The sequence below is a fragment of the Salvelinus fontinalis genome, chromosome 4 (genome assembly GCF_029448725.1).
Source record: "Salvelinus fontinalis isolate EN_2023a chromosome 4, ASM2944872v1, whole genome shotgun sequence".
NCBI lineage: Eukaryota > Metazoa > Chordata > Actinopteri > Salmoniformes > Salmonidae > Salvelinus > Salvelinus fontinalis.
The window spans coordinates 30,151,111-30,203,911 of record NC_074668.1 but is presented as its reverse complement, the minus strand read 5'-3'; the positions used below and the strand labels follow the sequence as shown (position 1 = coordinate 30,203,911).

At 41.9% G+C, this 52,801-nt stretch overlaps 1 protein-coding gene and 1 non-coding gene across 5 annotated transcripts; both read right to left on the bottom strand.

The window, feature by feature from the left end:
• Positions 1-11,828: 11,828 nt before the first annotated feature.
• LOC129853499 (angiopoietin-related protein 2-like) lies at positions 11,829-47,903 on the bottom strand. 4 transcript variants are annotated; one of them, XR_008759133.1, is made up of 7 exons: positions 47,268-47,903; positions 38,700-39,625; positions 19,031-19,224; positions 17,090-17,360; positions 16,195-16,919; positions 13,113-13,257; positions 11,829-12,500 (listed from the first exon to the last, which is right to left on the bottom strand). XR_008759133.1 is itself a non-coding variant. In XM_055919609.1 (6 exons), exons 3-6 carry the CDS (start codon positions 39,592-39,594, stop codon positions 16,720-16,722), a joined length of 1,560 nt encoding a protein of 519 aa, XP_055775584.1. In that variant the 5' UTR covers positions 39,595-39,625; positions 47,268-47,421; positions 47,566-47,903; the 3' UTR covers positions 14,030-16,719. The 4 variants fall into 4 exon arrangements, 2 of the variants coding, with proteins under 2 accessions (XP_055775585.1, XP_055775584.1); XR_008759134.1 differs by lacking the exon at positions 13,113-13,257; XM_055919609.1 differs by lacking the exons at positions 11,829-12,500; positions 13,113-13,257 and having other exon boundaries at positions 14,030-16,919; positions 47,268-47,421; positions 47,566-47,903.
• Positions 37,073-37,126, bottom strand: LOC129854642 (U7 small nuclear RNA). Its single transcript, XR_008759350.1, has one exon. It is a non-coding gene; the product is annotated as a U7 small nuclear RNA (small nuclear RNA).
• Positions 47,904-52,801: the final 4,898 nt, after the last annotated feature.

Here is a 52,801-nt window from a genome sequence, read left to right as displayed (position 1 = left end):
TAAAGCAGGCACACTGATGACAAAAACAAAGAGTTCCTTCTGACTTTTCTAATACAGGGAAAGCCAGCACAGTGCTACAGACGGGTCACCCTGTGGAAGTTAAAAACGTGGGAAAATAATGACATCATATACCCCCAAAATCTGGAAGGGAACAAACAACTGAAGACGGAAGCTGCACAGAGGTCAATAAATAATGGAGTTTATTGAGGATGTAAGGAAGTGGGATGAAAGCAGAGTCTCAGTATTAGAATTAAATGCACTTTAAACTTGTCATATTTTATTGTGGATGCTTATACGAAGCCATATAATGCATTAATAGCTGTCTCGTTCTGAAAGGTTGATACTTTTCCTGGAACTGAATGACCTATGCTCTCTTTAATCTCTGTCATTTAGATCTCCAGATAGACTTGGATCGCAAGACGTGGTAGGACTGTAAGAGGTTGCTTTCTGCATCACACCCTGCTCTAACTTTTAGAAGAAGTATATGAATGAATTAAACCCGGGACAGAGTTTCCACACAGAAAGTGCACAGAAGTGGGTTGGAAGAACTTGAAACAGTGGTCATGGCATCAGTTTTTACCCCAGGCTTAAAAGCTATTAGTAGATCTACACATCACCACAATTTGAAGCTCAGTTCCATGGTTTTGGTCTTAGGGAAAGCTGAATTATTCCACATTTGATACCAATGAATGCAATAAACAACTAAGGATATTTCATCTTCAACCAGCTATACTGTATTAGTCTACATACTATGTGTGACTCTCTGTTTCTAAATGTTTCCAATGAGTACCACATTGATGATAATACTTCTGTGACAATAATTTGGTTTGGTTTTGATATACATACGGAACAATATATTGGTTAGGTTTTGATTGCAATCACAATCTATGATTATAATTATTCCATCCATGTTGTTTTAAATTGTGTTTTTGCTGACTTACAATAAGTCAGTGAAGTGTACCATTCTGCTCACTATTCAGCGACATGCTCTATGCCACCTCTATGGGAAAAGCTCTGCTCCATGTCAAAGCCAGTCTCCTTTTCCCAGCTTGATGTACATTTTAGGTCTATTTGGCTATATATTGAAATAAAGATCAAAGAAATAGAACAGTCTCTAATATTACCAGACTATGGCTGAGGAATGTTCTTCACATAGTACAATTAAGAGTGGAATATGGTACCCTTTGGCTTCATTTCAAATTTCTATATGAAAATAGGCACATAACATCAGAGTACTTTGCAGTAAATGATCTTGGTAAAGTTGTGAGACCTATAGACTTTCTTGACAGAGGCCTCCTTCAACAACTACTGATGCCTGATGCCTCTCAACAATGTGATCTCATAGGCACACCAAAGGGTACCATATTCCACTCTTAATTGCATGTCTCAATCTGTGGTCTCTCTAAATGACCCCATAACTGTCTGCCATGCCAGCTTTGACGTATTTATTTTACATTGTGCTGCATTAATGCTTTCAGATTTCATATGGGCATTTCTTTGTGGCATTTTTGGGAAAATATTTAAACATAAGCCTAACTTTGTTCTACGCCAGTGAAACACCAACAGAACATACCTGTGCTGGTAGATCAATTGCTCCTCTGTTTCGCTGAAACATTGCCTCAGATCAGAACCTGTCTGCAAATGTTGTATCATGCCATGATTGTTGTTGCAGAAAAACAGGCGCCTCGTCAGCTTGATTCAGCCTTCACTACCGTGCTCAGCTAAGACTCTACTGGACTGCAGGGCAGAGACGCTGTCTTTCTTATGGTACAGTACCTTTGTGAAAGCTGCAGGACAGAGACATGAAATAGATGGAAAGATAGGAAAAGTAGAGGTGAGGGGTAATCCAGACGCCCATAGAAAAACATGACCCTTTAATCAAGGTCCGTCTGACCGCCTGTGGATTTTGAAGGATGGCGAGCTCATTGTGGAGTGATGCTCATCAGGTGGAAGGGAGAGGGAGCAAGAGGGAGATGGAAAGAACGATATAGATAAAGATGGCGCGAGCGATAGAGAGGAGGGTGCTATAACAAAGTTAGATGATATACTACTGCTGGCAGATTTGAGCAGTGTATAGAGTCAAATGCCTTTAGAACTATATTACATTGTCCTGTGGTTCCACTCCTTATCTTTACTACATGTACACTGCCCTAGAGAGTCATGCACTGACACACACCTGCTACGTAGCCGTTAGGCCCGAAGCCACAAAGACTAACTGCAGGGATCCATCTTATTAATTCCCTGCCACCGCCTTTGATGTATGAGGTATTAAGATGTCTTGGAACCTTGACTGCCCTCAATGAGTCTGCACAGCAATACGAGTCGATCAGCCCAGCCGTCATTATTCAAAAGATGAGGCATTTGAACTGATTCTCTCAGCGTTTCTCTGCTCAGAATGTGTATGTGTGCAGATTCAACACGGCTTTGTCTGGTGGGGAGGAGAAGGAGGTGGGGTTCGGGGCTCTGTCAGCCACATTGAATGGGCTTTTCCATTGTGGTGGTTCATTAGACTTATGCGGCGGGGACAGCTCACTGGCAGTCAGGCTACAGTCACATTCATGTCCATGATTGATACATCAACATGTACCTTGCTCCTCAGATTTACAGATCCATAAATGGAACTTTGTTACATATGATTTCTCTCCACGAGACACAAGGATGTGAGGATGAACAGACCTGCAGTGACCTGAGCATATGAGTTTGTGCTAACGGTTGAGGAAAATTAATGTATTTAGTTCTGAGAGCCACTCTGGTAGATTCTTCGCCGAGTATGTTGGTTGGTTCTTCACCAGGCTGGCTAGGACTGACTGTGGCTGCTCAACTCTGTGCAAATGAGCAGCTAATTGAGAGCCAGCCCACTGTCAGAGAAGCTTTCCACTCCACCTTGGACAAAGCAGACCTGATCATAATTGTAGAAATAGGCTGTTACATAAGAAATTGGATTTGTGCTCTTCTGGCAGAGACCTGAAAATGAAAGGATGAGCTCTTCTTAAAATGTCCTGTCATATCTCTCTATGCTGATCTATGTAGGCTACTGTATGTGATATACATTACATTTAAGTCATTTAGCAGACGCTCTTATCCAGAGCGACTTACAAATTGGTGCATTCACCTTATGATATCCAGTGGAACAACCACTTTACAATAGTGCATCTAACTCTTTTAAAGGGGGGGGGGGGGTTAGAAGGATTACTTTATCCTATCCTAGGTATTCCTTAAAGACTTTGTTTGAAAGTGTAGCTGGCTAGGTAACCTCTAACTGGCTAGGTAACCTCGACAATTACTCTAGACTACACAATTATCTTGGATACAAAGACGGCTATGTAGCCAGCTAAGATCACACAAATCAAACTGTTGTACTGTAATGAAATGAAATGTTATACTACCTGTGGAGCAAAGCGGAATGCAACTACTCGCTCCAACCCGGAAGTGCGTATCGTAGAGGGAGAGGCAATAGAAGTGTTGTTTCTTGTATTATTGTCTTTTGTGTCTTTAGAGGACTGCTTCACCTTAATGTCCCTTTTCCCCCCTTTCCCTTTTCTTCTGTCCTTATTTTGTCCCACTTTGTCCCTTATTTGTCCCTTCTTCTCTTCTGCCAACTAGACACTCCTTGTTAGCTAGCTAGTTTCTATATACCTTGATAGAGGTGACACCACTAGGAATGTAATGGTTCAGAAATAGAGCCTGCTAAATCCACAGATTGTTTGATTATCACTGATTATTTGGTGAGTTGTGATCCATTGTGTTTATTCAAACAATAAGTTCTCCACTATTGAAAGGTTTTTTAGCTTTTGCTGTAGCTGCATGGTAGAAATCTTTCCTTAAAACAACTTTCTGAAGGAAATGAAATATCAAAATATACTGGAATGTAGTGTCGGCCTACATTTCAAGCATAACCCCTTTCATTCTGAACATCCAACTTCCATTTGTGGAAATTCTGTTCTGAAGGATTTGAAATGATGAAGAGGAATGAAAATTCCAAATGGAAAACATTTTAGTTGATGACTGTTAAACCATACAGGAACTTCTCACAAAGAAAAGACACACAGGAGGATCACACAGTTTATTCTCAGTGGCTGCAATCAAGGAATCCCAGAATGGCATCTGGGTCGTTCCACCAATTCGGTGCCTTTTGAGAAGTATAACCTGGTAAAAAAGAAAAATGTAATTCACCTAATTGTAACACTCATAAAGAGCACATGTTCAACTTAATAAAATAACACGTTTTCCCATGTAAAGAGGTTAAATAAAGAAATGACTATAGTAAGTGCATATAAAGTGACAGATAAAGTAAAAGGGTTGACCCTAACAGCTTTGACGATTTCTTCTTAAATCAGCAATAAATCCCCTTGTGACAGGGGGAATTGAAGCTTGTTTTGTTGAATTAAATGGCACTTCGTTCATTATAACAGGCTTTTAAAATGCAATATTAGTGCACAGTTCAGTTAAAATATCAAAGGGATGCCATAAGGCACTCTTTTTGTGGAATGACCCATCTCTGTTGATAAATGACTACTAAAATGTGTGTCTGAATTTGAGTCATCGTGAAATGTGCTTAACTTATTTTTGTTTCAATAATTAATATAATGTGTTAGCATTCCTGAAGCTAATGTTAGTCATGTCTGTGAGTAATGATCAAAAGAGAACTCCCTAAAATTCCTTAATGATTGTCTGGAGGACACAGGGGGGGAAGGCCAGGAATTCATAAAGCTTCACAAGTGAGTCATCTTTCATAAGTTTCAGATGTATTATTTGCCTATAAAACCAAACGATATGTCTTTGTCTACTTTATTCTGTATGGCTCTAGAGCTTACTTGAGACTTTACTTCAGTTATTTTGTAAGTGTATGGTTATAGATATGGCTCAGATTGAGCAGACTGTCTTTCCTTTTCCCAGGTTTATTCACCTCCAGCAGAGGGCGTGACAATGTAGAGAGAGAATACAGCACAGGGCTTTTCCACTTTTCCTAAATGCCTATAATCTAGACGTGTATTTGAATTCGACAGAAATGGAAACTCAAAAGTGTCGGAAAAATCTATGTGATTGCTTTATGTGTATAGCTCCTCTCATAACCACATGAGGAGGATCTGGTGCAGCATGCTTGGTTTACTGTCCCATTCATTTCCTGTGAGCACACAGCTGATCCAAAACCAATGTTCTATTGGAATAAGGCATCAAAGCTGCAGATTTGAGAACCAGTTCAGTGACACTCACTCCTGAGTCCTTTTCTTTTTTCATGGTCTTCTAGCCAGGGAAAAAAGCACAGCTGCTCCCTCTTTCTGTAGCAACCATTAGCATGCTATCTGGCAGTGCTAAAGCCTTTTAGATGATTTTATTATTAAAGATGGAATCCACAATAGGGGAAACAGGGCCACTGTCTGCCCCACGGCCGTTGTTATTGTTTTGTTGACGAGGCAGAGATGAGGAGCGTTGCACATCGTGGGGGGAAAAAGTGCAGTACATATGCTGCTGTTCTATTGCGTATGCAGTGATATCTGAGGGGGGGAAACATTGTTACAAACATGACTTACATTAGCTTTGCAGTAACTTATTTGTTGTTATTATATCGCAAACCGGCGTGGCAGTTTCACCGATAAGGATTCTATCTTTAAAACTAGAATCCTTATTTGGGGAAACTGTCATGTCTGTTTGCGACATTGCATTTTTACAATTTAGTAGACACTTTTATCCAGAGCAATTAGGGTTGCCTTGCTCATGGGCACGTCAACAGATGTTTCATCTAGTCGGCTCGGGGATTCGATACAGCGACCTTTCGCTTACTGGCCCAATGCGCTTAAGCGTTAGGCTACCTGCCGCCCTATTACAAACAATGAATAGAGTTTTTTTGTTACGGTGATGCCGGACGCTCCTCTCCGTTTCATCAGAAAAACAAATGCGGACTAGATCTTTAAAGAGCTGTTCCAAATAAACACTCTCAACAAGCTTTTGTTTTAGACACGTCTCATTGGTTAACTGATGGTTATTTTTTGATACATTTAATCGAGTGGTTGCAAAAGAATGTTCAGATGAAAAACATCTAATGGAACTAGATTCATTGCAGTGTTAACATGCTTTTCTTTTCTCTACAGACAGGCAATATCCATCTACAAAGTTTGTTATACCATTTACATTTCTTGATGCATTAAATGTCCTCTGTCATACCGTCTTAAAGCTGCAATAAGTCACTTTTTGGGAAAACTGACCAAATTCGCATAGAAATGTGAGTTATAGATCTGTCATTCGCATGGAAAGCAAATCTAAGAAGCAGAAAATATGTTGTATGTGCACTATTTCTATGCTTCCCATTCTTACGTTTAGTTTTAACATCTTTTACATTCAGTTTTGTACACCAGCTTCAAACAGCTGAAAATACAAAGATTCTCTATACTTGTTTTATTACATAAAATTAGCTGAACTATTAGAATTTTAGCAACCAGTAAATGGTGGTGCAAGTTTTGCACATTACACCTTTAATGGGGAATATTTTCAGACTGCAATACAAATGACATTTCTCTCTCTCCCCTTCAAGCTCTCTCCAATTTCCACCCTGGATTGGAAGTCCCTGGTGCAGTCGAATAAAAGCGCTGTGAGGGGAAGGGCATGGCATGCCAGAGGTTTTACAGGCTGTCATGTTTCATTCATCATCCCATGTTCCACTGGCCCTGTGGTTGATAAATGCTATATCAAAGACATTGTCTATATCTCCTCAATCACACGTTGTACACAGGAGAGGAGAGCTGCTAGATGACATCTTCATCGCAGACTGTCTGTAATTATCCTAATCTCCATGGCTCCTGTGGACCCAGGCCCTGCTTGGCTTGGACTCTCTCTCTCTCTCTCTCTCTCTCTCTCTCTCTCTCTCTCTCTCTCTCTCTCTCTCTCTCTCTCTCTCTCTCTCTCAATTCAATTCAATTCAATTCAGTTGACTTTATTGACATGGCAAGTTCATTGTTACTTACATTGTCAAAGTATACATATCGAAAAATAAAAATAAAATATATATGTATATATATACAAAATATATATTTATATATAAATAAATGGTGGGACCAACAGCAATAATAATAGTAGTAGTGGACATGGGATTACCATTAACAACTACAACAACAATATTAATCAGAACAACAATACATTAAAGCAATGGTAGTAGCCAGTGTCAACATGAATGAGAAGACACATGACCTGGTATGAAAGACAAAACAAAACAAGATGGGAAATATTATCAACATTACTTTGCACTTTTCACTGGCTGTCCCTCAGGTTGTGGCAGGAGGACACATATTTGGCTGCCAAAACTGCACATTTTGGCTTTTCACCCAATAAATATTAGATTTTTTCTTCATCTTTTATAGTTTCAAATTCTTTTTATTGAATTATAATTTTGGGAAAGAAGTATTCTCTTGGGTCTGAGTATTTGTCACAGTGTAATAGGAAATGCTGCTCTGTCTCTACCTCTCCCCTGGAGCAGAGTGAGCACAGCCTGTCCTCTCTGGGCAGCCAGGTTTGTCTGTGACGACCGGTCTCTATAGCCAGACTGTGCTCACTGAGTCTGTACCTAGTCAATGTTTTCCTCAGTTTTCTATCAGTCACAGTTGTCAGATAGTCTGCCACCATGTACTGTCTGTTTAGAGCCAAATAGCATTGAAGTTTACTTAGATTTTTTGTGGTGTCTTTCTAATAGGTGATATATTTTTATTTTTGTTTTGTGATGATTTGGTTGGGCCAGATTTTCTGAGGGCTGTCCTGAGACTCTATGGGGTTGGTTTGGGTTGGTGAACTGAGCCTCAGAACCAGCTGGCTGAGGGGATTCTTCTCTTGTTTCATCTCTTGACATTGTAGAGCTGTGTGATTGAATGTTTTGGGGTCACTTGTTTTTAGATGGTTGTAAAATTTGATGGCTCTTTGTTCTATTCGAATGAGGAGGGGGTATTGGCCCAATTCTGCCCTACATGCGTTATTTGGAGTTTTTCTTTGTACTTGCAATACAGTCTTGCAAAACTCTGCATGCAGTATTTCGATTGGATGTTTGTCCCATTTGGTAAATTCAATATTAGAGAGTGGACCCCATACTTCACTGCCATATAGAGCAATTGGTTCTATAACCGATTGGATATTTTTTTGCCAGATTCTAATTGGAATTTAGATTTTGATGTTCCTTTTAATGGCATAGAATGCTCTACTTGCTTTGTCTCTCAGCTCATTCACAGCCATGTGAAAGCTACCTGTGTTGCTAATATTTAGTCCTAGATATGTGTAGTTTTTGGTGTGTTCTAATAGAACTGTGTCCAAATAGAATTTATATTTGTCATGCTTATTTCCGGACCTTTTTTGGAATATCATTATATTTGTTTTTTTTAGGTTAACGGTCAGAGCCCAGGTCTGACAGAACCTGTGAAGACGATCTAGGTGCTGCTGTAACCCCTCTTTAGTGGGAGACAGCAGCACCAGGTCATCTGCGTACAGCAGACACTTGATTTCAGTGTTGTGTAGGGTGATACCAGGTGCTGCCGATTCTTCTAATGTTTTTGCCAATTCATTAATGTAGATGTTAAATAGTGTTGGACTTATTGGGCAGCCCTGTTTCACTCCCCGCCCCTGAGAGAAGTCTGTTTGCTTGTTGGCAATTTTAACCACACATTTGTTTTTAGTGTACATTGATTTAATAAAATCATGTTTTCCCTTCAATACCACTTTATATTAGTTTATAAAAAAGACCTTTGTGCCAAATTGAATCAAATGCTTTCTTGAAATCGACAAAACACGAGTAGATTTTGCCTTTGTTTTGGTTAACTTGTTTATCAATTAGTGTGGAGGGTGTCAATGTGGTCTGTTGTACGATCATTTTTTAGAAATACAATCTGGCTTCAGCTCAGGACGTTGTGTTCATCAAGGAAATGATGTAGTCTGCTATTTATAATACTGCAGAGAATTTTCCCCAAGTTGCTGTTAACGCAAATCCCTCTGTAATTATTTGGGTCAAATTTGTCTCCATTTTTATAGATTGGTGTGATCAATCCCTGGTTCCAAATATCGGGGAAAATACTTGCAGTGAGGATAATGTTGAAGAGTTTGAGTATAGCCAATTTGAATTTGTGGTCTGTATATTTGATAATTTAATTTAAAATACCATCAGCACCACAGGCCTTTTTGGGTTGGAGAGTGCATAGTTTTTCCAATAATTCTTCTTCTGTAATTGGGGTATCCACAGGATTCTGATAGTCTTTGACTGCTAATTCAAGGATTTGTAATTTTTCTTGTATATCTTTTTGTTCTGGGCTCTTTGTTATATTGCTGTAGAGGTTTGCAAAGTGATTTCTCTACATATCCCCATTGTGGATAGCCAATTCCTCATGATGAGGTTTGTTTAATTTATTCCAATTCTCCCAGAAGTGGTTTGATTCGATGGATTCCTCAATTCCATCCAGCTGATTTCTAATGTCCTGTTCCTTTTTTGTACTTAGGGTGTGTTTTTATTGCTTCAGTGTTTCCCCATATTGAAGGCGTATATTTTTGTTGTCTGGTTCTCTGTTTTTGATTAGATATATTTGTCAATGACTTTCTTAGATTTTTGCAATCATTATCAAACCATTTTTCATTATCTGTTATTTTTGGTTTGCTCTTATGCTTCTTTAAATTAGCCAAGGAGGCTAATTTGTCAAATATAAAGTTTATGTTCCTAACGGCCAAATTTACACCTTCATTGCTGAAGGAGAATGTTAAGGCTAAAAAGTTGTCCAGGAGAGATTGTAATTTCTGGCTACTAATTGCTTTTTGGTAGATGTCTGTACTGTTTAGTACCATGTAATTTATTGGGCCGTGATGCTTCATGGTTGGGTTCTGCTCTTCTCAGATACACTGTGATTTTACTGTGGTCTGAGAGAGGTGTTAGTGGGCTGACTGTGAAGGCTCTGAGAGACTCTGGGTTTAGGTCGGTGAGGAAGTAGTCTACAGTGATGCTGCCAAGGGATGAGCTGTAGGTGTACCTACCAAAAGAGTCCCCTCTCAGCCTGCCATTGACTATGTACAGACCCAGTGTTCGACAGAGCTTCAGGAGCTGTACTCTGTTTTTGTTTTTCACTTTGTCATAGTTGTTTCTGTGGGGGTATGTGGGGAGGGAAAGGTTGTTGCTTCCAGGTAGGTGTTTATCCCCATGACTGTTAATAGTGTCTTGTTCTTCTGCTGTTCTAGCATTCAGGTCTCCACAGACCAGTACGTTGCCTTGGGCCCGAAAGTGACTAATCTCCCCCTCTAAAATGGAGAAACTCTCTTCTTTGAAGTAAGGTGATTCTGAGGGGGGAATGTATGTGGCACAGAGGAAGACGTTTTTATATGTCAAGATTGATTTTTAACCAGATAAAGAATTCTCCTGTTTTGATCAATTCGATTGAATTAATTAGTTCAGATTTATACCATATTAGCATTCCCCCTGAGTCTCTGCCCTGTTTGATTCCTTTTAATTTAGTGGATGGTATGATTATCTCCCTATAACCTAGTGGACAGCCAGTGGAAACATCACCTCTGCACCATGTTTCCTGTAGTACTACAATATCAACATCATCAATTTCTTTCAGGAAGTCTGGGTTTCTGCTCTTTAGCCCAAAAGCAGAGGACTTCAATCCTTGTAAATTCCAACATGCAACGTAAACAGATTTCATAACTTTTTTCTCTCTTTACCTTCAAAATTAGACAAAAACGCACAATCCAACAAGAACTATTAAAATAGGATTTTTCAATTAAAGTAAACTCTTATTTTGCAAATGTGATTTGTTTATCATTTAAGATAGAAGTTGTGTCATGCCACTTGGGTGGATGTAGTGTGAGAATGGTGGAGTTCTTGTGCTCATCTTACCATGACCCTCAGCCTATCACATGTGAGCATAGTAGACTCAGCATTTGTTTAACTTCTTGACGCAGGATCCCTTTAGCGGGATAATTTTCGTAAACAACCGCTGAATTGCAAAGCGCCAAATAAAAAAAAAAAATACTAAACATATTTATTTTCATGAAATCACAAGTGAAATATACCAAAACACAGCTTAGTTTGTTGTTAATGTCACTCATTTGGTTGGTGGGGGCTGGGCCAGTTGCTCCTCTCACAGCCTGTGCGTAGCTCTGCCTGCTGGGCTGTGGCTCCTCCAAGTGTGGGTCTGCGGTGGGGGGCAGGGGGGTGGGAGGCCTCGTCTGGGTGGCTCTGAAGCTGGGCTGGGGTGGTCTGTGTTGCGCTGGCTGTGGTGGGAATTGAGGTTGGTGGTGCTGTGGTCGTGGCTGGGGGTTCCAGGGTGCTGGTTCGGGGTGTTGTCTCGGTGATCTCGGCATGGTGGAGATTGCTCCGCTGTTCCTGGGTGGAGAGGTCGGGCTGCGGTTTAAAGCGATATCTTTTAGAGTCTTGGCAAGGATGGGGACTGTCTCCCTGTACAGGTGAACATGGTCATAGAGACAGTCCAGATCGAGGGTGGGATGGTGGGCCAGTTGTACATTGGGTCGCAGGGCACAGTCCCGGGATAGGCTGGCGTTTATTCTTTGGATTGTGGCAGGGTGGAAGTCCCTCCTCTGTAGAAGGGTTGACACTACGATTCTTGAGTTGGGGAAGATTGCGGAGGCCTTCTCAATCACTCCCCGTAGTGAGGTCGCCACCCTCTCCTGCTGAGCACGCAGGTTGTTGCTTCCGGTATGTATGATTATGTGGCTTGGCGACCCGAGATGGGCCTTATCAAGCAGCTCCATGGCACTCTGCGTTGTTGGGCACCACACCTTTCTCATTTTTTATCTATGGAAAAGTTTCTTCTCCTGAACATACTTCCCATTTGGGGGGGTGGGGGGTGGGGGGGGGTTGGTGGGTGTTGGAGCTGGGGTGTGGCTGGTCTGTGTCGGTGCCACTGTCAGTGGGAGGCTGTTCTGTGGGTTGGGGAGGAGGGGTGCAGCAGGCAGGGCTGGGGAAGTCTGGCTGGTTGAGCTGGGCTCCTCTGCTGTGTGAGGGCTGGTCATATGGTGGTGATCTAGCTGCTCCTCTGTTCTCTTTCTCTCCTGCAGCTCCTCTCTTAGTGTGGTCAGCTCCTTATTGCTGCTCTGCCTGTCTTTTTGGAGCTCTCTCGCCTCCTTTGTTAGATCAGCCAGCTCTCTCTTGAGTCCGTCTCTCTCTTGCTGAACCTCTTTCAGCTGTGTTGCAAGGCTGCTGTCCTGCTCTATCCTCACCTTGGTTAGGAGCTCCTCTAAGGTGTAGTTGTCTGGTTGCTGTTTGCTCACGCTCTCCCTGAGCAGGACCACCTCCCCCTCCAGTTTGGTGAACTCATCCCTCATGGCAGCCATGGTGGTGAGGAGGGCCTGAGCCTGCCCTGCACTGAGGGGGTCGCTCTCCTCCAGGGTCGTGTCCTCCAATATGGTGGGAAGAGAGGTGCTGGATGTGCCTTTTTGGGTGGGGAGAGTAGGGGTGAGGGTGGTGCTGGTGGAGTTTGTCTTGTGGGAGGGCATGTCACTGGTGGTGTCCTTCTCTCTCTCTCATTCTAAAAACAAAAAAATATGAAATATATCAGGAGCTCATGTTGAGCATTACTCTCTCTTGCTCTCTCTCTCTCTCTCTCTCTCTATGTGTGTTTATGGCCTATAATACTAGATCCAAGACACGTGAACATATACAAGGTAATACAATAGAATATACATTTACAGTTGTGTCTGTATGTACAGAAAAACTCTCAAAGAAGCTGCACATTGTTTATTGCAACTGTATAGTGATACATGTTAGCTTTGTTACGTTATATTACAAATATATTTTATGTACAGACAAAATGTGTTGGCTCAATTTACACCAACAATTAATTTATACAGTACATACATTGCTTGGTTGCTTTGTTGCAAGCAAATTAATACCTGGCCTTACATTTGAGGTTTCATGTCATAAAGTAATATTAAAATGTGACTGCTGCAGGTAACCATTAACCAACAATTAATTTATACAGTACATACATTGCTTGGTTGCTTTGTTGCAAGCAAATGAATACCTGGCCTTACATTTGAGGTTTCATGTCATAAAGTAATATTAAAATATGACTGCTGCAGGTAACCATTAACTCCTTAATGGTCTGAAAGTCTGTTTCAAACAGCCTAATGTTACCTACCAGTCCCAGTCTTGTAGAGGTTGATTGTTATCATGGTGCTGTCAGGGTCGTCTGTCTCTTTGATTTTCAGCTTCCACCCATTACAGATTCCCTCTTTCTTTATGGATGGGTAGTGAGAGCACACTGCTGAGCGCCATGCATTTGGCTGGTCAGTGAGGAAGATGACATTACTCACATCACCGTTTTTGTAGAGGTCTGCAAAAAGGGTTTCTCGCCTCCCCTTTAGTAGTTTCTGTATAAAGCTTTCCTCATTGTGTCATGTTTGGCCTCTTTAGGGTAGAGAATGGATTCTGCGCTGAGGGCGAGCGGCGACATGGTGCCTGTGGGCTCCGCTACTACTGATGCGCTGTTCTGCTGCCCCGTTGCCATGGCAACCGATTTGTTCGTCTGCTGTTAGCACTAATTTAGTTTAAAAACCAGCTAAACGAGTGACAAATCCTCATACAAAAGAACAGAAGATACGTTTAAAGTTAGTCCGTGCTCCTTTTTGGTTTACTCACTCAGTTTGGTCGTTTGATGTAGTTGTATTAACTGCCCTTGCTAGGTTTGTTCTAGCTCGTTTCTTCTGGCTAGCTTGTTAGTCTGCTGGCTAGGTCTTTGTTGTGTAGCTAGCTAGCTATACTCAAAACTTCTTAAGTTGAGGCGCAAAGTTACTTTTTTTTCTATTCTGAATGAATAGAGTTGTTGTTCATCACTTCTTGTCTGGAATTCTTTTTCGATTAGAGTTTTTATCTCATTCTAAAAACAAAAAAATATGAAATATATCAGGAGCTCATGTTGAGCATTACTCTCTCTCGCTCTCTCTCTATGTGTGTTTATGGCCTATAATACTAGATCCAAGACACGTGAACAGATACAAGGTAATACAATAGAATATACATTTACAGTTGTGTCTGTACTACAGAAAAACTCTCAAAGAAGCTGCACATTGTTTATTGCAACTGTATAGTGATACATGTTAGCTTTGTTACGTTATATTACAAATATATTTTATGTACAGACAAAATGTGTTGGCTCAATTTACACCAACAATTAATTTATACAGTACATACATTGCTTGGTTGCTTTGTTGCAAGCAAATTAATACCTGGCCTTACATTTGAGGTTTCATGTCATAAAGTAATATTAAATATGACTGCTGCAGGTAACCATTATATTTTATAGAATATCACTCTACCATCTAGACTTACAGTGCATTCGGAAAGATTTCATACCCCTTGACTTTTTCCACATTTTGTTACGTTACAGCCTTATTCTAAATGGTTTAAATGTTTTGTGTTCCTCATCAATCTACACACAATAACCCATAATGACAAAGCAAAAACTATTATTTTTTTTTTTTTTGCAAATGTATAAAAAAAACAAAGACAGAAATACCTTATTTACGTAAGTATTCAAACCCTTTGCTATGAGACTCGAAATTGAGCTGAGGTGCATCCTGTTCCCATTGATCAAACAAAGAGATGTTTCTACAACTTGATTGGAGTCCACCTGTGGTAAATTCAATTTATTGGACATGATTTGGAAAGGCACACGTCTGTCTATATAAGGTCCCACAGTTGACAATGCATGTCAGAGCAAAAAACCAAGCAATGAGGTCGAAGGAATTGTCCGTAGAGCTCTGAGACAGGATTGTGTCGAGGCACAGATCTGGGGAAGGGTACCAAAAAATGTCTGCAGCATTGAAGGTCCCCAGAGAACACAGTGGCCTCCATCGGTCTTAAATGGAAGAAGTTTGGAACCATCAAGACTCTTCCTAGAGCTGGCCGCCCAGCTAAACTGAGCAATCAGGGGACAAGGGCCTTGGTCAGGGAGTGACCAAGAAACTGATGGTCACTCTGACAGAGTTCCAGAGTTCCTCTGTGAAGATGGGAGAACCTTCCAGAAGGACAACCATCTCTGCAGCACTCCACCAATCAGGCCTTTATGGTAGAGTGCCCAGACGGAAGCCACTCCTCAGTAAAAGGCACGAGCGCCGCTTGGAGGCACCTAAAGAACTCCGCTCATAAGAAACAAGATTCTCTGGTCTGATGAAACTAAGATTGAACTCTTTGGCCTGAATGCCAAGCGTCATATCTGGAGGAAACCTGGCACCATCCCTACAGTGAAGCATGGTAGTGGCATGCTGTGGGGATGTTTTTCAGCGGAAGGGACTGGGAGACTAGTCAGGATCAAGGGAAAGATGAACAGAGAAAAGTACAGAGAGATCTTTGATGAAAACCTGCTCCAGAGTGCTCAGGACCTCAGACTGGGGTGAAGGTTCACCTTCCAACAGGACAATGACCCTAAGCACACAGCCAAGACAACGCAGGAGTGGCTTTGGGACAAGTCTCTGTATGTCCTTGAGTGGCCCAGCCAGAGCCTGGACTTGAACCTGATCGAACATCTCTGGAGAGACCTGAAAATAGCTGTGCAGCGACACTCCCCATCCAATCGTGGCAGAGCTTGAGAGGATCTGCAGAGAAGAATGGGAGAAACTCCCCCAAATACAGGTGTTCCAAGTTTGTAGCATCATAGCAAAGAAGACTCAAGGCTGTAATCGCTGCCAAAGGTGCTCCAACAAAGTAGAGTAAAGGGTCTGAATACTTATGTAAATGTGATATTTCATTTTTTTATTTTTTATGTATAAATTTGCTAAACTTTCTAAAAACCTGTTTTTGTTTTGTCATTATGGGGTATTGTGTGTAGATTGATGAGGGGGGGAAAACGATTTAATTAATTTTAGAATAAGTCTGTAACGTAACAAAATGTGAAAAAAGTCAAGGGGTTTGAATATTTTCCGAATGCACTGTATGATTAAGTGAGTTGTCATTATTCCCTGTACCTTGCACTCCGCCACACTAGCAGTATGTTTAGTGGAATGATCTAAATCATTGTTTACTTTGAGTTTGTAAGCCAGATATCAGGTCATAACTGTTGACAGTACCAGTACTAGAGCAAACTATTGTATCTATTCCCCCTTTTACATAGGTGGTAGACATTTGATTGTGTATGTTGACAAAGATAATGGCTAACATATTAAGAGTACCTGTCTATACCATGGTTTAAGAAATGTGATTATTGTTTCCTATAAATTACTCACCTGAAGAGCTTGATTTAAACACCATAATGCTAGTCACTGGATATATTGTCCTGTGTCATCTTCATTCTCATAAAATTATGTTCTGCACTATAACACATACGGACTACAATATAGGATTGCTATCCCAAGCTACTTAGTGTGAGCACTGTGAACTGACATACGCTCTCCTCTTTTCCTCCCATATGAATCACACCGTACCATCAGTTCTAAGGCAGCAGTGCACTTTGCTCAAAGTTAAGTAAACAGACACATTTGAACTAAATTTAAAGGGAGCGAAGCAAGCATACAGCCACACCGTTACATGTGTTTGTCTGTGGAGCAACAGGATGCACCCTGCTTCTCCTTTATTGCTCTTCCAAGAGTCCTGCCTGAGGCTTAGATATTGCACTTTCTATGTCATCATCTTCTTGATCTAGCTGGGTGAGATGCCTTTATTTCAGAGTTCAAGAGTTGTTGTTTGAATTTAAGTTTTTGTGGAGAGGAAGTCGTTTTGAAAAGGGGCTAATTTGTCTTGTTAATGGATATTTAATGAAAGGTGTTTGGGTTCGGTCGTATCATCATAGATACTTTCTTCAGGGAGTAGGCACCTCCTCTGAATTCAGCCCAGTAGACTCCATCTTGGTAGCGACTGCGGTAGTGTCCTCCTCTGTACCATACTCCGTTGAGGTTAGAATGAGCACATGCATTGTACCACCAGCCTCCCTTCTGGTAGTGGGCGCAGTTACCTGGGTTGAAGCAAATATCAGTTAGACAACATTGTAGAATCTCAACAAAAATGTATTGTGGGCTTACAGTATGGACTAGGCTAATTGTTAGTTAACTGAGTCAGAACTCAGAACACTAGAAAAGTTATCTCGTGTTTCTGTTTCAACGTGACTGAGTGAGTGTGTGCTACCTGTATATGCATCATGGTCTCTGTCCAGCGTAGTGAACTGTTTGCCATTGTGCCAGGTGAGGGAGTCTCCGGCGTTGCCATGGTAGCGGCCCACCCTGAGCTTGTAGAAGTCTGCCTCAGGCTCCAGCCTGAAGCTGGCATACTCTGCAAACACCTTCCTGCCAGACCAGTCTTCCAGAGTCACCAGCAGCTTGTAGTTCCTCTGGTTGGTCAGCCAGTAGATGTTCTCCAGGCCCAGCCAATACTCTCCATCGATGTTCCCAAAGCCTTGCTATGAGGGGCAAAGGGAGAATACATACAACACAGTCAGCATGATGGGCTTTACACAAGTCCCTTCAGCTGAAAGCAGTTGGTCTTGAGGTCTGGGGGATAATTCAGAGCCTCTTCTCTAGTCGGTGCCCCGGAAGTACTGAGATAAACAGTCCCTCTAGATGCTCTGACAGTAAAGGTCAATATGAATCTGTCTTAGAGTGTTGTTTATTGTCAGGGAAGGTACCAGCAAATAGCCCATGAGCCTACTACACCATAGCCAGTATTCAGTGGTCAGAACTTCACTGTCTTGCAATTATTTAAAAAATGATTTAATGGCCTGTAGAGGAGAATGGGGGATCTACAAGATGTGTGCTGGTCTGGACTGTTCTGCCTCAGTTCCGTGCCAGGACAGGTGACTGGATGTGATATGTTTTACATTACATTGCACATGCTTTGAATCATGGGAAGATCTGGCAATTGTACACATTTAATTCCCATGTGTTTTAATGTGTATTGTAAATGTCTTGGAAAGTTCTCTGGCAAGGATTTAAACAAGATTCTTGCAAATTGTCTGTCTGCCCTATGATGTTTGCACTCAAATTGTTTTGCCTTGTTGCAGTACTGTCACGTTCCTGACCTTATTTTCCTTTGTTTAACTTTGTTTAGTTGGTCAGGACGTGAGCTGGGTGGGTAGTCTATGTTATGTGTTTCTATGTGGGGTTAAATGTGTTGCCTGATATGGTTCTCAATTAGAGGCAGGTGTTTGATGTTTCTTCTGATTGAGAACCATATTAAGGTAGGCTGTTCTCACTGTTTGTTTGTGGGTGATTGTTCCTGTGTCTGTGTCTACCACACGGGACTCTTTCGTGTTTTCATTCGTTTGTGTAGTCTGTACCTGTTCGTGCGTTCTTCGTGTATATGTAAGTTCTCAAGTGCAGGTCTGTCTACGTCGTTTTGTTGTTTTGTATTTTCCAAGTGTTTTTTCGTGTTCGTCTTGTCGTTAATAAATATTCATTATGTCTTCATTCAACGCTGCGTTTTGGTCCGACCCTTACTCCTTCTCCTCATCCGAGGACTAGGAATTAGACAGCCGTAACAAGTACTTTAGATCCTTACACTAGCCAGACCCTTTTCACCTCATTCCCCACTAGCAATATTCATCCCTTAGTATTTCATGCTGTCCTCCTGACTGCCTGTGTAATGTTGTGTAGCTACCTGAATTCAGACATATATTTTTCCTCAAACCATTGCTATGATGTAAATATAAATCATTTTCATGGACCATGAATAATTTTTCAGTGGGCAATATTTATATTGTGGCATTTATTTCCAGTATGGCAGCTTTTCATCCACACGTTTCTCATTAAGCCTGTATGGGTCCTGTGTGGACTAATTTCACAAAGACCCAACTCATGTTGACGGATGGTATGAGTCATCGGCCAGGGGTGTGACTGACAGGTGCAAAACCCTGTAGGTACAGGCAGTGCAAGGGACCATTCTCCTCAAACCTCAACAATTACTTAGTTTATTTATTAGTTTATATCGTTTTAACGTCAGACACACCAGACATAAGTCACCTGTTTCACTTCGAACTACAGCCAATGTTCAGCATACAGACACAGTACTACATAGAACCTGCCTCCCCCTTTTACTAAATGAGTTTGCCTTAGTGTGGGGCTGTTTACATACCTTGTAAGTCTCCCAGTTCCTGAAGAAGTTCACTGAGCCGTCCAGTCTCCTCTGGATGACGGTCCAGCCACCAGGGTCGTGTCTCTGGTCACACCACACCTGCATTAGTTTGTTGGCGTTCTCTGGCTTCACCAGGTACATGCCACTGGCCGTGTGGCCATCCTCAAGGGCCTGTAGGCAGTCCTTCCATGGCCCTGCATGGGACAGGAAATGAGACAGACACAGTGGTTAGACAGAAAGCCTGGTGGAGCCAGTGGAGGTTGTCAAAGGATATTTTTTTCTATAATATGAGTCATTTTTATATTCATAATTAACCCTTGTGTGGCGTTCATGTTTTTGTTATTCACCCAATGTTTGAGGGTCTGGACCCACAACATTATTGGGTTTTTAAAACAATACAGCCATAACAATTTTAGTAAAAATACTTAACACTTAATATTTATATGTTGACTGATATCAATTACAAGGAATATAGACAGCATACATGATTAATATTTGCCATTTACCTCTGATAGATCACATTGATTTATAAAAGGGCTATTCGTTTTTTTTAAATAAAATGTGATTTATGTAAACAAAAATCTATTATAATCAAGACATGGGTGTAAAAAAAATCATGTTTATCTTGAACAAATATAAATGAAACAAGGTTTTCATCACTATTGATGTTTATTGATTTGAACAAATTCGTAGGACAAATGTTACATACAGTATTTTATGGAAATGATAAATGAGCCCCATTGAACACAAATGAAGGCCGGTCTACACACCACATGAGGGACAGAGTTTTACTGTGTGTGTGTTGCTAATGTATTTATTGCATTTGATGCATGTGTACTGTGTCTTCCTGTCCTTCCTGGGTCCACACACATCGCAGTGCTTCTTCTTGTTGCTACCGGTTGCAATCTAGAATGATGAAAACACTTAGTTCAGGAATTTTACTAACATCTCACACACTCGCATATATAGTTACAGCAGGCCAAGGTAGGAGAGTCAGACACACACATGCAACAACATCACTCACACTTACTTCCGGGATTGGAGTTGTTGGTTCTGTGGGCCGGACGGATGGGGCACCAGCATCCTCCTCAGGATGGCTGCAGAAGCTGGGGTCCTTGGGATATGTTGCCTCCTCTGGATTTGAGGTCTTACCAATGCCTTGCCCAGCTCCTAGAGAAAGTGCCATCTCCTCTGGAGCTTCCATCTGTTCCAATCTGGGTTCAAGGCCATCCAGATGACAAACGGGTTGTACACCGAGATGTCCAAGATGTTGAAGAATATCGTAGGGTTCTTCTTTTCAGCTGTAGCCAGTCACCAGCTTATCTAAATTGTCCACCCCTCATTTTGTGGCATTGTAATAAATTATTATTTCTGTTTTTTGATGTTCCTGGCCACAGCGTACTCATGAGTACCACATTTTTGCCTTTCTTTGGCACGTGTAGGCCGTGCACACAAATGTAGAGGAATTGATAGGCCTGTTCTGTGTATTCAACAGCTGAGTTGGGAGCACTGGCTTGTTTTTTCGTACTGTTCCTACCATCGTCAGCTTCATCTTGGGGATCTCCTGTCCCAGCTTGTGCGAAGTAAAAACGTTATTTCATATGACGTTGTGGCCACGGAGTCCCTGTGTCACGTCCAGGACAACCCACATCCCTTGGTTATTCTCAGGGGCTCTTGCAAGTTCCACGCATATGATGAAGCAGCATCACAGGCAGCCCAGATCTTGATTCCATATTTTGTATGTTTAGACGGTATGTACTGCCTAAAGGGGCAGTGTCCCCTAAATGGTATAAGCTGCTCATCAACAGTAACGTTGGGCCCAGGGTTGTGAAACAGGGGGAGGCGGTCCACCCACTTGTCCCACACTGACCTGATTGCAGCTAGCTTGTCTCTCTGCCGCCGAGCTGGTCTGGTGTCTCGGTTATCGAAGCGAATAATCCTGGAAATAATGTGGAGGTTTTCCAGAGACATTGTTGCACGGAAAAGTTCTCTGCCAGTTTCTGCATCCCACAGGGATTCCCAATGGATCTGAAAACACCAGCAAGGATAAGAACCCGAAAGTATGCATGTAAATGAGTTTGGTCCATTTCATTCCATCGCTCTCCAAAAACACGCTTTCTCTCCAAATTAGTGCAGTCCAGAATGATTTTCTGGATTGTGACTGGGATGAACAGTTCAAAAGAAGACTTTATGTCCTGTCCATGAGTAACCGCCACCGGCCCTGGTTGCATCCTTATCACATTGACAGCTATGCAGGGTGGCTCATTCCTTGGGCATTTTTTTTTATATACATATTTCTCCTCCTGCAGGCTGCTGATGAGCTGGTTGCTGACAGGCTGGTCCTGGGGTTGGCTGCTGACGGGCTGGTCCTGGGGCTGGCTGAGGGTCAATCTCATCCTCTTCTTCCAACTCACTGTCAGACTCCGAATTGACAAAGACATGATCCTCATATTCGGAAAATTCTTCATCTTCCAAAGTGAAAGATGCTCCTTCCACACTAGCTTCTCTCTCTACAAACATTATTTCTAAGGTCCTCTGATCAGAGATTATTTTTGACATACTGATTGATTGTGGTAAGGAGCAGACATGCAAAGCTATTTATTTGTTGAGTCCCTCCCCCAATTTGCACCTGGCTGGGGTAGAGTGAGGGAAAATACTGCATGTTTTACAATGTATCGAAATAATGGATTGTAATAACATTGTGTAGGTTCCCGCAAGACATTGTGTAGTTTCACACACTACAAAGGGTAAAGAGTGTGAGGAGAGGAGAGTGCGGGAGACAGGCAGGGAGACAGACAGGTTCTTGGTGCTTTGTTGAAACAGCAGGCCCAGGGAGGAGGAAGACAGGGTGAAGGCACACAGCAAACCTTTTTGTTTCATTTTTACTTGTTTTCACCTACACACACACTTTTCTACACTTTTTTATCAACCTCGGGTCCAGTGGACCCAAACACCACATACTGTATGTAATATGCACCTGCAGGGGGGTGCACAGTGTGCACTCAATGAACATGTGTTATTTTACATGTTCTTCACAGAAAATGAGCCAAGGCCAATGAGTCTTAGGTTGAAAAAATAATTAATTTGATCATTTTTCTTTAGTAAACATTAAAAATGGGTCCCACAGACCTGAATACCACACAAGGGTTAATACAATGTTCTATTGTGTGACCATCACAGTATTGGGGATAGATGCTATGCAGCCTAATTGAAAAGACCACAGCATCATGTTACTGCTGCTACTCCCATTTTACAGTAGGAAAAGCTTTCAGTTTAAGGCCAGGATTGACTTTGGTTGCTGCTCTCACAAGTGAAATGACTGCAGGCGGTGCAGCCAAGAGCAACATTGGCATATGGCTATAGGGAGACCTGATTGCTGAATGATGCAACAGTAGCAGATACTGTAGATCAGCAGGTACTGTAAAGGTCCCTTGTTGATGAATGATATCATGGGCATTGGGCTGTAGAAAACACTATTTTGTTGAAGTAGAGTTGGAAAGTCTCTTAAGTTGAGGATGGGGGCGCTGTTGTGACTATTTATGCTAATCGTGTAATTTTTGAAACGGCTTCCCACAAAATCCTTGATTTTACAATATGCATATTATTATTATTATTGGATAGAAAACAGTCTATAGTTTCTATAGGAGTTGAAATTTCGTCTCTAAGTGGAACAGAGCCCATTCTACAGCAATTTCCCTGACATGGAGTCAGATTTCAGAAATTTTGGCCCCTGATCTGGAGTCAGTTAAAAGGGCACTGTTATTGCTATGAGTATACGGACACTGCTTATGTCTTCCCCTGGATGCCTTTACGTGATGACGATTTGAATGGGGTCGATTGCGCGTTCACAGGCACTACAAATTAAAAAACCCTGAGGCTAGTCACTCTTTTGGAGCTGCGTCATGCGCCTAGAGGACACCGACCCGCACCTGTTCCAAGCATTAGTGGAGGGAGTAATATTACTCGGGTCATGTTTCTACTCGTTATGGGAGTTAAAAACATCATAAGGTAGTTAATTTAAAGCGTTTTATAGCAATTTATATCCGTTTAGTGCGATTTTGGGACATTTATTTCTGAAACGCTCTGAATTGCTGGGCACGCTTCCAGTTCATCCCGAACGCAGTTGGCATTTCCACATGGCAAGAGGACAGCTTTCCACCAAAAGACGATTGGACCCAAGAAAGGATCCTTTGCCCAAGATACTGATGGAAGAACAGCTCAAAGTAGGACATTTTTATTATGATAAATCGTGTTTCTGTCGAAAAATGTTAGTGGCTTAGGACGCCATGTTTTTTGACGTAGCTTCGCTTGGCGCAAACTGTATTGAAAAGTAAGGATAATTTAAAAAATGTAATTCCGCGATTGTATTAAGAATTAAATTGTCTATCAATCCCTGTCCACCCTATATTTTTTAGTCACGTTTATGAGTATTTATGTATAAGAGTAGATCACTGTCTAAGTGGCGCACGGACATTTTCTCACCAGCTTGGCTACATTTCACATTGTCTAACCATGATTTTGGTGGCTAAATATAAACATTTTCGATCAAACTCTATATGGATTGTGTAATATGATGTTACAGGAGTGTCATCTGAAGAATTCTGAGAAGGTTAGTGAAAAAATTAATATATTTTGGCGATGTTGACTTTTATCGCTCACTTTGGCTAGAATCAATGCTGGGCTGCTATGTGCTATGTGCTATGCTAATATAACGATTTATTGTGTTTTCGCTGTAAGACACTTAGAAAATCTGAAATATTGTCTGTATTCACAGGATCTGTGTCTTTCGATTAGTGTATGCTGTGTATTTTTACGAAATGTTTGATGATTAGTAAGTAGGTAAACACGTTGCTCAATGTAGTTTTTCTAGTCCATTTGTGACGGTGGGTGCAATTGTAACCTATGCCATCTACCTGAAATATGCACATTTTTCTAACAAAACCTATCCCATACCATAAATATGTTATCAGACTGTCATCTGATGAGTTTTTTTCTTGGTTAGGGCCTATAAATATCTTAGTTTAGCCGAATTGGTGATAGCTACTGGTGTTGGTGGACAAATAAAAGATGGTGGATTATGCTAATGTGTTTTTAGGTAATAGATGTACATCTTTACATATTGTGTCTTCCCTGTAAAACATTTTAAAAATCGGACATGTTGGCTGGATTCACAAGATCTGTGTCTTTCATTAGCTGTATTGGACTTTAATGTGTGAAAGTTAAATATTTAAAAAAACATTTTTTTTTTAATTTCGCGGCACTGGTTTTTCAGTGGGGGTGGGGGGGGAGTGCCGCTAGCGGCACTCTCATCCTAGACAGGTTAATATTTAATCACCGTCTTCCTGAACCCCTATTAAACCCTTGCATGTTTCTTATGTTGTTATTATCAATGGGTGTTTTGACCTACCCCATTGGAGGTCAAACCACATCCTCTACTATACTGACCCAGAGAGCAGTTGTGCTGTCATGCAGATCGGAGACATTCTATGTGATTGATAGTGTTTTCATATAGCGGGTTCTCTCAGCAGTGGGCTTTAGCTTGGCCATTCTCTGGTAATCTAATCTCAGATATCAGCCATTAAAACTCTACTGAGACAATGGCCTCCATCTGGAAAGGCCTGTGTATTTGTGGACACACAATGTGCCATACAGCTGTCTGTCCACGTTTCATCACAACATTGTTTTGAACATTTGTTTTAGGACTGATGCCCAACTGAGCGTTCTACTCAATGCAGTCTTTTTTATTAATTGAACCTTTTTTTAAGAATGTGAAATGTCAGAATAATAGAGAGAATGACTTCTTTCAGCTTTCATTTCTTTCATCACATTCCCAGTGGGTCAGAAGTTTACATACACTCAATCAGGATTTGGTAGCATTGCCTTTAAATTGTTTAACTTGGGTCAAACGTTTCAGGTAGCCTTCCACAAGCTTCCCACAATAAGTTGGGTGAATTTTGGCCCATTCCTCCTGACAGAGCTGGTGTAACTGAGTCAGGTTTGTTGGCCTCTTTGCTCGCACAAGCTTTTTCAGTTCTGCCCACAAATCTTCAACGGGATTGTGGTCAGGGCTTTGTGATGGCCACTCCAATACCTTAATATTGTTGTCCTTAAGCTATTTTGCCACAACTTTGGAAGTATGCTTGGGGTCATTGTCCATTTGGAAGACCCATTTGCGACCAAGCTTTAACTTCCTGACTGATGTCCTGTGATGTTGCTTCAATATATCCACATCATTTTCCTGCCTCATGATGCCATCTATTTTGTGAAGTGCACCAGTCTCTCCTGCAGCAAAGCACCCCTACAACATGATGCTGCCACCCCCATGCTTCACGGTTGGGATAGTGTTCTTCAGCTTGCAAGCCTCCCCCTTTTTCTTCCAAACATAACAGTGTTCATTATGGCCAAACAGTTCTATTTTTGTTTCATCAGATCAGAGAGCATTTCTCCAAAAAGTACGACCTTTGTCCCCATGTGCAGTTGCAAACCGTAGTCTGGCTTTTTTATGGTGGTTTTGGAGCAGTGGCTTCTTCCTTGCTGAGCGGCCTTTCAGGTTATGTCGATATAGGACTTGTTTTACTGTGGATATAGATACTTTTGTACCTGTTTCCTCCAGCATCTTCACACGGTCCTTTGCTGTTGTTCTGGGATTGATTTGCACTTTTCGAACCAAAGTACGTTCATCTCTAGGAGACAGAACGCTTCTCCTTCCTGAGCGGTATGACGGCTGCATGGTCCCATGGTGTTTATACTTGTGTACTATTGTTTGTACAGATGAACGTGGTACCTTCAGGCGTTTGGAAATTGCTCCCAAGGATGAACTAGACTTGTGGAGGTCTACAATTTTGTTTCTGAGGTCTTTGCTGATTTCTTTTGATATTCCCATAATGTCAAGCAAAGATGCACTGAGTTTGAAGGTAGGCCTTGAAATACATCCACAGGTACACTTCCAATTGACTCAAATTATGTCAATTAGCCTATCAGAAGCTTCTAAAGCCATGACATCATTTTCTGGAATTTTCCAAGCTGTTTAAAGGCACAGTCAACTTAGTGTATGTAAACTTCTGACCCACTGGAATTGTGATAGAGTGAGTTATTTATTTATTTATTTATTTATTTTATTTAACCTTTATTTAACCAGGTAGGCAAATTGAGAACACGTTCTCATTTACAATTGCGACCTGGCCAAGATAAAGCAAAGCAGTTCGACATACAACAACACATAGTTACACATGGAGTAAAACAAACATATAGTCAATGATACAGTGAAAAAAAATAAGTCTATATACAATGTGAGCAAGTGAGGTGAGATAAGGGAGGTGAAGGCAAACAAATATATGTATAAATAAATAAAAATATAAAAAGGCCATGGTGGCGAAGTAAATACAACACAGCAAGTAAAATAAAAACTAAAAACACTGGAATGGTTGGTTTGCAGTGGAAGAAAGCGCAAAGTAGAGACAGAAATAATGGGGTGCAAAGGAGCAAAATAAATAAATAAATACAGTAGGTAAAGAGGTAGTTTTTTGGGCTAAATTATAGATGGGCTATGTACAGGTGCAGTAATCTATGAGCTGCTCTGACAGCTGGTGCTTAAAGCTAGTGAGGGAGATAAGTGTTTCCAGTTTCAGAGATTTTTGTAGTTTGTTCCAGTCATTGGCAGCAGAGAACTGGAAGGAGAGGCGGCCAAAGGAACAATTGGTTTTGGGGGTGACCAGAGAGATAAACCTGCTGGAGCGCGTGCTACAGGTAGGTGTTGCTATGGTGACCAGCGAGCTGAGATAAGGGGGGACTTTACCTAGCAGGGTCTTGTAGATGACCTGGAACCAGTGGGTTTGGCGACGAGTGTGAAGCGAGGGCCAGCCAACGAGAGTGTACAGGTCGCAGTGGTGGGTAGTATATGGGGCTTTGGTGACAAAACGGATGGCACTGTGATAGACTGCATCCAATTTATTGAGTAGGGTTTTGGAGGCTATTTTGTAAATGACATCAAAGAAGTCGAGGATTGGTAGGATGGTCAGTTTTACAAGGGTATGTTTGGCAGCATGAGTGAAGGATGCTTTGTTGCGGAATAGGAAGCCAATTCTAGATTTAACTTTGGATTGGAGGTGTTTGATGTGAGTCTGGAAGGAGAGTTTACAGTCTAACCAGACACCTAGGTATTTGTAGTTGTCCACATATTCTAAGTCAGAGCCGTCCAGAGTAGTGATGTTGGACAGGCGGGCAGGTGCAGGCAGCGATCGGTTGAAGAGCATGCATTTAGTTTTACTTGTATTTAAGAGCAATTGGAGGCCACGGAAGGAGAGTTGTATGGCATTGAAGCTCGCCTGGAGGGTTGTTAACACAGTGTCAAAAGAAGGGCCAGAAGTATACAGAATAGTGTCGTCTGCGTAGAGGTGGATCAGAGAATCACCAGCAGCAAGAGCGACATCATTGATGTATACAGAGAAGAGAGTCGGTCCAAGAATTGAACCCTGTGGCACCCCCATGGAGACTGCCAGAGGCCCGGACAACAGACCCTCCGATTTGACACACTGAACTCGATCAGAGAAGTAGTTGGTGAACCAGGCGAGGCAATCATTAGAGAAACCAAGGCTGTCGAGTCTGCCGATGAGGATGTGGTGATTGACAGAGTCAAAAGCCTTGGCCAGGTCAATGAATACGGCTGCACAGTATTGTTTCCTATTGATGGCGGTTAAGATATCGTTTATGACCTTGAGCGTGGCTGAGGTGCACCCATGACCAGCTCTGAAACCAGATTGCATAGCGGAGAAGGTATGGTGGGATTCGAAATGGTCGGTAATCTATTTGTTGACTTGGCTTTCGAAGACCTTAGAAAGGCAGGGTAGGATAGATATAGGTCTGTAGCTGTTAGGGTCAAGAGTGTCCCCCCCTTTGAAGAGGGGGATAACTGCAGCTGCTTTCCAATCTTTGGGAATCTCAGACGACACGAAAGAGAGGTTGAAAAGGCTAGTAATAGGGGTGGCAACAATTTCAGCAGATAGTTTTAGAAAGAAAGGGTCCAGATTATCTAGCCCGGCTGATTTGTAAGGGTCCAGATTTTGCAGCTCTTTTAGAACATCAGCTGACTGTATTTGGGAGAAAGAGAAATGGGGAAGGCTTGGGCGAGTAGCAGAGGGGAGGGCAGTGCTGTTGTCCGGGGTAGGGGTAGCCAGGTGGAAAGCATGGCCAGCCGTAGAAAAATGCTTATTGAAATTCTCAATTATAGTGGATTTGTCGGAGGTGACAGTGTTTCCTATCTTCAGAGCAGTTGGAAGCTGGGAGGAGGTGTTCTTATTCTCCATGGACTTTACAGTGTCCCAGAACTTTTTTGAATTTGTGTTGCAGGAAGCAAATTTCTGCTTGAAAAAGCTAGCCTTGGCTTTTCTAACTGCCTGTGTATACTGGTTTCTAGCTTCCCTGAAAAGTTGCATATCACGGGGGCTGTTCGATGCTAATGCAGAACGCCATAGGATGTTTTTCTGTTGGTTAAGGGCAGTCAGGTCAGGAGAGAACCAAGGGCTAAATCTGTTCCTGGTTCTAAATTTCTTGAATGGGGCATGCTTATTCAAGATGGTGAGGAAGGCATTTTAAAAAAATGTCCAGGCATCCTCTACTGACGGGATGAGATCAATATCCTTCCAGGATACCTCGGCCAGGTCGATTAGAAAGGCCTGCTCGCTGAAGTGTTTCAGGGAGCGTTTGACAGTGATGAGTGGAGGTCGTTTGACCGCTGACCCATTACGGATGCAGGCAATGAGGCAGTGATCGCTGAGATCTTGGTTGAAAACAGCAGAGGTGTATTTGGAGGGCAAGTTTGTTAGGATGATATCTATGAGGGTACCCGTGTTTACGGAATTGGGGTGGTACCTGGTAGGTTCATTGATAATTTGTGTGAGATTGAGGGCATCAAGCTTAGATTGTAGGGTGGCTGGGGTGTTAAGCATGTTAAAATTTAGGTCGCCTAGCAGCACGAGCTCTGAAGATGGATGGGGGGCAATCAGTTCACATATAGTGTCCAGAGCACAGCTGGGGGCAGAGGGTGGTCTATAGCAGGCGGCAACGGTGAGAGACTTGTTTTTAGAGAGGTGGATTTTTAAAAGTAGAAGTTCAAATTGTTTGGGAACAGACCTGGATAGTAAAACAGAACTCTGCAGGCAATCTTTGCAATAGATTGCAACACCGCCCCCTTTGGCCGTTCTATCTTGTCTGAAAATCTTGTAGTTGGGGATGAAAATGTCAGAATTTTTGGTGGTCTTTCTAAGCCAGGATTCAGACACGGCTAAAACATCCGGGTTGGCAGAGTGTGCTAAAGCAGTGAACAAAACAAACTTAGGGAGGAGGCTTCTAATGTTAACATGCATGAAGCCAAGGCTATTACAGTTACAGAAGTCATCAAAAGAGAGCGCCTGGGGAATAGGAGTGGAGCTAGGTACTGCAGGGCCTGGATTCACCTCTACATCACCAGAGGAACAGAGGAGGAGTAGGATAAGGGTACGGCTAAAAGCTATGAGAATTGGTCGTCTAGAACTTCTAGAGTAGAGAGTAAAAGGAAGTTTCTGGGGGCGATAAAATAGCTTAAAGGAATAATGTACAGACAAAGGTATGGTAGGATGTGAGTACAGTGGAGGTAAACCTAGGTATTGAGTGATGATGAGAGAGATATTGTCTCTAGAAACATCATTGAAACCAGGTGATGTCATCGCATATGTGGGTGGTGGAACTGTGAGGTTGGATATGGTATAGTGAGCAGGGCTAGAGGCTGAAAGTGAAAACAGTGAAATAAGCCAATAAACACTAACCAGAACAGCAATGGACAAGGCATATTTACATTAAGGAGAGGCATGCTTAATCGAGTGATCAATAAGGGTCCAGTGAGTAGAGGTTGGTTGGGGTCACGGCGATCCAGACAGCTGGCCGGGTAGATGGCTATCGGTAGCAAGATAGCATAGTATGGAAGTCTATTTGTAGATACCTCGTGCGTTTCCGTCGGTAGGTTAGTGAGGTTCCGTGTGGTAGAGGGGATCAATCCAAATTGGCAAAATAGATATAGTGACCCAAGAAAAAAATAAAACTAAATAAATAATAATAATAATTGTCCGATATACTTATTCAGATAGCAGCCGATAAGACAGCTAACGGTTAGCGGGCCCCAGATGAGCGTTCAGGTAACGTCGGGACGGAGGTGCCAGTTGGATAACTCCCTCGGGCAGATAACGTCGGCAGTCAGTCGTGAAGGCCCGGTGGGGCTCCGTATCTGCAGCAAAAAAAAAAATTATAATAATAATAAAAAAATAAAAAAACGGGTCCGGATAGGTGACTGTAGCCCAGGAATGGCTGATGGAACTCCTCAGCTGGCTAGCTCCGGAATGATTTGAGTTTGCTCCGGGATCGACGTAAGCCAATAGTCACACGGTTTGCAGCTAGCTAGCTGCAAATGTCCAGAGCCTGCGGCTGAAATCCGGGGAAACTGAGAGAAAAAAAGTCCCGGAATGCTCCGGTCCGAGTCGCGTTGCACAAAAGTGCCGGTAGATTATCGAGCTAAAGGAATAGCTGATGACCACAAAACGTGGGCAGCTGAAACACCAACGCTAGCCAGCAGACCGGCTAATTTCTGGGCAGCTACAGATTAGCTTCTGGCTAGCTATCGGATAGCTTCTGGTTAGCTTTCTGGCTAGCTTCTGAATTAGCCCCTGGCTAGCTTCCACGGTGGATTTTCAGATTTGAGGTAAATAATACTTTTTTGTAATTGGTGAAGCGGGTTGCAGGAAAGCTTTTGCAGGAAAGCTTTTGTAGTTGAGTTCTTGGATAATAAAATATATAAAAGATATGCGAAGAAAGGTGTAAATATATATATATACAGGACACGACAATACGAAACAGAAATGACGTCTGAACTGCTAAGCCATCTTGGATGCAATAAGTTGTATAAGTTGTAGCGGTATTAATTAGAGAAAGGTAAAGAAGATTTTGTTCGGGCGCCAGGCAGGTATTAACCCTGCCGAAAGGAAAATAGTAGAACAGCGAGAGTACCACTACCAGACCCACACACATCAACAGAAGAGACTGCCTAGAGTGTAGCCTGTTGACCAGATAGCCAGCGGAGAGAAAAAAAGAATACACACCCTATAGATCCCACATCACATCAGTCCTTCCACAATTCTTGGTAACCCCACCAAACATACCTCATATAACAATAATGGCAGAGCAAATAAACAGCAACTTCATACAATAATGAATGAACCCAGTCATCACACAGAGGATTTGCAATAGTTTGTATTTTCTTCCTGGGAAGGAGTGCAGAGGGTATGAATGTGTGGTGTTCATATACACACTAGTCCAGCCCCAATGAAACTTCAATGTACTTAGGAAATAGAGTCGGTTGCAGTGTAAAGCACTGGAACATAGCGTGAAGAGAAAGAGAGAAAGAGAGGGCTTGGTCTGACTGTCCGATGGTATGTTGGGTTGTAGTTGAATGCGTCGCAACAAATGTTGCTACTAATCCATTTGATCCATAACCATCGCGGTCCCAAATGAGAACAACCACGTCATCGAGCGATCACACCGAGGATTGATCCAAAAAAACTGTACAACCACATACGGTGAAGACAAACAAAAAAACACTCTGCAGCATAGCACACACAAACCAAACTGTCGCGCCAACAAGAGCTCTCTCCAATAGAGCTTAATGAGCTCTTTTATCTCCTCCTTCCTACTGCTCATGCGCTCTTAAAGTGGCAGCGCACTTAAGTGCAGGATTTCGCCACAAAGTTAAATAATCTGTCTGTAAACAATTGTTGGAAAAATGACTTGTGTCATGTAGATGTCCTAACCGTCCTGCCAAAACTATAGTTTGTTAACAAGAAATTTGTGGAGTGGTTGAAAAACAAGTTCTAATGACTCCAACCTAAGTGTATGTAAACTTCTGACTTTAACTGTATTTCTGATTAACTTTGCTAGCTCATGGCAACCTTGCCATCTCTTTAAAGTAAACTTGACCACATCATAATGATGACAAAGTTGTTTTAATCTACTTCAGCAATGTCCAAGCAGCAATGTTTCCAAGCCATTATAGTGTACATTTGATGAAACAGTCATTAGCCCCCATTCAGAAAGACTTGGCATCAACCATCAGCCAAACATCAATATGCTGCAGGATCTGTAGAACGTTTCTAGAAATCGCAACGATCCAACCTAGTGACGGAGGTGCAACCCATGAACATGCTAGCCCCTTTTCCAACTTGGAGAAGTACAAATACAGGCAATGCTCTGTCTTATGGTTGCACCTCCGTCGAGTAGAAATCATCATAGCAATTCTAATAAATGCAAGAGTTGGGCAATAGATGAAAATACTGCAAATGTTTTATTTTTTTATAATCCATCAGATTTTGACTTTTTACTGACATAGACAAATAATGTATGGAGTTCAGTGATTTTGGTGGGAATTCAGGCATTGCATTTATTGTTGAATTTCACTTTTTCTTAGAATGCAATCATATATACATTTTCTTATCAGATATTTCGTGTTAAAATAGATAACTATTGGGCATATTTGCATTAATAAATTTACACAAAGGGATGGAACAGGGCTGAACATTCCTGCAACCACTAAACACTTTGGTCTACCCTACCTGCACTTACCTGTCCTGTCTACCCTACCTGCACTGACCTGTTCTGTCTACCCTACCTGCACTTACCTGTTCTGTCTACCCTACCTGCACTTACCTGTTCTGTCTACCCTACCTGCACTTACCTGTTCTGTCTACCCTACCTGCACTTACCTGTTCTGTCTACCCTACCTGCACTTACCTGTTCTGTCTACCCTACCTGCACTTACCTGTTCTGTCTACCCTACCTGCACTTACCTGTTCTGTCTACCCTACCTGCACTTACCTGTTCTGTCTACCCTACCTGCACTTACCTGTTCTGTCTACCCTACCTGCACTGACCTGTTCTGTCTACCCTACCTGCACTTACCTGTTCTGTCTACCCTACCTGCACTTACCTGTTCTTTCTACCCTACCTGCACTTACCTGTTCTGTCTACCCTACCTGCACTTACCTGTTCTGTCTACCCTACCTGCACTTACCTGTTCTGTCTACCCTACCTGCACTTACCTGTTCTGTCTACCCTACCTGCACTTACCTTGTCCACCGCTCATTTTGTGGCATTGTAATAAATTCTGATTTCTGTTTTTTGATGTTCCTGGCCACAGCGTACTCATGAGTACCACATTTTTGCCTTTCTTTGGCACGTAGGACACTACATGTTCCAGCATCAGACTGCGTGGGTTTTGCAGCACTACAATGACACTTTTTGCAAAACATTACCTCAACTCAGATTTTCCTGAACCTTTTCAAGTGTACACTATTAATCTGGTTGTTTATTTAAGTTCAGTATACTGAATTGGACTAATTTAAGATAATCCTGCTACATTAAAATCCTTATTTTACCTCAGTAACTCTGCCAGGGAGACCGCTGGAACTTATCCCAAATTCCAAAATGTTCAACCTTTCACTTCACGTTTCATTTATCTGACATAATTCCCAACTTGGCAGTTGGTTGTTTTACAGAAGTACTGTGATGAGGTATTTAATATGGCTATATTTTGAAGACAAATTTGAAAACTGACCATTTAAGCAATGTTGTGTCTTTCTGTAGGTTAAAGTATGTTTCCTTATCTCTGAAACATCCTCATAGATGTTCTAATGCATTTAGCAGCATATGTAATAGGATTCACTGCATAGAAGGAACAGAACTGTATGCTAAAATGGATGCTCTGACAGATACCAAAGTCTGAGCAGGATGTGTTTTCTATTGTTCTGCAGTATAACATTTAACGAGGAATGAAGTTTATGTTAAATGCTGCACGTGTTTGGTTTATTAGTCTCTCTTGGTGTTCTCTTTGAAACTGGTTCATATCTGTAATAACATTAATTGGCTTATTGCCTGTTAGCCATTACTCTCCACTCAGAAGAGCTCTAGTCATCATACTTGGAAACCGGCTTATATTGGGCCGCTGGTGTAACAGTATAGCTTCCGTCCCTCTCCTCGCCCCTACCTGGGCTCGAACCAGGGACCCTCTGCACACATCTACAACTGCCTCCCACGACGCATTGTTACCCATCGCTCCACAAAAGCCACGGCCCTTGCAGAGCAAGGGGAACAACTGCTTCAAGGTCTCAGAGCGAATGACGTCACCAATTGAAACACTATTAGCGTGCACCCCGCTAACTAGCTAGCCATTTCACATCAGTTACACTGGCTCCACTTCTCCAATTGGATGTGAAAGTATTTTCCTATTCAAGAGTTTACACTAGTGGTCACCAACCTTTTCTGCGTCAAAATCACTATCGCAGTCAAAAAGCAAGCCGAGATCTACCGCTCAGATTTAAAAAAAAACACATATTTTTTATTTACATTAACCTAATAAAAACTGTTCTGTAGGAATGAGGTTTGTGCAGTAGGCCTAATATATTATCCCAGCATATTGGCTATATACCTGGCCTGCCAATATTGTTCTTCTCAGACCAAATTATATTTGAAAACTCAAGCTTTCATAACATAATAGATAAGTTGATGTGCGAGGCACAGCTGAGTATAAATTGAAATAATTTGCTTTTTTATTTTACTGGACTGATGTTACCTGCATCTGATGGTCATGGTGCTTTCAAAACAACTGGGAACTTGGAAAAAAAACTAGGTCAAATCATGATGTCAGTGATCTTCAGGTCGGAAAGTTGGAGCTCTAGAAAGATACCCATGTGTTTGATATATTTGATACCATTCTGCTGATACCGCTCCAGCCATTACTACAAGCCCGTCCTCCCCAATGAAAGTGTCACCAACCTCCTGTGGTATCGATACACTTGGCTACACATTCATTGCAGCTGAAGCGCGAGTGGAAGTAGGGAGAAGCGCGCTTTATGTTTTGTAATAGTGTTGAATAAAAACAGTGTTGACAGTGCTGAATAAAAACATGAACTGGACCAGTTGGTGACCACTGGTTTACACTGATATGATTAGCCAACTGACCCTGTTTAAAACAAGATGGACATTTGTACAGAGACAAGAGGAAGAGAGGTATACACACAGAGACTGAAGGAGCTAGTCTGTGTCCAACCAGGGAATGGAAGCGAGCCCTGGTTTAAATTACTAGGAAAAGGCCGTGTCTGTGTGTGTGTGTGTGTGTGTGTGTGTGTGTGTGTGTGTGTGTGTGTGTGTGTGTGTGTGTGTGTGTGTGTGTGTGTGTGTGTCTGTCTGTGTGTGTTTTTGTGCGTCTGTCTGTCAGAGAGAGAGAGAGAGAGAGAGAGAGAGAGAGAGAGAGAGAGAGAGAGAGAGAGAGAGAGAGAGAGAGAGAGAGAGAGAGAGAGAGAGAGAGAGAGAGAGAGAGAGAGAGAGAGGAGAGAGAGAGAGAGAGAGAGAGAGAGAGAGAGAGAGAGAGAGAGAGAGAGAGAGAGAGAGAGAGAGAGAGAGAGAGAGAGAGAGAGAGAGAGAGAGAGAGAGACCAGACAGGGGGATGTCAGGCTTTCATAAAGGGTTCACACTGACAGCCTGGCTGTATCGGAATAAAAAGGAGGGAAATCAAGGAGCTAATTCCAAGTAGGACTGTAAACGACAAGCAGGACTGTCAGAGACAGAGGAACAAAGGTTCACATTGTAAATTACCAGGCTAAAACAGGTTAGGTTGTGCTTGGATTGCATGTGGGAAGTAATCCATCAGCTAGCCTCCTCCTCTCCAGTGGGCTTTGTGGAAGAGCTGTGTTGTTCAGACATAAACCAGAGGGCTGAGCCTGCCACTGTGGCAGAACATTTGACTGATACAAGCCTGGTGGGGATGGAATAAATGACATCACACAGATACGTATTCATTATCTTTCCTCTGTCTTTTCATACCCTCTATTCCTTACTCTTGCTCTCTTTCTTTCTTTCTTTCTCTCTCTACCACTCCACCTCTCTCTCTCCCTTCCTTTCTGCATTGTATAGGACTCCGTTTTTGTGTGAGGAGTTTGTATAACCTTTGAGGGGTGAGTTGCAGTCGGCCCTGACAGGAAATTGCTTGCCTCCCTTCAAACACAGTCAGAAAAGCACACTGTGGAACACAAACATTTTTAAGGAAAGAGCTGTACAGCATAAGCCAGTGTTTCCTACTAAATTCAAATTACATGGTATCTAGTGGATGTATCTGTTAACAAGAAAATACTTATCAAATAATTTTCATTTGGCGAATTCCTTATGGAAGCCTCACCGAGTCTCATACATCCTCTGGACAATCCGTGGCAGAGTGCTGCTAGTCTGTGGCGGGGATTCCCTCATAACTGAAACGCTATATTTACCATGCTACCATTGTCAGGGATAGATTGACCATGAAATGCAGTGTAAGCTGGCTTCGCCCCCTCAGCAGTCGGCTTGTAGCCCATGGTGAGTTGAGACCACACAAACCCTGTCTCTAAACTTCCCTTCATCTGGTGTCTGTCCGCTGAGACACATCTGCTTTTCGCTCAGTCCATTTGAAAAAATACTATAGTATACTATGGTATAAATACTATATTATTCACTGTAGGGTTTTTGCGGACTTTAATGTAACTGTTGTGTTTTGCGGCCATTACTGTAGTATACTGTAGTATTTAGAATTGACTAACACTGTTGTAAAAAAAACTGTAGTATAAACTAGTAGTTACTGTACTGTTTTTGGTAACTGTAGTATATACTATAGTAATTACTGTAGTTCTTTTGCTGACTAGTATACTGTAGTATTTACTGTAGTGTTTTTGTGGACTGTCGTATTTACTGTAGTGTTTTTGCGTACTGTAGTATACTTTAGTATTTACTGTAGTGTTTTTGTGGACTGTCGTATTTACTGTAGTGTTTTTGCGTACTGTAGTATACTTTAGTATTTACTGTAGTGTTTTTGTGGACTGTCGTATTTACTGTAGTGTTTTTGCGTACTACTAGTATACTTTAGTATTTACTGTCGTGTTTTATAGCGGACATTACTGTTGTGTTTACTGTTGTGTTTTTGTTGAATTATCTTTGACATAGAAGTGGGGTCTTTCTCCTTGATCAAACCTACTGGACAAATACTAAAAGAGCACATTTTCCATAACATGTACAGTAGGTAGGTAGGTAGGTAGGTAGGTAGGTGGGTAGGTGGGTAGGTGGGTAGGTGGGTGGGTGGGTGGGTAGGTAGGTAGGTAGGTAGGTAGGCAGGCAGGCAGGTAGGTAGGACTGGGGTCTGAACGGATAGTTCAGAGCGTCTGCTCTTTTCTGTAACCTATAGGGAACACAATATATGGTCTATAGTTGGCATGTAGGTTTCTCACTTATCGGTGGCACAAATTGGGATATGGAGGAGGGGAATAGGCAGGGTATATGCAAATGACCTGCTATAGTATTACTGTAGTTGAAACATTTTTTTTTTTTTTTCGAACTGTAGTGTTTTTGCGGACATTACTGTTGTATTTACAACAGTGTTTTTTTGCGGATAATACTTTAGTATTTACTATAGTATTCTACAGTATACTTCAATAATCTATAGTAAGTACTACAGATGATCGAGGGATACTACAGTGTGTAGTATAGTATTCTACAGCAGTGGTTCCCAGACTTTTTCACTCGGGCCCCCCTTCCACCATTGGTGAACGTCAGTAAGTTGAAAGCCTGACTGACTTCCTTAAAAAAAAAGACAATTGGGGGGGAAGGGGAACTCCACGCCCCCCTTGCTGATCTCACCTATAGTTTGGGAACCACTGTTCTATAGTATATGACAGTTTACTACAGAATTCTATAGTAAGTACTGTAGTATGTTATAGTTAACTGTAGTGTTTTTTTAATGTCGGAATATTCATATCCAACAGCAATAGTCACTCGCACAGACATCCGAGCTAATATTTCACTGTTAACAGTTAAATATGAGGAAAAAGGAATACAACTTTAAGGACAATGATATACTGTAGGTATTAGTCATGTTTTGTTGAAGACCAGTCAGATTGTTTTACTTCTCTTATCAGATAAAGACCAAGTTAACTCGCCAGACACACACACAGCTAGAGTACACGACAGACAGCCTTATCCAGTTGTGATCCCTGTTGTATTTAGTCAACTATACAGTTAACTAAATCTATCAATTAATCATCCACTTACTTAAGCTTCATTAAGTGTACCAAATCAGGGAGGATAGGTTCAGACAGCTCCACTTTCACTGGCCTCAAAACCAGAGGGCTCTAGTCCAACCATCCATGAGCACACACAAATATGTGTGTTAAGATTCTTGTGTGGATTGTAATCAGCTGACTGTAGTATCAAGCCCATTAGATGATATGCATCTCAAAGGGTTTTAGACAACAACAGCTCTGTTCTCCCTTCGAGGCCTTTTCTCAGGGAATGTGTGGAACTTATTATTCCCATAGACAATAGTGAGAAGATTGGATAAAGAATGGAGAGCTGCTGTTGGCTTATGATTAAGAAATACCAAACTGCTCTCACACACAACCCTCTGTTTCAGACTGGCGTAGACATTAGTCTGATGAGTGTTCGTAGAACATGCCAGCTTCTCTTTTTCCGCTTGACCCCTCATATAAATTTAACTTCAGACCAGATCTGTATCAAGGAATATTCATTTCAGTTGGTAACATAAAACAGTCAGGCTGCTCAATGAAACAGAGAGACTCACCAGAGGGTTTGGTAGTGATAGAGGGGCTGCCTGTGCCGCTGGGCATGGTAGGAATGACAGGCAGTACAGACTTCTGGTCACTCTGAATCTCGTTGGTGATCTGGTTGGTGAGGCGTGGGTAGGTGGGAGGTTGGTAGGGCTTGTTGATGGGTGGTGATGGTGCAGGTGTGGCTGGGGGCTGTGGCCTTGGCTGGGGGACGGGAACAGGGCGAGGGGGGCTGACGGGCCGACCCTGGCACTGCTCCTCCAGCTGGGCGATGAGGACTGACTGGTTGTTGGCCAGAGAGGCCAGGTGCTGGTACTTGTGCTCCAGGTCCTTGTAGCGGTTAGTGAGCTGCTGCATCTCCGAGGTCTGGTTGAGGATGCGGTTCTCCATCTGGGACAGCTCCAGGGCGTTGTCCCTCTTCCTGATGATCTCGTGTAGCAGCTGCATGTAGAGCTGGGTCACCCTGGAGTTCATGTTCCTGCTCTCCTTCCTCAGCAGCTTCACCTCGTTTACGATGCCTCCGTCCACCTCCACTAGCTGCTGCAGCGTCTCGATCTGCCTCTTCTGCTTCTGCAGCTCCTCGTTCAGCAGCTCCAGCTCCTGCTTGTTGACGCGGTTCTCCAGCGCTGCATCCGGCTCCTTGCGGTTCACACAGATGGCCCCTGTCACCTTCTGCTGGGGAACGATAAAGGTGTAGGAACATTGATCAGGCTGCTGAGGTTCGGCGGGGGCTCGCCTGCTCCTCTGCCCAGCATACAGGAACTCTCTCTCCAGGCCATCCTCACTGCTCTCCCTTTCCTTGCTCCTGGCCTGGGGGTTGTTCTCCTGAGGGTTCCCCTGACCCTGGGACTGCTGGGCTCCAGAGACAAGACCATACACTAGGAACAGCAGCACCACAGGGAGCTCCATCAGTCTGGGAAGGGCTCTCACTCACACACACCTTAGGAGGCATAGGGATTTAGAACAACAGGAATGGATGGGGAAAGAGAAAGGGAGGTCATTGGTTTGGCACAAATAATGAATTGTTTTAAAAATACTGTGGCATCCCACCCTGTGGTCAGCTATCTCATTCAAATGATCTCTAATCGCACAGTATAGGCCTACCGTTTTGATAAATGGATGAATGTGTTATAAAACCTAAACAAACTCATTTGTATAATTCAAACGAAAGGTTCACCCATTTTTTATTTTATGTTGTTTTTGTGCATCTCTGAGTGATCTATTGATTCCTTGAGTCATGTCATGTTTTCATGTTTTTGAGCTAGCGCCCAATAGACTCCCATTCACTCCTTGAAGGAGAGCACTCTTTTTCCCAGGTTACACCTCACGGCCCATTGACGTAGCATGGGCAACGTTTCCCATCTCCTCAAAAGTATATCTGCCGTTGTAGACTCCTAAATTAATTGTGCAGTTTGTTTAAGCGATTTTACAGGTAACTAGCTATGTTACATGCTGATATTGTCTTTGGTATTATTGTGTGTTTAGCTTCGTTTGCTAGCTAGCCAGCCAGCCTATGAACAAGGCATTGCATTTTGCATTTTGTAGTCGACTTGAGCTGCAACAGATTTCCACAATGATTTTCCATGTTGCTACCTACCTTATTATAACGCCAAAATGATACTTCTGTTCACAAAAAATATTGTTCTTACATATTACTGTTATTTAATACTGTAAATTAAAGGAATTAGTGGTTTTTCCTTTAAACTCATACTCATATTCACTTCTTGGGGTTAGCATGTCTCAAGTGAAAGGGTATTATTTTGTCAGGTGTTGTCACTTGGTAATGGTGTGTTTTCCATGGGTCCTGTCTGTACAGGCTGAAAGAAACAAGACACTGATTCCGACACAAGCTCTGGCACCACATATGCTATGCTTGTGATATCATTGAATGTTATCAAACAGTGGAAATCTCAACTCCGAGACAGATTTGATTTCACCAAGATGCCAAGCTGGCGTGCCATCATGTTTCTAAACAGGCACCAGGCTGGTGGTGTTGGCTATGGTTGTGAGAGCATGGCTGGCTCTGGGCATTAAGAAACCTTTTTCGTGGCCTGCCTGTTTAGTCCATTAAGGCCCCTGCTGGAGCCCCACAGGGCTGGGATCTACTCTTACACTGACAGGACATTAATGTGAGCCTTCACAGCTCCACTGATTGAGACCAGAGGCCGCCTCTCCCTTAGAATGGCCTTCTCCCAGTCTCTATTACCTGTGAGGGCCAGGCAGGCACACCTACCCTGGAAGCCCCTATTCATTCCAGAGCCCAGCCCAGCATCTAGGGCACCTCTGGGGGTCCTTAGGGCTAAATAAATATTGGCCACCATAAAAGGAAGCATTTCCTGCTTAGGATGCTGTGACTTTGTATTATATAACATAAACTGTAACTGTGTTGCATAATAAAAGTAGAGGAATAACCTTAAAATGTATGTTTAAGTATGAAAAACATAGCCAGGCACATGCAATTTGATCTGGATTGTGCTTCTACTTAAATGTAAAGTCATCTGCGATACAGTAGCTTGGGTTTGTGAACTGTTATTCAGTGGACTGGAATTAGATGTGTTAAATGGAAGCTGTTGGAGTGTCAATAGTCTAACCCTTTCCACCTCTGCTAAGGCAAGTGTTGTTTCTTTTAGCTAATAAGGTACTGATCTCTCTAGTTGCTAAGTTTTTTTGAATGATGTCAGGGAGTTGTGTTTAGCTAGCTGTCCTGACTCTGGCTCTCTTGGGTGACTGCCACTGTTAGGAGGAGTGTTTTCACATCTCTATCCCCTATCTGCTCCTCAGTGCTGTGCAGGCCTGGGCATCACTTCTTATGGAACGTTTGACACGCATAGCAGCTGATGCTGTTATTGCGCCTGTTTTAATATATTGATCAGATTGTATCAGACCTGAACTGTTTACCAAGAGCAAGATACTGGGGTGCATTCACAAGTTAAAGTACACATCATTGTGCATATATCATTTCCTATATGTATTTGGAATATTGGAATTTCATTCTAAATTTAACCTGAAAAGAATGTAGAACTCTTGAACCTTCTCAAAGTGCTCTGGATCATTACATTGCTCTGTTTATCAGTGTTGAGAGAATGTTGTGTAATATCAATCTTCCCTGACACAGTGTGTCTCTGCAGAGAGGTTACATTTAAGTAGTGTGATTAATGCACAACAACTACATTTTAAGATACAACCCTTAGCTTTTCGCAGGAGTGCATGAAAAAGAGGCACTTTAACTGTTTGTTCCATATTTCAAAGTGAAGGCATTTGTATTAGAAAAATAGCCGGGCAGCAGTTGAATGGGCTGTGGTGTTATTGGAAGCGGAGGGGATGCCCCAGAGTGCAGAGGAGAATGTGATAACAAAGACCTGTACCCCTGGGGCTGCTTAATTGAAAGCTGCTGCATATTGTTTTACAGAGGAGCCTGTGCAACACCTCCCCAGAGTCAGGAAAGCCTTTCTAATCTCAAAGTGGGAGGCTTGGTGCAGGGCAGGCTCATGGCTGCCTAGTTCTGTTGAGTCTGTTCAGTATAAGTGTAACTATATTAACTGTTCAGTAGTTACTGCTAGAGGTCTGACCCAAAGGAGAACCACGTGCATGATGTTCAGACTGCCTTCAGATTGAGAGGGGAGAACACTTGTTTTTGCCTTGCTATTCTGGGCATGGGGCCAGCACATTAGGTTAAAGAGATGGCGAGCAAAACTGTCCAAGAACAAGGCCTTTGGAGATCTCTGGCTGGTATGAGTGAAATTATAGTTGAAGATATGAAAGAGATAAAGGCATGGAATGGGAGAGACAGCCAGATACTAACTCACTTAACCTTTTGTGCTGCTGCCATGTTTTGTTGCTACCATGTTGTTGTCATGTGGTGTTGCTACCATGCTGTGTTGTCATGTGTTGCTGCCATGCTATGCTGTGGTCTTAGGTCTCTCTTTATGTTGTGTTGTGGTGTCTCTCTTGTTATGATGTGTGTTTTGTCCTATATATTCATTTTTTATCCCAGAACTCGTCCCCGCAGGAGACCTTTTGCCTTTTGGTAGGCCATCATTATAAATAAAATGTGTTCTTAACTGACTTGCCTAGTTAAATAAAGGCCAAAAAAGATATACAATACCAGTCAAAGGTTTGGACACACCTACACATTCCAGGGCTTTTCTGACTTTTTTACTATTTTCTACATTGTAGAATAATATAGTAAAGACATCAAAACTATGAAATAACACATATGGAATCATGTAGTAACCAAAAAAGTGTTAAACAAATCAAAATATATTTTTGATTCTTCAAAGTAGCCACCCTTTGCCTTGATAACAGCTTTGCACACTCTTGACACTCTCTCAACCAGCTTCGTGAGGTAGTCACCTGGAATGCATTTCAATCAACAGGTCTGCCTTGTTAAAAGTTTGTTAGTGGAATTTCTTTCCTTCTTAATGCATTTGAGCCAAACAGTTGTGTTGTGATAAGGTAGGGGTGGTATACAGTAGATAGCCCTATTTGGTAAAAGACCAAGTCCATATTATGGCAAGAACAACTCAAGTAAGCAAGGAGAAAAGACAGTCCGTCATTACTTTAACTTAAGGTCAGTCAATGAGGAACATTTCAAGAATTTTGAACGTTTCTTCAAGTGCAGTCACAAAAACCATCAAATGATATGATGAATCTGGCTCTCATGAGGACCACCACAGGAAAGGAAGACCCAGAGTTACCTGTGCTGCAGGGGATAAGTTCATTAGAGTTACCAGCCTAAGAAATTGCTGCCCAAAAATTGCAGCTCAAGTATAAGACACATCTCTACATCAACTGTTCAGAGGAGACTATGTGAATCAGGCCTTCATAGTCGAATTGTTGCAAGGAAACCACTACCAAAGAACACCAATAATAAGAAGAGATTTGCTTGGGCCTAGAAACACGAGCAACGGACATTAGACCTGGAGAAATCTGTGCTTTGGTCTGATGAGTGTGTCTTTGTGATGAGTGTGTCTTTGTGAGACGCAGAGTAGGTGAACGGATGATCTCCACATGTGTGCTTCCCACTGTGAAGCATGGAGGAGGAGGTGTGATGGTGTGGGGATGCTTTGCTGGTGACACTGTGTGTGATTTATTTAGAATTCAAGGCACACTTAACTAGCATGGCTACCACAGCATTCTGTAGCGATTCACCATCCCATCTGGTTTGCGCTTAGCGGGTCTATCATTTGTTTTTCAACAGGACAATGACCCAACACACCTCCAGGCTGTGTAAGGGCTATTTGACTAAGAAGGAGAGTGATGGAGTACTGCATCAGATGACCTGGCTTCCACAATAACCCGACCTCAACCCAATTGAGATGGTTTGGGATGAGTTGGACCGCAGAGTGAAGGAAAAGCAGCCAACAAGTGCACAGAATATATGGGAACTCCTTCAAGACTGTTGAAAAAGCATTCCTCATGAAGCTGGTTGAGAGAATGCCTAGAGTGTGCAAAGCTGTCAACAAGGCAATTTTGAAGAATCTAAAATCAATTTTGATTTAACACTTTTTGGGTTACTACATGATTCCATGTGTGTTATTTCATATTTGTGATGTCTTCACTATTATTCTACAATGTAGAAAATAGTAAAAATAAAGAAACCCTTGAATGAGTAGATGTGTCCAAACCTTTGACTAGTACTGTATATACTGTATAATAATATATATATATATATATTGTTTTTTTTCTTATTATTATTTTTTTCTATAAGCCTAGCCTACATTTTTGTCTCCTATTAATTGTGAAACATGTCTTTAACACATTTAAAGCTATATATATTGTTACTGAATGCCCATATGTTATTCCCACAAAGCGTCTGCCCACGAGTAAAAGCTCAGAAGAAGCCGTGGTTAAGTTTTGGTTTGAGTCTTAGGCTTTTAGTGTGAAACTCTCCTCTGGATGCAGTATATGGGTCCCTTTCATGGAATGAATCCATTCCCACAAAGCCCTGTTGTGTGACGTCATCAAAGTAGATGCTGATTGACAAAGGGACAATAGTAAAGGTTGGATCTAGCTACATTATCTAAACATACATAGAAGTCCTTATTAAGGTTCTGAATGAAAGAGACAGTGATGGCCTTCACTAATATAAGACCACGTTGTGGGATGTACAACAGGGGAAAAATGAATTCCTCAGTTGGACACAGAGGACAACAACACATGATAATGATCTGGTCTAATGGAACAGTCACTGTCTCCCTTATGTTAATGGCCTGGGATTGATGTGGTTTCCCTCTCTGGAACATCAGCTCTGTGTCTGGGAGAAGCTATGCACCGGCCACTCCATGTCACTCCATGCCGCAGAAAAGCCCCATAGTACTACGCGGTCAGCCAGGAGTCTCCAATTAGTCTGCCAGCCAGGCTTCCCACCACCTCAAAGCTGGAGGAAAATGCCTGAGCTGGCAGTGGGGGAGTGTGTGTGTTCAGATAACACACCATGCCAGACTCAGGCTCCCAGGGCTCCCAGGGCTCCCAGGGACCAGAGTTAGTCCCATTTTCCCCAAGACAGTTAATCTATTATTAAAACCCCTCCGTTACCTAGCACCCGAGGCAACAACAGCAGGCCCCATGCCCTCTTCTCCACCGTAGTTATACAAAGACAGCTGACTAACTGGCCTTGTAATTGTTGTGACATAAAAAGAGGACGGTGTTACTATAGACAAATAACTACAGTAGCTTTATGGATGACAGTGCACTTGAGGTAAACAGTGTTCCTTATTAGGACTGTCTAATTAGGGCTGTTTTGCTCATTAGAATGTCTGTCAAATTCACAGCTTGGTAATGACTTTATCAAATCATCTCTCTCTTTTTCTCCGTATCTAATAGTGTGTGACAGGCAGTGCTTTGTGTGGGTCAGTGTGGCTGTGAGCAGCAGCGTGCTCCAGTGTTTTTGTTCATGCGCAGCCCATAATAATTAGTAGGTGAGCAGAGCGGCCCGGCGGGTCTGGCTGATGTCTCTCGCCCCAGCCCCTCTCATTTCAGAGTGAGTGGCATTCCTCACATTCTTAGCCACTCTTTAGAGTGAGCTGCCACAGACAGACAGACAGACACACTGGTAGTTGTGAAGAGAGAGAACGACAGAGAGACCCCTCCTCTCTGCTCCAGCTCTGCTGTACCTACAAGTCAGTTCTGCCTTCTGCTCTACCACACCACAGCTAGTCATACATATACCAGCTGCTCTGTTATCTCAACTACCACAAACTAATAGAAGTGCACATAATTCTTCACAGTTTATTACTAGTCATAACATATCATTTCAACACCTCCCAATCTACAGCAATGAAGCACTGTGCAGAATGAGGCATATGCTCAAATTAGGACCAATTGACAGTGCTGGTTGTAAACATTCAGTATGTCTTGGATCAGAATTAAGTTAACTTTGAAATGGTCATCTGAGTAATTCATTATCTAAGGTGACACCATTCTTTCCTTAAGCATGTAATCCTGGTTAGCCCATAACATGACACTGTAGACATAATTAACCTCAGCCCAGTCTCAGCCCCAACCTCCGCTACCTGCTCAGTCTGCCGCTGATGGAAAGCAGCCATTGTTATGGCTTTCCACGGCAGAGAATAGTTCTGATGATAGTTTACCACATTTAATAAGGTTTCTTTATTTTACTCTTTCAGGATTGTGTGTTGTGGTGTGTTTTGGACATGCTGTCAGGCAGGGGGTTTCAGGAATCGTTTTGATACGTTCCTAATTGGACCATCTAAGCACTCTTATCCACAGCCCTGGCAGCAGAGACAAAGCAGAGATTCAACAGAACAGCCCTTTTCGTCCGTGTTCACTTCAGCATGGAGGTATATCATGAGGCAGCAGAAAGTTGTACTTTGTGCAGAATTGTATTTAAAAAAGACACTGTATATATTCATAAGCTTTATCCATTCATGTACAAATGACAGCAAACTCATTTAGACTAAAATGTATCTGAAATTTGGGAATTTGTGAATCTGTTATTTTTTCTGAATAATCAAACAACCTCAAATAAGCAACTTCTACTGGTGTGAACCACATCACAAAATGAGCACTGCTTACAATCATGAATGCCCAAGAGATGCTCCTAGTAAAAAGACCAGGCTCCTAATATTGACACTTTTCACTGGCAGCCTATCTTTGTTGTTCGAGTATGTCTTTGGAATGATGACAAGCTGAGTGTTTACCAGTGGTTAACAAGCAATTGCTCTGGAAAGCTCACTACTTCATTATCTCTGATTTGTGTCAATCCCTCTCTGCTGTGTCTATATCAGAGCCAGCTGCCTTGTTAAACAACTTAAAGGAATCAGACAGGGGAATTGCCCCGGGCAACAAACCTCTCCTTGTATCTCCATTTGGATTACCACTGAAGGGCTAAACTTCAAACTGATCAGCAGGCATCTCTGGCTAACTCAACACAGAGTTGCCAAAGCATTTCTGTCACTGTGCAGCTCAGCAATCAATGTCTACAAATGTACTAGATTATCAACAGATAAGACTAGCAACACTTAAAGAACTATGAGCAAGCCATGCTAGATGTTTGCATGTACACATTCAATAAAGACAGTGAAAGATACAGGGAAAGTCAAAGGCCACTGAATTCTTACCAGATAATTGTAGACTGTAGCTTGTTATCCCTTCAGTTCCCTTGCCCTCCCGGCAACACTGATTGACGTGTCCCCTTGAAGAAAGTCATCACCAGTCTGTGTAAAAGCTGCTTGGGGCTGTCCCTCTCTCTCTGGATCACTTGCTCTTTGGCACCTGAGTAAACTCATTCAATAGTTGACTGTGGTTTGAATCATGTTATTACAACCAGGAGCTGCACTTGCTGGGAATAAGTCCTTTGTACTGTAGGCCCTGAGCAAGGATTTAAAAAAAATACCTCAAAAGATTTTAGACACTTACCAATTAAAAGAGAATACATCCAAATGTGTTAGATGTAATGAGTAGTTTCCTCAGAGGCAGTGATAGAGCAGCAGGCAGTGAGAGGCCAGCAGCATCTGGTCAGTGTGCTCTCTGTAGCCCGGTAGGAGAAGACTATCACTTTCTATGTGCTGAGTCCATCACTTCTGCTGACGACTCTGAGACAATCTTTTTCTGCTGCCCCCCCTTAACTCCCCCTTTCTTTCTCTCCTTTCTCTCTCCCTCCCCTCAGTCTCTCACTCTCCTTCTCTCTCTTTTGCGCTCTCTCTCTCTCTCTTCCTCTCTCAGTGCATTTACATGATGAAAAATGCTCTGACACAACGTTTCAGTAAGATGACAAATTTAGCACAGGCCCTCCCCTTTTCTCCTTTCTCCTCCCCTTGGCACAAAGACACCCACAAGCATGAGATACAAGCTCTGGCTACACACACCTCCCCTCTCTCATTCCCACACACATACACACTTCACTCCAGTTTCCCATCCCCCTCTTGGTCCACCACCACTATTTCTGGCATTGGCTGTTGGTTGTAACAGCAAGGAGTGGTGATATCACAGTAATCAGAGCCTAATTGGGCATGTATGTGAGCCGCTGTAGGAGGAAGGAAGCAGCTTATAGAGATATGGAGAAAATATACCCAAGCATTAGTCCAATGGCAGTTTTGGTTTGAGCTAATAGTAGTTAAGCTTTGGATTGGATGAGAGAAAGTTGTTCCTAGACCAGAGCTAATGGGCAGGCTCTCTCGGTTGTGAAACAGGCTGCTCTACAGAGGGCACCAGATTGGGCTGGAGGGGGTGATGAGGATGATTTAAACTGTTTATTTATGTATTATCGCCTCATCCTTCTCTACCCAGTGTTGTTTTTGTTATTGTTGGGGTTCTTTGCATTATTGAGTTTGTGTGTTTGTTTTGTTCTTGTTGTTTGAAGAAGATGCCTGGAATTTGTTAGAGTGATTGGGAACATGTTGCTCAATATGGACAGAGCCAAGGCGTGTTCATGATGTGTCAGTGTGTAGACAAGCTTGCCAAAGCTGAGAAAAGCAGTCATGCAGAGAATTGGCTGTGACAGTCTTCAACTGGCTATAGTCAAAGAGGTTTTGTTGTTCTCTCATTTTGCATAAGGACTGAATTGTTTATTTCTCAAGGTAATAGTCTTGTTACTAGGTTTCCGGATTCCACTTTAATTGTTTATTTACATGACGTGTTTATTTAGAATACTGTCTGAACCAGGGTGATTAGCAACCTAATATGATAATCATATGTAGGCATTTAAATGAACCTTACCCTTATAAAAAAACAAGCTTCTGGCAAACAGTTGTGGCAAACTTTTGGCAAATTTGCGGCAAGCTCATGTTTTCACATGCAAATTAGTTTGTGGCAAACAATTCACCCTTCACTAAACCCCGACCCACTTGGTTACTGTTGCAACATTTTCCCGGGAAGCCCAATTCCCCATTCAACCACTTGCGAAATACCCTCATAATGATCTCAAATTTGAATACACAATCAAATTAAACAAATCAGGAAACTCTTGGATTTGTTGTGGTGGACTGTCATTACAATTGCTTCACGGCAACCGTGTCAAGTTATATTTGTAAGTGTAGCTGAATGGCTCTGAATTGCTCTGAATTCAGTGTCAGCATACAGTCAAACCTATAACAACATTTGAAGCAAATTAGTGCTCTCAAATTATATTCTGATGTCAACAGCAGATGGGAGTTGTATTCATTACACTACTAACTTAGCTAGCTAGCATACATTTTGAGAAAACAAGTTATATTAAGTAGCTAGCTAGCTAGCATTAGCAATGTTTGGTGGTCAATTAGACTGAGAGCTAATAAGCTGACCTAGCAAACAGTGTTGAAATGTCTTATTTTAAAAAACAAATCACATATGACTTTAAATGAATTTGCTACTCACAGAGGAAACTAAACTAAACATACTAAATGTACTAAAAATACTAAACAACATGTATTACGTATATTAAAAAATGTATCCAATATAACTTTCTTATCTATCTCACAATGAAAACAACATTATGCTGAGTGCTATAATATTAACCTTGAAATCATCAGCATGTGAATAAAGAAAGAAGCAGACTGAATATTTCCTCTTTAAAGTGTTTATTTAATCTTTTTGTATTTCATCTTTTTACGTAGCCACAACATTTACATGAGAAAATGTGAACGCTATGGGGATGTTAACCTTAGGATGTTTAAAGAGACAACGTCAGAATGTACATTAGCTAAGTGATAACTGAGCAATGAGCTTCAACCAATGGAATTTTTAAAGAGTATGAACAAAATGAAAAAAAATAAAAATAATAATAATTTTGAGCGAACTTTGGAGATGGCAGCCCTCTAGAAGTCCTTAGGCCAAAGCTTGTTGAATACATGCACTAAAACAATCAAAAACAACATTAAGATAGACCTACTAAAAACAATTACTGAAAACATTTAATATTTTGGCATCTTAAAATGTTGACTCAGCTAATGGGCAGGTTTGGCATTAGTTTGGCATTAGAAAAGCGGGGTTATCTGTTACAAAGTTGCCTTGATGTTGCTATGCTTCTCACTGATACTGCCATTCTATATAATTTTCAGCAAGGAAACAATCTGCCTTGTATAAATGCTATATTAACAAATGATGTAGCTAGCATAAACTGGGACACATACTGTGTTTATAACCAAGTGGGAAGGTGGTAATTTCAACTTGTGAAGTAGTAAAAATGAGTTGGATGCATTAATGTGCTTAGAACTCGTTGAGAAACACTGATTGTCTAATGACAAATAATAAACTAAAAACACAACTATAATGCTTGCAAACAAATGATGGTGTTCAAAAACCATATTAAAGATTGCTTTTTAGAAATAATGTTTTGTCTTCCTATTTAATTGCCGGAAATGCTGTTATTGAAGTCAGCATGTGGGAGAAGTCAGAGCTGGATGATAGACGAGCTTCCCACTACTAATTACCAGTTGCGTTCAAGTGGATTTTTCCCAGTTTTATTCGGTAAATACCACCTTCCCACTTGGTTATGAACATGTGTTCACCAGAAACAACTTCTAGTAAACTGATTGCCACTGGCAATACATTGACAAAGGTTTTGCCACAGATTTAAATAGAATGTAGAGATTGTTTGCCTTGATGAGTGATTATGCCTCCATTAGCGGCAATAAACATAATTGTTGCCAAAGTTTTCCCGCAAATTCATCACTAGTGGCAAACATTTGCAGACTTCTGGCAACATTTTGTGGCACTCTATTTGGTTTGCAGCAAATTTGCCACAAACGTACAGGAAATTTGCAGCAACAAATACAATTTTGTAAGGGTACTAGATGGTTAAATATAAATATGGTTACTTGTTTTCCAATAGTGAGTATGTAATAATAACAAAATATTAGCAGTTGCCGTCATTCTTGCTCAGACTGTTGGTTTGTGATACTTGATCAAAGCTGACTGAAGAAAAATATTGGTAGGCTGAAACATCAGGCTACAACATGTTACCGTATTATAAATGCTACACTCTTATGTAAGCATGTTATTTCTCTGCTTTTATTGTAGCTTGGTGTAAAATAAAATCATTAAGTGAAACTGTGGGTTTTTACAATGTACAGGATGTCTGGCGTTTCCCTTGAGCTACATCCATTCTAATGTGATTCAGATGTTGCCTTTCACTGCTACAGGTATAAACATGAGACCTATAGGCTATTTAGCCTCCCGTCCATCAGGCCAGCCCTAACCTCTTGTCGACCAAATAGTCAAATATAAGATTTACGTTTATAACCCTCCATTGTTTAAACACATAAAACATTGTTATGAGTCAGAGGGAATGTGATACTTACAACACTGAAATGCCAGGCTTTAACTTAACTGCAACCTGAAATATAGATTGAAATAGCTAAAACATAATGTTTATTGCCATAGCTGACCACATTTCTCTATTTAGAGTAGGCATTTTGCTTTCACATCATGACACCAACTCTTATAACACTGTTATAAGAGTTGGTGTTATTAATTGGTTGGTGCTATTAATTTAGCAGCCTGCCTTTATTGAGATTCTACTGATTTGCTACTTAACTGTTAAAATGCAGTAGGCCTATATCAATGAGCGTTTATGAATGAAAGACAGTTTGCATTTATGCATTTCTAATCAGAAACACGTTTGTATTATTTGCAAATGAAACCTTGAGTTCTCATTTCTATACAGAAATGGGCTCTCGAGTGGTGCAGCGGTCTAAGGCACTGCATCTCAGTGCTAGAGGCGTCACTACAGACACCCTGGTTCGAATCCAGGCTGTATCACAACCAGTCGTGATTGGGAGTCCCATAGGGCGGCACACAATTGGCCCAGTGTTGTCTGGGTTTGGCCGGAGTAGGCCGTCATTGTAAATAAGAATTTGTTCTTAACTGACTTGCCTAGTTAAATAAAGAAAAAAAGAAAAAAGACTGCATTGAGTATAACGCTCAGTTGGGCATCAGTCCTAAAACAAACGTTCAAAACAATATTGTGTAGTTAAATAAAGGTTAAATATGAAGAAAAAAATACCTTAGTTTGGAAAAGGTGAAGAGAGTGCTCTGGTGTTCTTCTTGGCATTAGCTTTACTGAGCTGAGCAATTCCTGGAAAAGTGTTGACTTTATAAAAGTAAATGCATATGGTGGATTCAAAGGTATTGAAAATAAACCCACTGAATGGCAATACCTCGAAGCCATTAAGATAAAGTAGCAGTAAGGTATTGGGTGGAGCTTGCAACTAGCGATTACTTTGAGAGGGTTTCTTCTCACTCACTTGAAGACTGCATGAGATCCATCTACCCAATGAATCGTCTTTATAGCTCCAAGAGCCATCCTTCACTGAGCCAGAGCAGGTGTTTTTACTGGACTGACTGTGTGTTCATCATTATTGATCACTTCCATGAATGTCACTTCCATGAATGACCCTTCTCTGTCCGCCAAATGTGAATGGGCTATACTCTGCCTTTTCTCAGGGTACTACGTTGATATCCCTTTGGTGGAGTGGGGGCTGTGCTTTGGTAAAAGTGGGTGGGTTTATATCCTGCCTGGTTGACCCTATCCGGAGGTCATTTTGGATCGGCTACAGTGTCCCCCCCCCCCCCCCCCCCAGTATCTACAGTGCATTTGGAAAGTATTCAGACCCCTTGCCTTTTTCAAAAAGAAATTACGTTACAGACGTATTCCTCATCAATCTACACACGATAC

Bases quoted from the DNA above. Each gene is read 5' to 3' on its own strand.
- LOC129853499 (XM_055919610.1), bottom strand. From the start codon at position 39,594: ATGGAGCTCCCTGTGGTGCTGCTGTTCCTAGTGTATGGTCTTGTCTCT. The intron at 17,361-19,030 runs GTATGTAAACAG...TGCCCCTCATAG, and splicing joins GGAACTGGGAGACTTACAAG to CAAGGCTTTGGGAACATCGA. The intron at 16,920-17,089 runs GTAGCACACACT...GCTTCAACCCAG, and splicing joins AGACCATGATGCATATACAG to GTAACTGCGCCCACTACCAG.